Here is a 72089-nt window from a genome sequence, read left to right as displayed (position 1 = left end):
GACCGCTTGCACCCTCTCAAACTAACTCAAAAACCAATCCACATATTACGCTTCATTGGTTACCTTGCCCTGGAGCTGGGAGGAGTGGAGTCAGGGCATAGCTTCAGTTTTGCTACTGTTCTTGAATTTGATACAAAAAAAAATCAGCACTCCTAACAAAGGCTTCATATAGCAACTCATAGGCATATCATCTGACATTGTGACTTGTGACGTGATCAAAGGTTGGTTCGGATATATAAAATAATAAAAATAATAAATGTTTTTTAAAAAAAAAAAAAAAAATAAATAATATACTATGCTCACGTTAATCAATTGAGCGGAGCATATGTTTTTGGGCCGGGTGGGAGTACTTAGTCCAAAATGTTATTTGATAGGTTTCTTTTGTCTGTCTGTCCTGAATCTCTATTCTTTTTTTTCTTCGCCAAACTCTCTCTCTCTCACTGCTTTGCAGTATACTAGTAAAAGAATGGGGCTAGTGTTTAATTTAGAAGACAAGGAAAATGTGGTCTTTTTTTATGTAGTATTTGTCATCGGTCCTATTATTTGTGTTGTAAATTTGTAATTAGGTTTTGTCCACACTTCCACAAAAGCTTGAATATTAGATTTTATTACTTCAGTCCACAAAGTTCACCTCGGACAATCTAGGCAAAACAAAAAAAACCAAAAAACCAAAATACACCCTTCTCCAACTAAAAACAAACAAGAAACCAGACCCAATCTCTTTCAATCCTCCAATATAAAAAAAAAAAAAAAAAAAAATGACTAACTCCCAAATTCAAATCAAACCCCAACTAATTTTTTTTTTTTTGTACTAATGGTGAAAACACCAAACATTCATTCTAAGGCGAAAAAATCGTCTGAGCATCTGGAGCTAGAATTCACTATAACCTGTAAAAGTTGTTGTCCATTGAATTAGCTTCGCTAGAATACAAGTTTTTTTCACTAAATAATATTTGTCATTTTCAATCTAGTTTACTTTTATGGAATCACATTTGGGGTTGATGATTTTGGGTGTTAGGAACTGTGGAATGAACAAGCAGCTATTGTTTCCATAGTGTAAGATTCCTATTCCCTGATTAACTCACTTGAGACTGATTTAATTAGAACACAACTTATGGGTGTTCTTTTTTCTAGTTAAATCATGGAGATTAGAGAATTGGGTATTTAAATTTGATTGGTATTCGATGGGTGCGGGTTTGGGGAGTTTGACATTGTGAACAATATCGGCTGACAAAATCGAACGTAGTAAAGAAACAAAGGAATAAGCTATTAACTCCACTCGGAGGAAATTGTCTTATCACTTGATCTTGTCTGCTTTTCTTTGCATGTCTCGTATATATGATTTTGACTCAATCTTAGTTGTTTGCTTTTTTCTTTATTGTAGCGTTCTTTTCTTTGCATGCTTTTGTTATTCTTTGGTTAGACGAGTAGGCCAAGGACATTTTTTGAATAGATTACTTGGTGGCGCGTTGATTTATGCCACAATTCATTTCCAATTTCACGAGGAGCGCAATAGAGTTCTGGCATGATCAAGGCATTGGGATCCTTCAATTTATATTATTGTAACTCATGTAAATAACAAAGTTATTTCTCAGAGTGTTCAGTTAAATTTTATTCTTTTGTAAGAACGGTTGTAATTTTTTTTTTTTTTTTTTGCTAGTGGCGAACAGTTGTAATATATATATAGTTTCGTTGTAGTTTGTTTCAATTCTTGACCTGGAATGTTCCCAGGTTTTGGTTTCCTTATTTTGTTGGTGTCTCTCCATGTTCCCAGAAGTTAGACTGACAGCTAGCTTCTTTGAAATTTAGGAGCGTCACAAGTTGCAAGGTAGAGGCACTGGCCAAAGGAAAGTTCATGCACAACTACTTCGTAAGGGTTCATTTTACATAAAAAAATCACCCATTTTTCACAACATTACCCAAACACAATGTTGAGATTGGTCTACCCCAATTTCTTGGAGTCTTGTTGTATTGGGCACTTATCAAATTGAATTTGACAACCCAAAAAAAAAAGAAATATTATAAATTTGCTATATTACAAATTTGCCATCAAAGCCCAGGCCCAACAACCAATCCAATCGGTCTCCCCATAACGAATCCCTCGGGTACAAACAACCTCACCACGTCGTTTGAAACAAAACTTTTGGTTTTTTGCTAAACTACATGGCGGGGTCGTTTGGACTTGAAAAATTCGGTTTGTTTGTCACGATGTTCATTTTAAAAGTCAACTTTTACTTAATCAATCCAAACTCGAACTCAAACTCGAAAACGACTTTATCAAGCTTGGGCAAACTCAAACTCAAGTTTAATCAACCCAATCTTCCACCCAAACTCCAAAAAAATATCAAGTTTGAAATCATCAAGTTTAATCAATCCAATTTTCCACCCCAATCTTCCACCCAATCAAATTTAATCAACCTAATTAAGTTTAATCAACCCAACCAAGTTTAAGTATATACTCAAACGGGACACGACTCGAATTGGGTGAAGTCGCCAACTTCAATTCCCATTGTTGATTCACAACTCAACACTCGAAGTATGAACACGATAGAAAACTCGAAGTTTTTTTTTTTTGGTTTGGGGTGCAATCTCGCGAGAGAGATGATACCGGCTACAAAAGGTTTGAAAAAAAGGGTAGCCGGTATGTGTTGAGGTAGGGGGGGGTATTGGGCTATTGTTGTTGAACTTAGTTGTCGGGCTTGGGCCGGAGGCTGGCCAATGCAATTTGATGAGTGCTCGATTAAATCACCTTTCTAGGGGTGTCCCACACTCGCACCTATGTTCTCTCCTTGTCTCATCCCATCTCATATTCATAGAATTGACCCTTTACACATTATACAGCAAGTTTGAGCTTATAAAGAAAGGGTCCCGCTATCGCTGGACTCGGTTTGTGTTGGGCAGACCCCGAGTTGGGCCGAGTTGGACCGGGGTCTGCCCATTATGTTGGGCACAACTTGGACTTGTACACCCCCCAACCAAATATCCAAGAAACCGAACAACCGGATCCTTCAAACCCACGATCTCGATCAAGCTGATCTCTTCAAACCCACGATCAAGTTTCTCTCAAGCTCGATCTCTTACACAATCAAGCTCGATCAAGCTCGATCTCTTACACAATCAAACCGGACAACCGGATCTTTCAAACCCACGATCAAGTTTCTCTCACCAAAATCAAACCCACGATCTCGATCTTTTTTTGGTATTATCAATACTCATTTCATTTGCTTTTTCAATTACTAATTTCATTTTGCTTCTAACATTAGTTTTTTATTTTTATTTCTTCTAATAAGGTTCTCTAGATTATTACCACTTGATGAATCGGTAAGCCACTCAATTACCATTTTCATTAGAGAAATTAAAATGCTGTTTGCATAGCCATGTTCATTATTTGATTATTTAAGAGACCATAAGAATGGTGTGTGTATGTTGACATTATAATGTTACGTATTCGTATTTGACATGGCTGCTTTCTAGTTCATACATGTAACAAGTAGTATATTTACCTAGGCGTACAGTTTTGGTGACATTATTATCATTGTATATATGAGAATATCAGGTGCAATATGAAGAATCATTTTCATGCATTCACTACTTTTTGGCTTTCATACTCACCTATGTTTTAGACTTTTAGGGTGTTGATCACAAAATAAAAGGTTTCTCGAACAACTTTTTTTATTTGGAAAAGTTAATTGAAGGTGTTCCTACTATATTTCAGTTGGGATTCTTTGAGGTTTCCAGTAAAAAAGATCGAGTGGTGATCTTAGTTAACGTGTCGGTCATTCATGCTTTTGATGTATGTTGCTAAAAGGTCGGAAACTCATGCACCATGTTTTTATCTTTGTGCATTGTTCGAAAGTGCTTGTTTTCTGCGTGGAATAGTTTCACCTATTCGAGAATTTTTGTGGTGGATTATTTAATTCTAAGTCATTTACCACCAATCCGTCACAAATTCACAACCCTTAAGGAACTAGTGTGCTGGAGGATCTCATAGTTCCCACATGGGGAATCTTATTCCTCTTCTATGTAAAGTATGAAAATGTGATCCATGGTCCATTTGTCATGTAATTTATCTGGACTCTGGACTTTATGAGTGGTAAAAATGAGTGTACGCTTAAGTCACCGTGAGACATTTAGTCAGGAGGCACTTTATATCAGGTATTTTTGCTGTACATGTTTATGTAGGATCCAGATAAAGAAATATGTCATGCCCAGTAACAACTAGCCGTAATGGATGGTACCAACTTAGGATATTGATTAACCTTCCACCAATATTCTTTCTTCTTGTTCTTCCCGAGATTGTTTTTCAGTTTACTCTCAAGTCTCAACTATAATCAATTGGTTTAGGTTTTGTGACTTTTGTCGATAAATATTTGGTGAGCCAATTTGTCTTTACGCCTCCACATTACCTGAGTAGAAATGGTGTTTGGTCAGATCTTGTATTTGTTTTACCAGGCTAATCCGGCACTTACACTCATTTTCTTGCTAATTGTTCTCAAAAGCTAGGCTTTAGCGTATGGACAATTATTTTCTAAACAAAATCTCCTTATTCTAGAATAGTGCTCTTTATCATTGCAAATCATCCCTAGAAAACCCTGAATGAGTAAGGTAAGGCACTGAGTCTAAGACCCAGAGCACCTCAGTAATGGTCAGCTATTTTCAAAGGCTCAAACTGTATCCAATGCCTACCTCCTACTCTCCTAGCAGTGGTTTCAAGTGACTCTGCTCAGTTTCAAATTTTCGCTCCCTTTGAGAGAACTTGTCTAATCACCTTCTACGATTGAAAGTTTGAAACAACGTTGGAGTCTTCTTGATTAAACTTTATGTTGGATGGGTATTACATATTCATGATGGTCAACAATCATGAACACTTCTTTAAATGGCAAATTTGAGGATGTTATGGTATAGATAAAGTTAACTATAAAAATTAAAAAAATTCATCGACGGATATGAGTTCTACTTTTAGGTTTTTAGCCGTTAACTTGTGAATAATTAGTTTCCCTTCTCGTTTTTAATTGTATAGTTCTTGGCTTCTTGCATTGATACTTGTATAGTTGTATGTCATTGACGAACTTCTGAATACAATTATGCCACATGAGCTACCCTAACGACTCTGGCCATAACTTCTCGTTTGTTTGTGTTTTCCTCTACTGGTAGGACTTATAAGATATTAAGATAGTAGACTATGCTAAGAAGAGCTATGCTTCTTGGAGGAACTTTAGTTGTAGGTTATAACTTAATATCAGTGAGGTTCTTAGAGTGTTTTACTACCTTGCTTGATTGAACCACCGATGCGGATGATTGTTGAGTACAGTTATATGCTGTTACGTGGACCATTTGGCTGGAAACTGGAAAAAAAAAAAGTAGCGATTTAGATTTTAGAGCATATTATCTGTAGTTGAAAATGTAGACTATGGGGTTGCGTCTCTCACCTTCCTACTATTAGAAAACTGAGATTTGATTCTATTGTAACTTAATGGGAAGTTGCTGTACAATAACTTCTGGTTTGTGGTAGGTTTGTTACACTATGCTTACTTCCTAAACGGAGAAGAAGTTGTGCATTTGCTTGTTAGTATTAGAAGTTGTGAATTTGCTTGTTAATAAACAATTTGAATTAGTTGAATGTTTTATTTTTAACTCCTATTTATTTTGTAGCAATGCCTCGAACAAAGAATGTAAATGTGAAGAATGTAGCAAAAAGTGTTTTCACGGGTGCTAAGAAGTTGTTAGGTGGGGGGAGTAGTAGTTCGGGTCGCGAGGAGCCTGAGAAAAAGAGAGAAAGGGCAACAACTACCTCGGCATCAGTCCGTAGAGGGGATCGGAAAGCGGATGATCCCAGTAATGTAGTAAGTGGTGTAGAGTTAGGAAATCAAAAGAGAAGAAAGCAAACAGTTATGAGTGATGTAGATTTAGATGTAGATGTAGATTTAGATTTAGATTTAGATTTAGATGAAGATGAAGATGTAGATGTAGATGATGTAAATATGGATCGTGGGAAGAGTGTAGCTGTAGGTGATGATGAAGAAGATGATAGTGAAGAAGATGATGAGAAGAGGGTGTTGATGACGAGGAGGATGAGGAGGGGCTGGAGGAGGATGAGGAGGGAGGAGGATGATGATGACGAGGAAGTCCACATACCTGCCTCCAGTGAATATTGTGATAAAGTCCAACAATGACTTGGAGTTCCGAGAGAGGTGTTTATGGAGGTGGCCCTCGTGTGTCACATCTGTTATATGACTATCGCGGCGGCGCATTATGGCTCATGATATTTGGGAGAGGGCAGGTAATATTATTATATATTGTCTATTAGTATTTAAATTTTGTATTCACGAAACCTTGTGCATACATTAATACTAAGTTTTTGTTGTTTTAGGCGGGCGAGGGGTGTTGAAGTGTCATGGGCACCGAACAAGTTGGTACAATGGGATATCGTCGGAGAGTGTTGGACCGTTCTAATTTTCATGTGGAGCTTCAAAGGACCGCTTATGTGCTCTGGTCTTAGGTGTATATAAGCATCAGGATCCTGTGTTGGTCTCTGCGTTTGTGGAGAGGTGGCATCCAGAGACCAACACGTTTCATATGCCGTGGGGTGAGATGACAATCACGTTGGACGATGTTTCCCAACTCTTAGGAGTTCCGATCGAGGAGGCAAAGCAATGGATCGGGGACACCGATTTGACCACGAACAGAACAAAAAGACTCCTCCACCAAGGTCTTGGCATACCCATGGACAAGATAGATCTTGGAGATGAAATCCAATAAGTTCACTTCCAAAGTTAGGATGGATTTCTTGATGAAGCGATTTGCTGGGAAGGTGACGGATGAAGATTTACGGGATGAAAATGGAGTTGTTGTGAAGAAGGCGTCAACCCAAAAAGAGTTGCGATTTGCTGTGAGAGCTTATTTGTTGTTTTTCTTTGGATGTACTGCCTTCACCGACCGCCCGAACTGCGGTTCCCGTTTGTTATCCGAGATCGCTTATGAAATTTGCCGAGATCGAGAGACTACGCGTGGGGGTGCAGCCTTACTAACGGCTTACTTATGCGGGTCTTGGGACTGCCACAAGTGCCAAGGTGAAGGGTGTTTCAGGCTATTTCACTCTCCTACAGGTATTAGTTTTTTTGTTTTTTTCTTTTCAATGTCAATTTTATATATCTATTACAATATTAACTGGGTGTCTATATTAATCTAGGCATGGATTTATGAGTACTTCCCGGTGTTCAGGCCATTCCCAAACGATGACTATCAATTGAGCATGTCATGCGACTCATAAATACTCGCCATTTTTCGGTCTTTTTATGCTAGCACAACAAATGCATGGAAGCATACCCGGCGATGATTGATAATATGACTTGTACCCGATGTAAGCATTTTTGTATATAAATAGTTTTATTTATTAATTGATATTATTAGTATGTGGTTAATGATTAATTTCCTCGATCATATGTTATTTGATAGGTTGAATGGTATCCCTATCTTTGAAGTCCGAGCTATCTGACGGTGGATGAAATAGCATTTTTCGAGGGATTTATATGCTTTCTTGATAATGTCGAAAGATCTGATGTTTCGAGGGTTGTCGTCGGTTAAGGTCATATGCGGTTTGTACCTTGGATCCCCAAGACCAAAGACCTCGACGCGAACTACTTCCGGACGCGGGTACGATGTGAAATTTAATGTTGTGTCTTCCTATTGGAGTAAATGGCAGAATCACTTGATACAACTTGAACATCGAGGACCCATTCCGTCTTATCCATGGGAGTGTGTTAGTAGATACATGAGTTGGTATGAAAACAATAGCCATATTCGAATGATAAACCCTGATCATCTTAATCTCTACTCCCTACAGAGTCTTCCATATCATAATCTGGTGAGTTAATACTTTACAACGTTAGTTTTTTCGTTTTAATTTTGACAGCACCCCGTCGTTGATGAAATTTCTCGTTTGCTCAATCAAGGCCTGCAATTGGGTGGGACTGCGATTCCAGACGATGCATGGAACGAGTTCATGGAGGCATACAATTTGACTCGGTGCAAGTTCATTGGCGGACGATATCGTTAAGGAGCATTGGATTTAGCAATGTTGAGTTTGGAACGTTTAGGGTTTAGTGTGTTGAGCATTGGCAGTCTTGTTGGAAGTCTTGTTGAGTCCAGGGTGGAAATGTGTTATAGAGCTTGAGAGATTGAGTGTCTTTCTTGAGTCGGAAATGTGTTATAGAGTCTAGGGTTTATTGTGTTGTTATCACGATTGACTAACCATTTTACTGAGTTTTAATTACATTATTGTTATGTTTACTTATGCTTTTGTAACAAAGATGCTTATAGAGAAAAAATCAAGTGATAACATTTTATTGTTCTTTGAAACTTCGAGATTTTTGTGGGATATGTGGAATACTTGTTGAATCTAAGTTTTGTAATCTAAGTTTCATATTCGACTTAGCGAGGTTTTGTTAGTCCGTTCTGAGAGATTACCGGATATGACTTGTGTTATTGTCAAATTTTTGGAATATCTTCTTCACTTTCTCCACTCTCATTTCTCTTATGCCATGTATAAAACATTGATCAATTGCCAAAACACGAAACATCCATTTTTTCGCCAAAACACGAAACAACACGCAACATCTAAAGTTGGAAAAAAAAATGACTTGTTGTTTTTTTGCACGCAACATCCAAGAGGCAAAAAAACAGCAAGTCATTTTTTTTTTCCAACTTTTAGTTTCAAACGACATGGCCACACCGTTTGAGACTAAGTCCAAACGGTGTGGCCACACCATCCAAATGCCCAAAAAACAGCAAGTCATATTTTTCCAAGTTTTAGTTTCAAACGACATGGCCACACCGTTTGTGACTAAGTCCAAACGGTGTGGCCACACCGTCCAAATGCCAAAAACAGAGAAATTTTTTGCCAAGTTCAAATCTCAAACTACATGGCCCACACCGTTTGGACTTAGTCTCAAGCGGTGGCCATGTCGTTTTAAACTAATTACAAACGACATGGCCACACTATTTGAGACTAAGTCCAAACGGTGTGGCCACACCGTCCAAATGCCCAAAAAACAGCAAGTCATATTTTTCCTAGTTTTAGTTTCAAACGACATGGCCACATCGTTTGAGACTAAGTCCAAACGGTGTGGCCACACCGTCCAAATGCCAAAAAAACAGAGAATTTTTTTTGCCAAAAGTCATTTTTTCCAAAATCAAACAAACATACATACATCCATACAATTAATTCAACAAAAAAATACCATCAAATTTAAGAAAATTGTATCAAAAACAAAATTACAATTCCAACCACATGAACATTAATTACATAGACTTATTCCTAGTCAACATCTATTATTGGTATTTCGGCCCCATCATTAGTGTGCTCGTCTTCCAATACTAAATTGGGAATGTTAAATGCCGTAAATTGTGCTTGTCTTGCTTGTAATGCAGTATCCCAACTATCTGCAATTAAGTGTCAAGCTCTACGCCATCTTTGCATCGGTTTTGGAACCGGACAATCATCAACAAGTTCAACATGGACAAAATGACATCCCTGTACGTAAGCGGTACCCAACACTTTCTTTACTCTCTCAGGATTTGCTTGGGTTCTCAGTGGCAAAATAAGATGGCGAGACATACTTCCTAAATGTACGAGGGCGACATTAAATCTCGAAAGCAAATAGATATCCAAAGAAAGGGCATGCTCATCCACTTACGAGGGGGTGCCCAACCGCATTCATGAGAAATTGTAGGTTTCCGCGTTACCTAATCTCACTTTGTGAGTGTACAATGTACAGTATAGGGGGAGGTTGTCATTAAGTTCTTGTAACAACTCATTTCTCATCCACGACCACTCTTCCCCGACTTCTTCCTAATGCAATGCACATTGCTCTATACCCAATTGCCATCACCCACGGGGTCATCCACTTTAACAATATATTTGTGCGGTTCTTTTGGAATGTCAAACCGTAAATGTCTCGGCTCCCTCGGGATGCCAATGTCTAACTTTTGAGGTGATTTTTAGAAGAGTTATTCCGTGGTGTGGTTGTTTTTTAGGTGGTAAAGGTGATTTTTGAGAAGAGTTATTCCGTGGTGTGGTTGTTTTAGGTGGTAAAGGTGATTTTTGAGAAGAGTTATTCCGTGGTGTGGTTGTTTTAGGTGGTAAAGGTGATTTTTGAGAAGAGTTATTCCGTGGTGTGGTTTTTTTGGGCAAAGGTGGTTTGGGAGAAGACTTCTCTCCGCAGTGGGTTTGGAGTAGCTTGGAATTTATGAGAAGGCTTGGAATTTGGCGTACATTCTGATTGTTGCGACGAGACCCACTCTTCATGCTCACGTTGGGAATGTTCAAAACCAGATGAATCTCGTTTTGAAGAGTTCTCATCCTCAGTTGGAAGCTTTCTCTTTACAGCTACCCTTAGGCCGACCTTTGGTTTTAGCCTCCTCATGAGGTGGTTCTAGCCATGTAGTTTCTGGCACAGCAATCTCCATAAGTTTTCTAACCATAACCCTCTGCTCTTCTTCAGAAGCCATTTCATACCTTTTCATAAACATATCCATCGAAGGTCTACAATCGGGACCAACACCCACCGACACACTTGGAAAAGCAGACAGAGTTTTCCAAAAGGGATCGATAGCACTCAAAGATATGGAACGTTCTTGCTTTTGAAGTTCAATGATTTCGTGAGCACATGACAATCCATGACTGGTGCGCAAAAAACACCCACAAATGAACTCAGAGTCTTTAGCGGCCACGACAAACTTACACGGGTATCTAGTTCTTCATAAAGCAAGTCCAAACATTTTCTTGAGACCGGGTTTTACGAGTTCACGAAATAAAGGAATCGGTGGTGGTCTTTGGGTTACAATCGGACTCTTCTCGAGCGCACCTCTAATCTCGGGCAATTTGGATCTCTAAAATCGGGTGGATCAAGTAAAACATACTTAGAAAATCATGTCCGCGTTTGTGTTTCCTAGAACACGTTTCACCCGGAGCATGAGACCGCTCGACTCTATTGGTCGTTGTACTCCCAAAGTGAATGTGTTGATCTGTCCAACAACATACGAATCGATCCTTGTAAGGCAACCAAGTCTCTCGCAGATAACTAACAAAATTGGAGTACTCAACCCTATAGTGTTTTTCCAAAGCAGCAATTCTACGGTTGAAGATATCCTCAGTCCTCGATTTCACTACACTGTTCCACGAGAACTGGCCTTTATCTACTAGTTCTGTGGTGGGAAAAAAATCATTGCATTTCTGAAGGACGCACATAGAGATATGCCATCTACAGAGATGCTTGTGCGCGTCAGGAAACACAATATCAGCGGCACTCATCAAGGCCAAGTCCCTGTCAGACACGATCACAGATGGCCTTTCTTCACCCAGCAAACCGTTAAACTGACGCAAAGCCCACTCATAGTCTATCGCTGTTTCGGACTGGAGCAACACTTGACAGACCGTGAAAGACTTCCAGGTTGAAGTCACCCCCACAAACTGTACAAAAGGCCACCGATACTTATTGGTTTTGTAGGTCGCGTCTATGATGAAAACTTTTGGAAAAGTCCGAGCCATTTTAACACCGTCTGGATGGGCCCATAACAATCCCGTTATCTCATCCGTATTCATATCCTCTCTCACCTCCTCGAAATAATGGTTTTCTGCTAACAACTCACGCAATCTCTGCATTTGCGAGCGACCGTTCATATCCAATGTCCTCACCTTGTGCCTGGCATTGTAGACTTGAAATATGCTAGATAGGTTATCAGGAAACCTATGTCTGATGGACTTCAAAACTTCTTTAGGCTTAACTCCATTTTGAGTCATCTCTGACAAGAACTCGAATTGTGGAACAGTCAGTCGAGTAGCAAATGCATGTCCTTCAAGGGTGTTCGCTAATGGATGGTTGTGAACACCATTAAGAATGACAATTTTCCAACTATCGGCGGATCTTGCGTTGGAAAATACATCTTAACTTAAATGGACATCCACGCTTCATGGTTCCCGTATTTCTCTTATTAACTTTCTCTGCTTTTTGTGTGAACGATACACCCGAACTCTCGCAATCTAAATCCAGCCTTGGTGGTTTCGGTTCCGTTAGCATTCTCGACTTCCCAATTACCACAACCACATTACATTGTTTTCCCGGCGGTTGCCCAACCAATTCGTCACTACGTGTATGAAATACCTAAAAGATATGAAAGAAAACAACAATCAATAAACTAATATAATTTCATTTAGAAAATAAAAAACAAGTGAAAACAATGCCTACTATGTACCTCTTCCGTAGTAAATATTTCTGTTGTATCCATTGAAAGCGGTTGAACATCATCCACGTCATTCGAGTTTCCAGAGTTCTCGAAACGCGCAAGGATCCTAAATAAAGAACAGTTGTTAATTGATGTTTGGCTTAAGTACCAAATGCCACAAACGCGACATGGCCATGTCGTTTGAGATTTGAACTTTGAAAAAGACTTGTCTGTTTTTGCCATTTGAGCGGTGTGGCCACACCGTTTGTTATAGTCTTAAGCGACATGGCCACACCGTTTGGGACCTAGTCCAAACGGTGTGGCCATCATCATTTGTAACTTCAAAACGTTAGGCCACACCGTTCAAGTCAAAAAAAACAGATAAATCATTTTTTCCAATTCAAATCCCAAGCGACATAACCACATCGTTTTGGACCGCGATCCATCGAGCGGTTATGTGGCAGACCGTTTGGTGTGAAATACAAACGACCTAGCTGCGTCGTTTAATTACTACATGCATAATTATTACATGTATAATTATTACATGTATAATTATTACATGTATAATCACTGTACACATCAATAATTCCTACATGCATAATTATTACATGTATAATCACTGTACACATTAATAATTCCTACATGCAAAATTATTACATGCATAATTACTACATGCATAATTATTACATGTATAATCACTGTACACATCAATAATTTCTACATGCATAATTATTACATGTATAATTACTACATTCATAATTACGTTTAATTTAGATTTACCTTATTCTTATTAAATGCATCATCATCCATTCCTCTATTTTCTTCACTTTGAACTTGTTCTACATTCTCTTTTTGAATGGCGTCACTTGGAACTTGTTCTATATTTTCTTCTTGAATGGGGTCATGATGCATTACATTTTCTTCGTCATCTTCATGTTCTAAAATGGGGTTGGGCTCTTCCATTAGTGTTTAGTGTTAGGGTTTAAGGGTTTAAGGGTTTATGATTTTTTATGGTTGAAGAGAAGAGAATAGAAGAGAAGGGCTGAAAAGGTTGCAACAAGTCAAATTCACTTTGGTTTGGGGTCTGCCCAACACAAAACAACTTTTGGGACCAATGACACATTTGTAATAAGTGTTTTAGTTTTTGGGGTCTGCCCAACACAAATTGGGATCCGGCAGTAACAAGTACCTAAAGAAATTGAAAATTTGACATACTGTCAGAGCTTAGGTTATAAGAGGCTTCGGGTTTAAGTCTTGCAGATAAAAAAATGTCAATTTGTGCTTGTTTCCAGCATGTGGCTCTTAAAATATTCATATAATTTGACGCTCTACATAAGTTTGAGTTTACATAGTCAAACACAACTTTAAAAACTGCTTTGAGTTTGAGCCGTGACTCTATGTGGAGAAAGATGATGATGACCATGTTTCAGCTTCCCTCACACGAAATTATATATACAGGTTCTCATGGTGCATGGCAGTGATCATCAGTGTCATCAGTGTACCCCGCATTTATAGTTCGCCTGGCCCAAGCCCATAACCAGGACCAGGAGCTTCGTCGAGGGTATTCAAGTCAAAAATTCAACAGCCAAAAATTTCTTTAGTGTCATATAATAAAAATCACATATTAAAGTAAGTAACGAAGAATTTTGTAAAATCTTGAGGACACAAAAAATAAAAGATTCAATTCACATCAGAAATTCAACAACAAAAATTTATTTAGTGTCATGTTAAAAAAAAATCACAAATTAAAACAAATAACGATTAATTTCGAAAAATCTTGAAGACACCAAAAATAGAAGGTTTAGTATAAACCTACAAGTATCCAGTACCATACATATAAATAAGAGATGGTTTGAGAATCAAATCCGAGAAAAGTCCAAATAGAAGAGAAGGTAGAAAGTTTGGAGATTCACTAGAAAAAAATAAATGAATTACTAATTAGAGTAAAGCTGTAAAAGTGTGAACTTGAGCCTACAATACAAAGTCCATAATTTAAAGTGTTAAAAATAATTTGTCAACTAATGGGAATGGGAATGGGAAGAGGCTTCTCAATGCTAAAGACTAATGGGCCAAGTTAATTATTATTAGCAAGACTAAGTGGTTGTTTGTTTTTTTCAAGTTCAGCATTAAAAGGAGCTGAATAACTTAAATTCAGCATTTAGAAGTGTAATAGTTGTTTGTTTTTTCACTTTTGATTCAGCATTCAATGGTAAATTTCAAATTCAGCACTCCGCGATGCAATCGGCACTGAACACTGAAGTTAATTACTTAGAGCAATTGTTACCTATTATACCCTTTCTCTAAACACCAAATTTTCATAGTGCGACTATTGAATCTCTTTAATTAGTGAACCCCAAAAGTCCAAAGGCTTCATATACTTGCTTTGATGTTCTCTTATTTCCCCTCCTTCATCAACATGGATCTTTTAAATTGCTTATCTTTAAGCTTGATCTATTATGGGAGAATCCATCCAACTACCTCATTCTTAATCTTTCTTTTAAATTGCTTATCTTTAAGCTTTATCTATTCTGGGAGAATCCATCCAACTACCTCATTCTTAATCTTTATATATAACTAGCATATATGCATGCCCTCTGGGCGGCAAATTGAATCAGTGCTACACCAGCGGTTCTTCTAAAATTTTGTCCGATAAAAGAATTTCAACTTTGACATACCTAAGCGAAATAGATTCAAAAAGAAAATTGACAAAATTTGCAGAAACAATAAGGAAAGAGAAATGTATGGTGCCAGAGAACAAAATTGCAAAGTAGCTTATAATGTTGTGTATAATTGCACAAATATGTACCAACTTACATGATTATGTTACGGCGTGCGTTCACCAAACCCATGCACACAAATTTCAAGTGGAAATTGCAATTACAATGTGATGAATTATTGTCAACAATCATCGACATGCTACAGGACGAAACTATATGAAACTTGAAATCATGCACTCACATACTCTAGCTGGTAGTTTGCTTAATACATGTTTAGGACTATATCACATGAGATGGGACTTAGGATATTTGAAACAAAAGTTCAAATTTGGCCTCCATGCCCAGAGTATATCATCCTGCTTTAGTGCAATTGATTGGTGATGCTAAGTGAATTTCCTTATTAACATATTGGATATTCCGGCATTCTACTCTTATATCACCCATACGCTCCAAGAGCTCCACTTCTGGCACTCTCGGTTTCTTATAAATCCGATTAAGCCTTTCATATATATATATCCAGTTTCTCATAAAACTCTTTGAGCAATGTTATTCACCATAGCAGCTACAAGTGGAGTTAGAATCAAATGCTAACAATTAAATCACACATGCAAATCAATCAAATGATAGGAAGTACATGAATGCAAATAATTGAAATGGAAAATACCAATTTTTACCAACGTTTTGAGCTTCCTCAAAGGCCTTGTGTGCAACATCCAAAACTAAATGTTTCTTTTTATTAAAGTAATCCCAAATACGAACATGAGAAAATACTAAAGAAGACACAACATTTTTTTTATTTTCCTTCTCTACATAATCAGTCAAAAACACCACATAAAAAGTTTGCGATGAATCTTGAAAGATAGAATGTAACCCGACAAAAGAATACCCTTTCCTCTCCTAACCCAAAAGCACTCTAACCTTGTCGTAGAGCTCTGCCTCTGAGAAGGCTGCAAGACAAACTTTTAAAATCTTGCTAGAAATATTTAAATAAGGTTCAAATCCATTGATAAACGTAAAAAATCTAGGGCCAACTCATTACAAAGTTTAATTCTAAGCTACTGCACTCAGCTAGATGTAAAGTAATTTAGTAAAAGGTTGGTGCCTCGCATAAGTTTCACTTTCACATCTGAACGATGTAGAAAAAGAAACTAAAGCGCAAGAAACCCTTTTAATTATCCAGATAGCATGCTATCTGCCATCTCTAGCAACAATTAGTTGAAGGCTAAGGGGATATACTTCAACAGCGAAAGTCATTTTAAGTTCACCTTGGGAAATCACTTTTCTAAGTATTGTAGGTCCATTAATAGGTCTCTTTAAATGTTCACAGCTATAATATCATTTGTTGGGCATCGATAAAAAAAAAAAGGAAAAGTGAGCACTGTAATGACAGAATTAGAGGCACAATAATATTTTACTTTGAGATGAGGTGCTTTTACCCCTTGAGCTATACATGGACAAAACACAAAGAATTACTTTCACTCCATATCACCATCCCACCCGTCAATTTTCCCTTTACTCTATAGTGACCATCTCTACAACAAACGATAAGAAGAGGTACATCAGTTTTTGCGGTCTTGGTGGCAAAAGCAGTTGATGAGGCTGACGATTGATGTGAAACAGGGGAAAAAAAGTTTTTGGAATCCATAAGCGGCTTGAGGATTTCGATGTGAAAGGTGGACCGGACCGAAGGCTTGGATTGGTTAGGGAAGAAGCTTGTTGTGAAGGGCTGGGTTCGGACACTAAGAGTGCAGAGCAGTGTTACATTTCTCGAGGTTGGTTATAAAAACATCCTTAAACTTTCAATTGTTCTGCTCTTATTGTTTGTTTGTTTGTAACAAACTATCTATAATAATAGGAATATATATTTCTGCCCCTTACTGTTGCCTATGTTGTGGTGGATTGTGTTAGCCTCAGGAAGGACTAATGGTTATTTTCTTCATTCTGTAATGTGTTCCTTGTCTGTTCTACAGGTTAACGAAGGCTCATGCCTTTTGAACATGCAGTGTGTGATAAATTCAGATGCTGATGGCTATGATCAGGTATATATTCAATGCAATCACAACCACTCTGTCTCCCCGAGTTGTTATTTTGTTTCATTAAATACCTTTATCAATTTTCAAAAGAAAGATTCATTGTACTAATTTGATTTGCTTATAATTACTGGACCTCAATATTTACAATGATTGTGAGAAGTATTCGCGATTGCCTTAAATTAGAATGTCTTTGTTATGAGCATTCGAGATGACAATGATGTGTTAGTTTTTTAAAGTATACTATTAGGGGGAGTATAGATTTCCAAATTCTTATATCTTCTTATCGTTGCTTTACGGCTTGTTATAATCTTGATGAACACTAACTCCTTGGTCCAAACATAAACTGCACAAGTTAATCTAGTTTTCTGCATTTTCTATTAATTGTTACCCCATAATCCTTTTCATTTATTACTCTGCCTCCTCTCTTCTCTATTTTCTGTCTTTGCATAGCATCTCCTTAAACATGCTTTCGGTCTTGCTAGGTCGAATTTGGCTTCATTTCAACTGGTGCATCAGTATGGGTAGAGGGTGTTGTGCTTATTAGTCAAGGATCGAAGCGAAAGTTGAGTTAAATGTTGGGAAAGTCATCCACAAGAAAGGAAATTTTCTTTTCTTGTCGAAATTTAATTCTCCCCTCCCCTATCTGTTCTACATGTCATGCACATGTTGCCTAAAACCATGTGAACAACGGACCATGCATATGCTCATGATTTTAATCTAGTTGATCTATCCAACTTTGTAATAAATGCTTGCTTGAGAGAGGATTTCTGAAGTTTGTAGTGCTCCCAATTTCAAAGTTTTTGACATGACTACAATAATAAATGAATAAAATGTAGGATGAGGTGTCGACAAACTTATATCTCACCCTCTTTACCCTTTAATCTTGTAGGTGGGGAGAAGTGATTCTTCTTTTCCTATTCAAAAGAAAAGAGTGAGCAGATAATTTCTGCTAACAAAAGCTCATCTTAGATCCAAGGACAAACACTTTTGGTGCGGTATGCTTTTGTATCTTGATACATTGGTTTGGTATTTTTGTATATTCGAGAGGTTGGTTCTTGTTTTTCCTGTTTTGGGAAATAATCTGACCATGTTTTTACGGGTTCAAGGTTGTTTCAGGTTGCTAGAGTGAGGAATGCTTTTCGCATATGCTACCCACAAGTTTTTCCAAGAAAATGGGTTTGTATGGGTTTCAAGCCCAAGTATTCTTGCTTCAGATTGTGAAGGAGCTGAAGAAAAGTTCTGTGTTACTAAACTAATATTGTGTGATCTTTAGCTCTTTTAGTTTTTTTTGAAGTTTTAACCATGGTTATTGTGTGAAGACTCCCTCATTTGTATGTGGACACTACCATAACAGCATAAAAAAATTATATCGCCACCTAAAGAATACTATTGTTTTAAAGAATACTACTTGTTTGTGAAACCCCTTTTTCGAATTTTTATTTTTCTAGTTAGAAACTTTCAATAATCAGGTACGGGTAATTTAAACAAAGATTAGGAGTAAAAAATAGCCAAACTGAGCAATGTGCACTCGAACGATCGTGAGGCGAGGGTTCATCTTCCTCCTAAAGCAGTTTTCCTATCTCCGCCTTCTTTAATACATTCTTCACAATACTCACTATATTTTGCTAGATATGAACCTTTGGCTTAACATATTTCAGTGTTGGGGCCTGATTTTTAAGAAGATAGTTAAGTTAGATTAGACATGCATAACGTGGTGGTATATCCAATGAATCCACATATCCGAATTCACATATTCTTCCTTTTAGCAAGAACTAAATAAAGACACCATCGGTGCACAAAAAAAAGGCCACATAGAAATCCAAAAAGCGAAAAATAAAATAAAACATATAAATAAAATATATGTTTTGATATACGCAAATGGCAATTCATAACTTGGAAGTAAATGCCCAAAATGTATGGAACGTACCAACACCTATCACCAAACTTTGCCAAGTACCTAAAATTTGAAGCCTCCATATCAGCATCAACTTTGCAACTCACTTACCAAACAAATAATTGAAGACAAACAAATGTTTAAGTGCACATACGCATCCCTAGATTTTTGTGTGGCACGTTTGACAAACTGAATAATTTATTTCCCTTGCCCCTAATTCAGCTCTGGTCTACAAATTGCTTCGAGTATAAAAAAAAGTAATCTATATTTTCGGTGCTCTGCAAATTGGGATCAAACGCTTAATTTTGATTACACTCATATTGCAAACTAAAAATAAAACAATTCTAAATCAAAAGTCAAAAGTATCCCAAAAATGGAGGAAAAAAGGGAAAAATATGGAATCGACCAGATACTTTGAGGGCTCGACGATGGGTATAAAACCACAGCGAGAAATATGGTCATTGGCACCGCATTGTGAGACACTTCTTAAAAAATAGTGGTTACGATTTCATCCACAATCTAGCCAAAGTTCTTTGTTTCGGTTCACAGAATTAGCAACAAAACTGACCAGAAGAACATAACATACCTTTTTTTTTATCGTACTATCATCCATAGCTTTATACTCCATATTTTTCAAGTCGGAAATCAACTACACGTATCATTTCATACACAAAAACTAATATACGCGGGCATAAGTTCAAAGTGTCAAAACTAATTCAAATTGGGAAATGATATATACCTTTCGTATTCTTGAATAGAGTTTTGGTGATGCAAGTAAAATCTCTTATTGCCAAATCCCCCCAACAGATCGAGAAGCCTCAATGATTTGAAACCATCACTCATTTGTCAGATTGGCAACATCACTCGTTTGATATTACTAACAAACTGATTTGACACAAATGAATTATTGAACATTTGAGAACTAACAAACCAAAATTTGATGAGTACGGAAAATTAGAACTTGGGTTTTTCAAGAGGAGAAAATCCTTTTTTTTTTTTTTTTTTTTTTTTTTTTAAGTTTGCAAAAGAGTAGAGGTGGAGAGGAAGACAGAAAGAGGAAAGAGAAAGGCTGATTCAATTATTGTGCCTAAACTTTTAAGATAAACATATTTCTGATTGAGAATATTGCGAACATATACTAAACTTACATCTCGATGCTCCAACAATCCAATAAAAATCTGATTTGATACAAAAGAATTATTGAACATTTGAGAACTAACAAATCAAAATTTGATGAGTACAGAAAATTAGAACCTGAGTTTTTGAAGAGGAGAAATTTTGATTTTGATTTTCTTTTTTTCCTCTTTTGATTCTTTTTTAGTGGGCAAAGTGGGAGAGAGATGGAGAGGAAGACGGAAAGAGAAAGGAATAAAGGATTTGTATTTATGGTAATTAAAGCCATCATTTATATTTATTTATGAGTAATAAATACATGGCGTACAATTGAATAGTGGCGTGTAGTTGATTTCCAACTTGAATTTACATATACATCCTTAAGGTACTATGTAATCTTAAGGGTATAAATGGTAGTAAAATTTGAAATGACTAAATAGTACTTTTTAAAGGCATTGAATAATTTATTTTAATTTTTTATTAAGGGCATTTCATGGTAGAAAAAAGGTTGGTCTAATTTAAAGGTCCATGTTAATTATGGTATACTATACTAATAGAGATAGTGAATTGAAGCAAAATAATCTTCACAGGGAAATGGTCGATAATGGAGTGTGGTCTCCTGGTCTTCTATCTAGGAAGAAAGACATCGAGAATGGATCTAATTTGAGATGGTGGGTTTGATTTAAAAGTCAGACTTTGCTATCCTAACATGACTTTCATAATTGATGCTCATTAATGGTGTTATAGCCATTTGTAAAATTGAAAATAACATGTTTTTCATGTTAAATAAACGTGCTATTATTATTATTTGTATTTCCAATATATTGTTTATTAAATTTCTAATGTAAGAAAACTTTGTAAATTCAATGAGTAAAATGGTATGAACCACTAACGTTTAGCATTCAGCACTAGAAAAAAACAAACAATTTTTAGAGTTAAGACATTCAGTATTCAGCAATCAGAGGGTCTTCAGCAATTAGAGGGTCGACACATTTAGCATTCAGCATTCAGTATTCAGAGGCTTAAAAAAACAAACGACCCCTAACTATTTTTTTTTTCGTCAAATAAACTTGAGGGTATTCAAGTTACCCACTTGAATTAGGGGTGGAACTCGGGCGGGTTGGGTCGGGTTGAGGTATAACCCGAGCTCAACCCGAGTTTCAAATGCTTCAACCCAAGCCCGAGACCAATCCCTAGTCGGTCCTTAAATTTTTAATCCAAGCCCTAGCCTGACTAATTTAGGTTGGGTCAGGTTATGTCGGGTTGGTAAAACTTCTCGGGTTCTTTTGGAATTAGGAGGTAAAAAACACCGAAATTGAAATATTATAATAAAATAAAAAAGATTTGATTGTTTGAAAAGGAAATTAACCTTGTTGATTACATTATTCTATCTAAAATAGAGATTCTCAACCTTATTTTTTATAAAAATAGAATGATTGAAATATATACGTATATATATGCACACGGGCACGGGTTTTTCGGTTTTTTTATATTGTAATCCAAGCCCAACCCAAAACCGATTCGGGTTTTGATTTTACAAAACCAAGCCCAGACCACGGATCTACGGATCTGACATGTTAGTCCAGGACCAACAAAAATCGGATTTTAGTCCATCGGACTTGAGCTAACCCGACCCAAGTTCCACCCCTAAGTTGAATACTACAGTGGGTCCGTCCCTGCCCATAGGCCATAACCATAGTTCTCACGAGAACCCATTGGTGATTCAGCTAATCAGTTGGGTGTTTCTTTTGTGCACTGCTGATTTAGCACGAACAGTATTATTACGAGTCCAACTGTATTATCAAGAGTCCAACTGGCACTGCTGACTTAGCACGAACAGTATTATTACGAGTCAAACTGTATTATCAGGAGTCCAACTGGCACGACGTGTCTGTAAGGTGTAAATCGAGTCATCCAGGGGGAAAGAAGATCTGGTCACAAACAGTATACAGGTACACCCTTTGAAAGGAGAAATTCTCTCAACGACGATAGCTAAAGACCCCACGATTGTACTTGGTTAGATTCTTTTTCTGTTGTTTTTTTGTTTTTTAAGTTACGTACCACCCCTACAGCTAGCCAGGAAACTTGAAGTTTTTTTTCGTCTTCTTCTACTACGTGAAACAAGAAGAAATAGCTAGTCCCTAGCGGCGAGGCTCATCTCAAACTATGTCTATACTAAATCCCATCTACCAGCCATATATTACAGATGACTGTAATTTTGTCTTTGGGAGCAGTCCCTATGGTGTATTTGACATCAAGCATCATCTCAAATACTCCTTACCGATACTAGAAGTTCAACTCTTTCTAATATCATTCACGTCGATCATCGCCTGGGTTCTTCTTAAGCCTCTTGGTATACCTACAACGGTTGCTCAAATCGCTGCAGGGATCGTAATAGGTCCTTCTATTTTGGGTCGTATTATGGGAACCGTACGCATATTATTCCCCTTGCCAAGTTTAGCACTTATTGATACATTCGGATATTATGGTTTAATTTTCCAGATCTTCTTGGTTGGACTTAAGGTGAATCCAATGATGATAACAAGGACAGGAAGAAAAGGATTAATCGTATGCATTTCGGTAATTGTAGTTTCAACGGCGTTATCTACTACTAGTGCTATTATTTCATCAATGAGTGTGAATGTAGACAACAAGCTATACCGCTATCTTCTAGTGGTTGGAGTTGTAGAATCCATTCCAACCTTCCCTTCCGTTGCTTGTTTTCTTGCGGAGCTCAATATTTTCAACACGGAGTTCAGCCACCTAGCCTTATCTTGTTCATTGATCAGTACTATAATTCATTTGTCAGTATTGGCATGTGTTACCGCCTTTCAACGAGATGGAAACTTCGTAAGGGGATCTCTACACGGCGTTGTCTCTGTAGCCACAGTGGTGATGGTAATCATGTTTATACTGCGGCCAGCGGTAAACTGGATGATCAAGCAGATACCAGAGGGAAAGACAATAAAGGAGGGATACCTGTGTGTTCTGTGCGCAACAGTACTGATGTTAGCTTTCTTCTGTCGAATGCTTGATATTGACATTGTGTTTGGGCCACTCATTTTTGGGCTGATTATACCAGCTGGGCCACCCCTAGGATCCGCCCTAATTGACAGGCTTGAGTTTTTCATTAAGTGGATGATTATACCAGTTTTCTACACCAATATAGGTTTATATGTGAGTGTATTTCGCATTAACTTACAAACCGCTGTCCATGTTGGAATAGTTGTTCTCGTTAGTTGCACTGGAAAGTTTTTAGGAGCATTTGTACCTGCTCTGTACTTCAACATGTCCTACAGGGATGCTTCCTTACTCGGCCTCACCATGAATGCTCAAGGCTTTATGGAGCTTTCCTTCTATTATATGTTGTGGGACCGAGCTGAATTAATTAACAATAAAATCTTTGGAGTCTTGGTCCTCTCATCATTAGTGATGACGGCTGCTTCCGCACCCCTAGTAAGATATCTCTCCAAGTCGTCAATGAAATATAAGCTCCGTAACCTAAGGACCATTCAACGCTCTGATCCCGACGCTGAACTGCGAGTTCTTGCGTGCGTCCACAATGAGCAGAATGTATTATCAACGGTCCATCTCATGATGGTCACCAATCCGACCAAAATTAGCCCCATCAACTTGAGTGTCATTCATTTTGAAGAGATCGTTGGCCACGAAACTCCCCAATTCATTTCCCACAAATCCCAAGGAAGATCTTCTTCTGCAACTACAGCATCCCAGAGAATCATCAGTGTGTTCAAGTCTTACGAAGAAAACAATGAAGGGAGAGTTTCAGTTCATCCTTACACTGCGGTAACAGCTTATACATCTATGCACAATGATGCATCTAGGCTTGCGATCGACAATATGATTTCTCTCATAATACTCCCTTTCCACAAGCAATTGGACACTGGCATCGTCAACAATGGGATAAGAACAATGAACAAGAATCTCCTTGAACAAGCTCCTTGCACTGTTGGCATCCTCATTGACCGAGGGCTTCTTGGTGGCATGAAGAATGTTTTAGAGAATCAGTCGTTTTATAATGTTGCAGTGGTTTTCTTGGGCGGTCCGGATGATCGTGAGGCACTAGCATATGCAGAGAGAATGTCAGAGCACCCAAACATTAAAGTGACTGCTATTCGATTTCTCAAGCGTTCTAATTTGTTGAATAAAATGTTTGAGAGTAGTCTTGATGAGGAGACGCTTAGTGATTTTAAGCTCAGAAGTGCATACAACAAGCGAGTGACGTATATACATGAAGATGTAGACAATGGATTAGGTGTAATCAATGTCATCAATGCAATGGGCGATAAATATCAAATGGTAATATTGGGGAGACGCCATGATGAAAATTCACCACTAATCATTGAGCTGACAGATTGGGACAAATGCTCAGAATTAGGTACTATGGGAGACATATTTGAGACATCTAATTATGCAGGAAAGGCAACAATCTTGCTAATGCAGCAACATACGACACAAATTCCATTCTCAGTGTGAGTCTTCCCAAACTACGAGTTAAACTAGATCGATCACCAAATTACCAAGTGATGAAAGACGAAGAAGTTGCAGTGGAAGATACTAATGATAAGTTTTATAATTTTTCAAGATGTTGTGCATGTATATTCTAGTTAACATAGTCATTGCTTGTATTTGTCTGATTAGAATGTTGTAAAGAAACAATCCAATAAAAATGAACACCATAAAACTTGCTATCATGTCTGTGATTGATTTCCATTAATTGTGTAGATATTTCAATGCGACATATATGACCACTACTTTACCCAATATTGCATCGTTAAGTGGCAGAGTCGGGTTCTGAGGGAGAAGAAGAGGGAAATGTTAAATACGAGAGTGATACAGAACAAGAAAATATGCGGAGGAAGGAAGCACGACGAAAAGGGGAATCACCTTTCCGAGGTTTGATTCCTGGGTATATGATGTTAAATCAGATTATCAATGGGCGTATTATAGTTAAAATATAGACAGTGAGGAATGGTATTGTGATTGATTTCGGCGAGTGGAGAATTCAAAAATTGGATAGTGAGAATGAGGTAAATCCGTAAATGACAAGGAAAAGGAGAAGAACAAGGTGTTTAACGCGCCCAAGTCTAGCGCGTGATGACATATGTTAGAGTGTGTGGATAGAAAAGATAAATAGTCCCCATGTAACAAGAATAGAGTTCAAATTGATAAAGTGGGAAGCTCACCAACCAACTAGCACAGATCTTTTCGGATAAAACCCCACGCTAAGACCAAATTGTGTCCCAAGTCCAATGTGATTAAGTAGGGGACAATATGGGTACTAATTATTCCATACCAAAAGAGGATCCCAATATTTCGTGTGTGTTTATTCTGTTACTTGTTTATTTCTTGATGGTGCTAGCATCATTTTGAAAGTCATTGACCGTATCAGTGAAGTGACGCCCTTTCAAAATTTGTTTTCCATGGTTATTTATAGGAGAAGGGAATTTGTGGAGGTCATTATAGAGACCGCACTGACAACCAAGTCATGAACCATGGTTATCCAGGGGAAAGTAGGTTGAGACACCATGATGTTGACCATAAAAATCGAGACCAAACTTCTAAAATCGTGAAAGGGGCATGGTTTGTTAAGTATATCAGATAACTACCTGAACGTGCCAACTCAGAGCAATAGGTGAGCTGAAATGCTGATCACTGAATCCCATTTCTTGTTATTGTTTGTGGCTTTATTTATGTTTTCGGGTAGAGGACTAGAGGGGAGTAGGGGACTTAGGTGGAGTTATCCAGAAAGATGGACTTCCTGACAGACACAAGACCAAATTTCTAGAGATCAAAATAACGATCATAGTGGGTTGGCGATGGAAGAGATGTTTGGATTCGGGTTAGTAGATTTAAAAGACGCATATTGAGATCAATGCCTATGGTTAACAACCAACCATATGGAGATCCCCAACATCTTGTTCCTTAGCTTTAGGCAGTTGAATAGTGAAATGCCTTTTTCTATAAAGGTCGATTACATTCGTTATTATCATGGGTGACTTTGTCGTTCTCCCTATTGGTGGGCATCAACCAAGGAGAAAAACAGTTCTGTCACCTCCGTTGCTTTTCATTAATTGCAGCAGATCTCCAGGACTTGCAAACAGCACTAAATCTTGAACAGAAGGCGGAAGTAACTGCGCAAAGTGATCAATGATGTGTTATGATAATTCAGAATTTCAGACCAATTCACCATAAGGACCAATATAAGCTGCAGAAAGCACACAATGCGGAATTATCTCACGTTTCTGTTCCAGCAGATATAACAATTGAAATACTCGAATCGTTTAGTGAATACTTTTCATTAGAAACCAGTCATCTCTAGTAACCTAACACTTTTAGGATTCCAATGACTACTAGTCCCTTTCCTTCTTTTTTTCAATATACAGAGACAATGATCCAAGGAATGCATTAGGGCGTTGCAAGATTCCGTGCACCCAACTTTTTTAATTCTTATTAGTGCGCATCTTATGAGCACTGCTCCAAGAGTCATGTTGCTAAAAGCCCCAAAAACTTATTTCCAGTTTAATATATGCTTTCAATCAACAGCGCTACAGTCTGTACCAGTACATGTAGAAAAAATAAATAAAAGAAGTTATTGGATGAGGCTCGATCACACACTCAATTCCTCTTCTGGGGCCAATGGCTCGAATAGTGAATGGATTTCGTTCATGTCCACATCCTCCAGTTTTGAGGGATTCCATTTTGGATTCTGCAAAGAGATTACTAAAATGTTAAGTAAATCATTTGTAAATCGTAAAACAAAGAAAAACGGAGTTCGCGAAATGAAAAAATGGGTTCACTGAGTGATCTTTTTCCCTGGTGCCACACTGAGCTTTAATGGGAGTTTACAAGCTAAAAGTATAGGCAAATGAGAAAACGGATTCACCGAGTGATCTTTTCCCTGGTGCCAAAGTGAGCTTTAATGGGAGTTTACAAACTAAAAGTATAGGGAAATGAGAAAACAGGTTCACTAATCCTAATGGCCATGTGAAGATTTTTTTTTTACATAAAAATTTTAAAAAAATAATAATAAAAGAAATGAATGCAATTCATAGGGCTCAATGAAGAGCTTAACAATCCTTCAACATAGTGCAAAGACACTGATTTAAACCACGGAAGACATGACAAATTCCATCAAATTGAATTGAAACGAACTTAGAAGGCTATATTTTATGTTGGCAAAGAAGAATCAAAATGGAAAAGATAGATACGTATTCACAAAGAGCTCAGAAAAATCATCAATTCCATAAAAACAAGTATCATGCAGTTTTGATATGTATGTATGCTTGGTTCTTAGCATACATATTGAGAACGCCAGTACATCTATAATCAACAGTGCTACAGTCTGTACCAGTACATGCAGAGAAACTAAATAAAAGAAGTTGTTGGATAAAGCTCATACTCCATGCTTGGTTCTTAGAATACATATCAACACAGTGACTCACTGTGTTGATATGTATGCTAAGATGGAAACATGTGACATGGAGCGTAGAGAACAAAGCTTTAATCTAACTAAGCATTTTTTTTCAAAGAACCAAGAAAGACTTCTCTGAAATTACCTGGTCCTTGTCTACCAGGACTGCTCTAACACCTTCAGCAAAATCATTTCTCAGTGTCGACCTTACGGCCATCCGGTATTCAGTTTTCATCACACCAGTTAACTGGATACAAGAATTATGTGGATAATTCACAAGACCACATTTCTAAAAGGCACATCCATGAAAATTAACGAACAAACTGCAAAGAACAAATCAAACAGAAAAGTAGAAACTTACTCTGCATAAATCATTCCCGCTATTCCCGTGAGCAGATGCAACTCTACAGAAATGCTCTTTTGTTAAGCACAATGAAAAAGGGGCGCCTTTTGCAAGTCCTAAAAGAGAACTAGTAGCCCATTCTGCTACTGCAGAAAACAAATGCAGCTCAGATTAGAGAAGGAAAATTTTACAACAGGTTGGAGCTAAATGACTCCATTCAGCAAAAGTCTCAAGGAGCAGAGAAAAAAAAAAAAAAACATAACTAGAGTAGCATCATGTGTTTCCACTAACAATGGTAAGTTGACAGTACATGAAGTATTTATTTTCCTGTAGAATACATTCACAAATGACTATATAAGGAAACCTCAACTAACTAGAATATAAAATTTGATCGAAATCTAACTCCAGGAGACTTCGAAAAGAATCTTAATGAAAAGGTCAACTGAAAGAGGCCACATCAGATCGAAACCTTTGTGTTTGCCATGATGTTAAAAGTATCCTATTGTTTGTAACTGTAACTTCTAAAGGTAAATTGTTTCATCAAGGAACTGATTTTATCAACAAAAGTCTCGAGAAGGGAGACAGTATCCCAGTTCAGCACAATCCAAACTACTACGAGAGATAAAGCTAGAGGTATTCCATGAAAATCACAGCCACATATACAGACATAGAAACAAAGATAATAAAGTTTAATCAACATTGGTTACACATAACTACTTTTTTTTGTACATGAACTGGCTTACTCATAAATGATATAACCACATTCTGATAAAAATTATGAGCTAACAAATATACAAGGAGTTTGGGTAGCAGAGCAACATCAGCTGCTAAGTGCCATTTTCTATTTGTTTGAGGTGAACAGGGAGTATCGTACCTGCTGCTTCAGGACTCTTCTGATGCATCTTCAGCTCTTCTATTATCTCCAAAACAGATTTATGAGCAAAGGATGAAACTATCTGAGGAAGTATTGACTTCAGCTGGGGCTCTGATTCAGGCACCTTGCTATATCCAATCAACAGTTTTTCGATATCCTTGTATGGGGTGTCAGAGCTGTGTAAATGGATGTCTGGTTAACACGACAACAAGTATTGTCATTCCATTCGTATGATAATACAAAAGCCATTTTTTACCCTTTCTTTTTTTTTATTAAGCATATTTTACCTTCACTTATACTGATGAAAATACAGGGAAAAACAAATTAAAATATCCAAAAGCTTTATAATTGCGGTATATAACCCTAGAGCATTCTACATGAAAGAACAGTACATTTGAACAACCACTGACTACAGATAGGCCTTCATGGCAAACTCGAAACTCTACAAAGCCAGAAATGAACTCTGATATTAACAGTAGGGTAATCCTACAGTTGCAGGAGATCAAGGGACTGACTGACGTCATTGTTTGCTGTGCTAGAAAGTAAGAGAGACCACACACTTAGTGATTACCAGTAATGAATTTGTGAAAAAAAATGAAAACTGAATTGGACCTTGGTTACTTCAAAATCATTTAACTTTTTCAAAAAGAGTAGGAACGGGCCACATTTCATTCTATCCGCTATAACAATATGAATACAGCAAACTGCGCTATGTCGACTGATAGAATGAGGAGCATAATACATTAAAGGATGAGTTGAGAGATATACAAGGTGAATGCGAGTAGAGCCTCCTTTAGTGAAATTATGTCCCCTGATGGCACATAATGAGTCCCAAGACCTAAGTATAGGGCATCAGCAGGAGAAGATACTCTGTTTCCAGTCATTCCAAGATAAACACCTAAGCAAATTTTACAGAACCATGTCAAGCAACTGAAGGAACTAAGCGATAACTTTGGCAAATTTTATTCTTATTAACTCTTGTTATATTATTCTTATTCTTATTCCTATTTCCTGTTATTATTCTTATAATTATTATTACTATTATTATTATAAATTTATAATTACTATTTCATGGATAGAAAGGTAGGTGGTTCCACTTAAACTTGACATATTACCAGACTGTCAAAAATGACAATTCAGAATTTGTAATTGAAGTGAAATAGTAGTATAGTACATTGAACATCAACCATCTGATGCCTTTTAACCAAAACACCACACTACTAATAGGTAGGTGGTTAAGTGGAAATTGGGAAAGGTATCTATAGAACGGGTCGGGGTTGTCATATTTAATATTCAGAAAGCATGAAACAACAAAAAGGAACACAACACAAGAAAAATGACAAATATCCAGACAAGCAGAAAAAAGCTTGTAAGCATGTGGTAATTTATTTTAAAATTTCAAAATGAAACAGAATAGTTTTCTAATTTACTTTGGTCAAGTTAGTATTTTTCAGGAAAAAAAATTTGCCAAAAGTTCAAATGACACCTCCCATGGAAAATTGAAAGATGGCATACCAATTGATCCTTCTCCTGGACTCTTTGCTGCTATATAAGCAAATCCAACATCTGGAAACAAGCCAATTGCATTTTCTGGCATGGCAAGAACTGTCTTCTGAATTAAGCCCATATAAATCTCATGAGTCAGCTAGTAAAAAGTAACAAGACTATTCATCTCAATGTTCTAAATGAAAACATTAAATATGTAAAACACAGTACATACAATAATGGTACAGGTTATATCCCTGCAACGATCCTTCATTTACTAACTATTCTTTCCAAAAAAGTATTTATCCTATCAAAATTTCTGGATGGTGATGAACCTGCTGATATCTAAGGCAATTCTGCACTTTTATGAGAGGCAATTTTATAGTATCCAGACCGTGTTTACTTTAATAACAAGAAAAAACCACTAGTAAAGCTTGTGAAAAATGAGTTGCTTCAATGAAAAATTGCTATAGGAGTATGTACATTGAGAAAGTTTAAAAGTAAATAAGATAATAAGTAAGCATAAATATAGCGAGAAATGAAATAAATGACACATAGGCGAGCATTGCACGACAAGAACAGTCTTAAATCAAAGTTGGCTAAGCAAATTAGGGCCCTCCCTCATAGTTTCGCATACAAAAAAAATCTTATCTGCTGAATCGCTGATATTCTAATCCAAGCTAGTTCATCAACAACTCCAAATAACACTAGATATCGATAGCCTCACTTCAAAATAAATCATGTTAAGGATATATATATATTTCGTTCTTACTTTTATCAAAGATTCACATGGCTTAAGTAATAATTTATCCAATGACAGAATTTGTAAGAATAAATAATAATTTCCTTTTGTTTTAAAAGAAAAAAATATATAAAAATAATGGACCTAATCTCAACTCTCAAGTGAAGGTCATTGAAATATGGGTGAGATATATGAGAATTTAGCCAATTAAAAATTAAAACTATTTATAATAAAAGATCATAACTCAGTGACAGACCACAAGTGTAACTGGGATAATGCGATTTCTTATAAAGTTCAGGTTCAGAGACTTCAGGCAAACCTTGCACACTACCCAAAAAAAAAAAAAAAAAAAATACAGTGACAGCAACTATAAATCTCAGCATGGAAAGTAATACTACCTCTGTGACAACTCGATAACGACCATGACCTGATAGGCCAATTCCGAATCCCATTGTCATGCCATCCATGAAACATATATATGGTTTTTTGTACTCAGCAATTTTGCAAATGAGAGAATATTCGGCAGTAAATACCTGCCAAAGAATGTAACTAACATCAAAATGTATAGCTTACAAGGAAACATCAAATATAGAACTTGGATCGAAATTCCTTTCTGAATTCTAAACAAGAAACTGTAAAAAAATTCCCACAATGATAAATATTATAAGTGGGGATGGAACCATCTGGTGGCATACTATACTGCCAACTTGATGAACTAAGCATACAGTTGAGACAGTTTATACGGGCTCATTCGAGGATTTTGGCAGACACTCCTTTTGACAAAACTTATTAAGCTGCATTTTGTTTCTTAGCACACAAGTAGGGATTTTATTAGAACCAAAAAAGAGTTACAGAGAGGTGAGTTTGTTACATGCCGATCAAATGACATACATTTCCTTTTCTTTATATCATTACAAAATTTAGTATTGACTGTCACCAAGAGGATGTAAGAGAAATCATGTACATTAGACTCTGAGTACTTTGATAAGTATAAGTTAGTTGGGACGCCTTACCCCAGCTTGCTTCTTGCAGGATAAAGAAAAAGAACTGGCATAAAATAGGTGATAGATTGTAGTGCAGACAGGGATGGAGTGATAAACAATTGAGTGATTTTTTATTCTCACACCTTAAAAACAGAATATTTAGTCATGTCACTCAATGATATGCAATCCATGTAATCGTCAAATAGTCGCTTCATTTCAGATTGCCTACACTTGAGTGGAGGGTCTTGGACCATCCTCCTATAGTGACACACACGACAAATCTTAAGAACAGGAGAACTTTCCCTAGCACAAGTTCAATTACAAGGATAGTTTGAAAGTCAAAACCCTCCACCAAAGTGTACACAGTTTAGTTTATTTCACTTTAGGCCATATGGTAATAAGTCAAACGATATGGATTAGAAGACCTCTATCATGTCTGATTTTTGGTTTTTGACCATGATCTGCTTCACATCGCCACCTGCAGATAAATCAATAGTTTTGTTTTTAAATAGGAGAGCATTCAGCAATTTTTATTCCAGAAAAAAACAATGCTCTAATGAGCAATGATGACATATACGCCAACAAGTACTCATCCATATACATAAATATGTCAAGTAGACAAAAAAAAAGGTTGGATCGCAATAAAAATTCTTGCCTAGCAACCTAATATACCAATTTTCAGATCTTTACCTAAACAACTAAAAATCAAAACGACTAGCAGGGGTAACTGTCGCGGCTAAATAGGAGAGTTATAGGGATAAAAATTGCAAAACAAAAATTAGATTTCTATTGTACTACCTGCTGAAAAAGCACGAGGTGAACTGCTCAAGCCCAGAACACACTTGACCCTTGGATCTGTTTCCCACTCATCAAGATACTTTCTGTACTTTATGACCATATCTACATCACACATTCAATGAAAATGCCAATCACTCTCAATGTTAGAACTTAGTCCTAAAGACTGATTATGTTGTTTCCATTTCATCTTATCAACTAATAACTCAACAAAAAGCCAAAAAATAATAAAATTTTCAACTTATCTAAACAAACAGACCACCAACCAGAACAAATCCAATCAAATTCACATTAAATCAACAAAACAAGAAACAAATAACAAATTTGAGAAAACAACCTAAATTCATAGCATTAAGAGATTTGGGTCGATCAAGAGTGAGAAGAGCAACACCATTAGAGTGAACACTTCCCTTGACACAATCATCATAGTTAGGCATGTTTTGAAAAGGTTTTAAAGTAATGAGGGTGGTGAAATGAGAGGTGGGCTGGTTGACATTTACGGAAAGACGTTGGAGAGAAGAGAAGAAGAGAGAATTTGAGGATGTGAGAGTGATGAAGGAAAGACATTTACATCATGGTTGTTAGTTATTGTTGTAACTGTCAAATGTTCCTTTTAAATAAAAACGTGCGGAATATGTAAACGGTTATATACTTATATAGCAGCTGGAATTTCGGAGTTAGAACATCTTTAATAGCAAAAAAAAAAACACCCACCATTTTTAATAGCAACATCAAATTTTCGACATCAAATGACGCAGTTTTTGATAAACCGCGCTATATAGTCCACGCGGTTTTGGGAACCGCGCCATTGAAGCCTATCTGATAGGCCCAAGCCCACGTGATTTTCCATAAACTGCGTGCTATAACCATTTAACCCTCTTGATCCTGCGAAGTTCTCTTCATTTTTCATGTTCCCTCTAATATAAACTCATCTCCTTGAGCGAAAAAATAAAAATAAAATAAAATAAATAAAAATACCAAAACTCTTGATAATTTTTCAATAGATTATTCATCTTCTTCTGATTCTTCATCGAGCTCGACCTCTTCAAATGATAACACTACAATTAAAACTCATAAATTAGTAGCTATTGCTCTACCTTTGGTTCGACATCGTCTGAGTTTATTGCGTTAGCAAGAAGCGGAGTCTTCTTATAACCATATGGTGGTTCGAAGAAAGGAAAAAAATGCAAGAATTGTTAGTACGAGGCAACACTGGCTCGTGTAAATGCTAACTATTTCGACGCAAATCCTATATTTCGTGATCACGACTTTCGACGCCGATTTCGTATGGGTCAATCATTATTTACTCATATTTTCAATTATCTTAACCATAATGTACCATATTTTCAACAAAAAGTTAATAGTGCGGGTAAGTTTAGGATTAACCCAAAAATCAAAGTAATTGTTGTTATACAAATACTTGTTTATGGGTCTGCAGCTGATTTAGTAGATGACATGTTACATGTTGCTGAGCCAACTGTTTATAAATGTATGCGCTATTTCTGTGATAGAATTATTAGAATTTTTGGAAGTGAATACTTGTGCAAACCAAATGCTGTAGATATTCAGCGTTTGCTTGAAGAGTCTGAGGAAGGTTGATGGCCTGGAATGCTAGAAAGCATTGATTGCATGCACTGGCAATGGAAGAATTGCCCATCCGCGTGGCAAGGGTCTCACACTGGCTATGTGCATAAACCAACAGTGATTTTGGAGGCAGCTGCTTCTCGTGACCCGTGGATTTGGCATGCTTTTTTTGAAATGGCGGGTTCTCACAATGATCTTAATGTGCTTGACCTCTCACCAATATTTGATGATATAGTCAATGATGAAGCTATTCTTTGTAACTACACTGTGAATGACCATCATTATGATATGGGCTATTACTTGGCTGACGGTATTTATCCTAATTATGCCACCTTGATTCAAACGATTGTTAAACCGACTATTGCACAAGACAAATATTTTGCAAAGAAGCAAGAAGCTGCTAGAAAAGACATAGAGCGGGCGTTTGGTATATTGAAGTCACGTTGGGATATTTTAGCAAATCCGTGCAGGTTATGGTATTTGAAGACCATGGCTACTGTTATGAGGGATTACATCATTTTACACAATATGATTGTGGAAGATGAACACAAAATGAATATCCCGCAGTATATTCCTGATTTGAAAATGCTAAGTAGAGAAGGTGCATCTGAAGATCAATGCTATTTTGTTCTATCTCGTTGGGCATCTGGCGTCGAGAGGGTTCGTTCAAAAGTTGTTCATGATAGATTGAAGAATGACTTGGTCGAGCATTTGTGGAGTAGGCATGGGTGGTGTGGTTAGACTTGATTTCTATTTCTATTTGCACTTCATTTATACTTTGTGTTTATTTATCGTTTCAATTTCTATGTATTTGTGTTCCAAGTTTATTTATATGTGTTTGTGGTATTATGAAAGGATTTCTATATATGAGAATTTTGAAAATACAAAGTAGACTTTGCCGAATTTTTTTTAGAATGATAAAAAGTATCAACTTTAAATTAAGGTAACTTAACTCAAATTAAAAAAAAAAATATTCAATTAAAGTACATTCTAATTAAAATCAAAATACAAACTCAAATTAAAGTACGTCATAAATTAAAAGACAAATTAAAAGACATACAAACTCAAATTTAGACTATGCACCACTTTGACTACTATCAGTGATATTGCCAAGTCAATTCTTCATTTTTTGTAAAATTTCTGCCCTTTTGAGTTGCCAAATTTCACGCTCATTTTCGGGTAATCCTTCTAATTTCATTCCTAGTATTTTCGCATCATTTTCATCTTCTCGAACTTGGAGCACATCTTTCTTCAATTGAAGTTTTTCTTTTTGGATTTGGAGCTTCCAATCCAACGTACTTTTCTTCAATTGAAGTTTTTCGAATTCCATCTTATTTTTTTTCAATTGTCTTTGAGCTTCCAATTCATAGCCTTCTTTAGTGGTTTTAGAAAGTTCCACCATAAAATCATCAAGTTTCTTAGCGGATTCTTCCACTTTAGAATCACCTTCTTCTTTCTCTTTTTGCCTTCTTCTCTTTTATTCTTTCTTTCCAACATGCCTATTCTCAAGCCCATCAACTTGGTGTGGATCATAATCCATTGGTTGAGTTGTCGCAGTTGATATTGGAGCTGATAAACCTCCTTCCCCACTGTTTGACTTCAACTTTTTGGTAGGTTGCAAATCATTTCTCAACTATATTCTCTTCCATTTGGGTGAGTCTTTCACCATATTATAACTCCCATATGCACTTATTGCTTTCTCAACCTACCAATTAAGAAAAAACTAAATTAGAATTGAAAAATGTATTTGTGAATCAAAACAACAAATAAAAAGTAAATACTTACAATCATATTGTCATTATAGCCACTTGGAGGAGATGATTGAATCTTAGAAAGAATAGCATGGAACTTGTTGATATTAGTTTGAATGAGAGTCCAACGGTGTTTCATGCCCGTCAAGTTGTGTTCGGTCATTCTTTTAAATTTGCATGAAATGCATTTAGAATCCTACTCCAAAAATCGTTTGACTTTTGCTCATTTCCTATTACACCATCTTGACTAACTTGTAGCCAACTATTGGTGAGAGCAACATCTTCTTCTTGTATCCATGAAGTCCCTCTAGATTTTGCTTTTGGTTTTTCACTAGCCATTGTTGTTTTAAGAGTAGAGAGTAGAGAAAAGAAGTGAGTATAAAACTATTGTGTGAGTGTTTCAATTTATAGTGTTAGAAAGATATAACCATTTTTTGCCCGTTTCTTCATTGAGAGCACGCGGTTTTGGAAAAACCGCTAGGTTTTGACAACACCGCGCCATAGAAGCCCAATTAGCAGCCCAAGCCCATGCGGTGTTGGAAAAACCGCGCGGTTTTTCCAAAACCGAGTGAGAGATTTGATACAGCACCAAAGTTGGAACCAAATATTGGCCGATTTGGTATTTTCATCAACATGTGACTCTCCTGAAGGTGATCCAACACCAACTTGTTGGAAATTTGGTGTTTGATGCTAGGAAAGTATCACTCCTAAAGATGCTCTTAACGCAACATATTTACTTTTGGTTCATTTAACTTTTTGAAGTCCTCCATCAATTTGTCAATGATTATCACTTATAAAACGGAAGGGGAGCAGCTATTATACTGTTTTGGTGGTATAAGTTAAAGTGATTAATTAATAGACATGTTTGTATTGCCTTAACTTGGGGTAGGTCAGAGCATTCCCAATGCAACTCAGTGTTTTTCATCTCTATATAAGCTCAATTTCCCCTATTTGCTACCGTTTTTGTGAAAAGTAAGGTGAAGGCGTCCAATGCAGAGATGATTTTGAATCTCGGACGGAATGTTTGATTCCGTTTGAATGTAAAAATAAAAAAAGGACGGAAATGAAACATCCCGTCGGAATGAAACATCCACGTGAATTTGGTTTCCCAAAGTTTAAAAAAAAAAAAAAAAAAAAACTGAAAAAAAATCGAAAAAATATGTGAGATGGAATGAAACATTTTGTCGTTTGGAAAAAAAAAAAGCACACACACACACACACGAAATGGAATAAAACATTCCGTCCGAAGCTCACAACTTAGTGAAAATCTCAGTAGCAAATGCTACCCTCGTGTGTGACTTAGTTACAATTCACTAACTTTGTCACCCTTGCATTGGGCAAGAATTTTTTGATATTCAAATGTGAAAACTCTCAATTTCTCCTTATAGTGACTTTCATTGGGAATGTTCTTATATACATATTGTTTATGCTGGTAATAATTTTGTATTTTTCATATAATTTAAAATATGGAGTTATGCGCTAATACACTGGGTCTGAGATGGAGTTATGCTCATGCCAACCCCTATTTACAATAAGCTCTACGTGTGACGTGAAAAGAGAGAGTGGCAAAATCTAGAAGGTTTAAGGCACCACTGCACCAGTATATATACATCCATCTATTCTTTTCACATTGATTTTTTCAATGAGGCGTCATTGAGCATAATGAACAATTGCTCTGGCCTAATCTCTTGATTGCATTGTGAGAGCTTCCCATCAGCTGAATGAGGAGGAAGTAATATTCTCTGAATGTATTTGACTGTACAAGAGCTTTATGAGAATTGGGTTATTAACTAGGATTTAGAAGCAATTGTTAGCCTCAATTAGATTGAACTGTCTGCCTCTTCTTCCAGATAAGGGGGCGGACCAGCATCCATACTGCATTAAGAACAGTAAAAAATGCAAATAAGAGAAAGAAAATGGTATATGCATGGAAGGAAAACATTAGTCGATGCAAACAGCATCATGCCACATTTTCGTTCATGAACGTGTAGGTCACTTTTTTCCGAAAACCAAAATTTCCGAATTCCGATCCGATATTTTTTCGAATTTGGGAATAATATCTGTGTTTCGATATCTGAAAATCCGATATATGATTTTTCTGAAAAATAATTGGATCGGAATTGGATAGGTTAAATTTTGAAAATCCAATCTGATCCTATTTTTGATTAAATTCCGAATTTTTAACATATAGCTAGTGGTTTATTTCATATAGTTACTAAATTAAAATTACATATAGTTTACAAACCAAATAAAAATCTTAGAGAAGTAGAACATTGTATCTCTCACAACTTTAAGAAATCAATATTGTCATTTTAGTACATATCTAAATTTCTCTCATCTTCTTATTTACTGAATTAATACATTAACATGAAGAAAAAACTTACTGAATGAACGAGTTAAAAGGTCTAAGTTGTTTACTGAATTAATACATTTCAAAATGATTGCTAAATGAATGTATTAACTAGATAAAAAATGATTATCCTAAAATATAATCCGATTATATAATTGAAATTTCAGATTTACTTCTATATTTTGTGGATTCCGAAATTTTTCGAATTTTTCAAATTCTTAGAAAAAGAATTGCCAAAAAAAATTGGATCAAATTTGGATGGAAAGGATATTGCCATCCGATTTTATTTTTTTTTATTATTATTATATTTTTTTTGAAAGCCCTTTATCCAATCCGATCCGAAGTCACTGGTCACATTCCATGTAGGTAAGCAAAATGAGGAGTCTTTACATGGGCATTGAAACAGCAAAACTTTATATTGGCATCCTCAGATTGCAAGTATGATGGAAACATGTATCATATAGACCAGTGTAAGGATCATAAAATTTATGCTTGACGCAGTAAAACCAAACGCATTGCAACTTTTATCAGACAGGTACTAATTGGAAAACTATGTACATGGTTTAGAATGCAGGGGCAATGAGCAATAAGTTAATTATCTTGTGGTTGATTATTGAAGTCTGGGATAAGTACTCACTATAAAGACAGGCAGCTAGCCATTCATTTACAATACGGACCCAAGAACTTGTCCAGCCTACATCTATTGTCCACCTGCAAATGAAGAAATCTTTCAGCCAAGCTCACTCAAATGTAACTTTGCATCTCTTAATGCCCATCTAGAACAATGGAACATTTTAATGATCTAGAATAATGGTTTGGCCAGCCAATATTGGAGTCAGTGAGAATATATACACTTACTTTTTCATGGTATGATGAGTATTCCACCCAATCAATAGCATTGCGAAGTACATCGCTCCCATAGCAAAAACAAAATGAAAGAAGCCATAACCATATGGAACATCATCTTCACTCCGTGCTTCATCCTTCCTGAACTGCACCCATTGTCGTCAATGATATGATAATATTTTTGAAGTGTTATAATCCAAAAAGATAGTATATGAGTGGAATGAACCTGAAAGGATTTAGAATCAATGCCAGTTGAAAAGGTTGCAATCACCATGGCAAGTACTGCAATAACAAAGCTCTGCCACCAAAACATAAGCCCATATACAAAATAATTCTTTATATTAAGTGTGTTTGATTGATGCTGGCAATTCTATTTGTTAAAAGATAACATCCAGCATGTATGTATTTTCTAGGTCAAACACACCCTCAATGTTTGCCGGGTGACTAGTGTCATTTCCTAGAGACACAATCTAACATCATATATAAGAACGAAAATTCTAATTTTCACACAAATAAGAAATCTTACTATGATTGTAAGCCAATCTGCTTTCTGAGAAGCCTCATCCTTTTCTGTTGCATTTCTAACTGTATGCAGCACAAGATTCTTGTTGCAGCCGTCTGTTGGTGGTTCACTGTAAACAGGAAGACAACAGAACAGAAAGTAAATAGAGCTGGAAAGAGAACAACTAACCATATGCAAAATAACAATGATCTTGACTTGAAAAATATGAGGAACTGGAAAACAAGAAAAAACAATTACAGCAGTATTTCTAGTCTTTTAGTAGTGGAAGATGCTTCTAATCACAGCAGTATTTCTAGTCTTCTTAATATTGTACTAAGGGCTGGTTATATATGAACCTATGGTAGGTTGTGGCCTAAAAGAGAAAGCTATTGATAGATTCTAAATAATCTTTATAATTGAAGTATCGATCTTTTGAGTAGAATTGAAAGCTTCCTTTGGACAAGCCCCTCCTACTTACGGATCATTGTTTAAGTTACAGACATCAATTTCAGAAGGTTCAAGTTTTCCCTTTTCCATGGAGATTTTATACTTTTTTCTTGAGCAGGTCAAGTAGTAATTGGAATTATAAATAACAGAATTAAACGCAAACAGTACCTCCTTAGAGCACACCAACAAATGAATACTACATAAAGCCCCATCAGTCCTGGAGTCAAGAAGCCAGCATTTATCTGTTCCAGTTGAAAAGATTAGTGAAATTTATGAAACTATGTAAGAATGTAATGCAGTGTAGTGTAGAAGTGAGAAATTTATGATTTTGCTTACTGCTCAGAAAAAATAAAATAAAATAAAAATAAGAATGTAATGTAAAAGTGTAAATGCTTGCACTTACTTTTGGATGGAGGGAAACGCTGGTCATGAGATGAAGAATTACCAGTGTCAAGGTGATGAAGAAAATGTTTAGTACACATGAAAGACGAGGTGCATAGCATATGTACATCAATATGACTCCCGCTATGCAAGCTACGTACGCGGCTAAGGACAGTATTGTTACTTGGATGTAGCTGCAGAGTACATTCGTATTGATTAGTATTATTCCATGTGGCTATAGTGATCAGTCAGGTTTTTTCCTTTAATTGAACTAAATGGTGTTTACCATCTCTCCGAGTACTTGTCTGAGCGACAACAATCATCCAACCACATTATAAAACTTATTATACTTATGAGCTGAATCAGGAGAAACACCCTGAAAAGTGTGGGAAGTGTTACAAACAAAACCGTTTAGTGCTTGTTGAGCCAATTTATAGACTTTAAAGCAGTATAAGAATTGATGAATGCTCAACAGGAAAGTATTGATACCCGGCACCAAAATGCGCTACCTCCCCTGCAATGTAGTGTGTCAGTTTCAATAAAAATATTGAATTATTTAAGAGAACGAATAGAGAAAGTATAACAAGTGTTTGGTCGATTAAACTAACCGTAGACCGCAATAAACGTATTTGGAATGAAAAATGGAACAACCATAAATCCAATCGACAAGAATATCTTGGCAAACCACCATCCAGAATGCCATGAGTCTCTAGGCTCATGCAACTTTGTTGAACCAGCCGTAGAGAGAAACATTGTGAAATAGAATATCTTGTCAAGGTTAAAGTGAATCTGTTACAATATAGAGAACTTCGTTCCTAATGAAACAAGTAAAGGAAAGCTATGTAGATTAGTGGATATGAATGTTCAATCACATTGGATGTTTAGTGCGTGTGTATATAGTTGGCCAAAGTAAGTTCAAGTTCAGATACAAGCATACAGGATTTAAAACAAATTTCTTCTTTACGAATATCCTAAAGAAATTAGCAATTTGGACTAGTTGCTGAAGAGCAATGTGCAAAGCCCCATTTACGGTTTTCCACTACTGAACTACATGGACCATTTACAGTTTACCAAAATCAAAAGTTTCATGGTCTACAAAGTAATTTTGTGCTATACCAATTGTGAGCAAACAATACTATTTTTGCTAACAAAAAATGAGAAAAACTGAAAATGTTCTTCATTTTTAGTAATTAAAAGGATACAAAACAGCCTAGGCTAACGCGCAGCACGCCTTCGGTTCCCAAACAGTTGAGACCCCCATTGCAATCTTTCAGTCCTGCACCCACCTCAATATGGTTAGTCGTTTTGGCAAGTATACGGCAATATGATTATATGGGCGAAGCTGTTACAGGCCGTAGGCGTATATCTGAAACTTGAGGCCTACGTAAATAGCCCGACCAATTAAAAGTCCCAAGTTTTGATGGACAAAGACACGTAGTAACAAATTCTTCGCAGAAACATCAAAATGATCTCTAGCTCTAAAATACCAAGCGAAAAAAGTGTTAAAGATAATAAAACTAGAACTTACTCTGCATCTCCTTCAAAAATTCATGACCATTATCGCGTATCGCCCATGCCAATACATTCATAACAAGGAAAAACAAACTGTAGACGTATCGGGCCATCCATGGGTTAGACCCAGTTAAAAACTGGCTAAAAAAAGAATGCTCCATCTTTTCGATATAAGTCTTTGTTAGACTTATGTTGCTGCTCTTCAATTCTAATTCCTTGATCTTATATTGCTCACCAAAAGATTCAGCCATGGGAAGTAAACAAAGCAACAAATTTCATAACAATTGCTTCTTTAATGTGTGTTCTGTTACCTGCAAGAAACAACATAAAATTGTGTAAAGTTACATAAATTTGTCTAAAAAGTTTGATGAAATGTCACGAAAACCATATTCACGCTTTAAGCTGTTTTAGTAGTAAGACGTAGACAAAAATTGTGATTGCAAACGTGAAGCATCTGAAACTTCCAAACTACGGAATTTCTCTACATTAGATATTTTGAGTTATTATAAGAGCCTCCTCTATTAGTGTGCTTAGAGGACCTTCATATATAATTGGAGAACCTTTATGGATCCATGACTAGAAAAATAAGTCATAGAAATTATTACTATTTTCAGAATTCAATTTCTCGATTCTTTTGTAAAAATGCAATTAATGCAATTTTGTAAAAAAAACATTCATTTTTATGATATCATAAGCATATGAACCTTTTTTTTTTTTATGATATCATATGCAATTTTAAAAAAGGTTCAGCAAATTAATGCAATTTTGTAAAAAAAACACATTTATTTTTCATTTTCTTTCTTTTTTGGGGGCCTAATATCACATGCATTTTTTTTATTATTGGTTGGCTGTAATTTGACTATTTAGCAACAATAGAAAGGATTTAACTCTGATGTTTTGAAACTTCGATATAAACTGAAAATGTTCCATGAACAAATGATCAATGATGTCATATGCTGGTGGCAAAGTAGAAAACTTTATTGTAAATGAGGACATTGCAGACAAGAAGCAAAGCCAAATTACCAAGGGATGCTCTTTTTGTTGGGAAAATTGGTACGTGCAATGCAAGGCAGGAATATATAGAACTAAATATTAAGTTTTTTTAACAATTTTACGTTAATGCAAAATCTTTTTTCCATCCCAAATCATAACATCATTCAAGGTGCATTTTGTGTTGACTCACGATTTCCAGTCAAGGCGACATGTCATTTAGATGCCACGTCAAAACAATATTTCTAATATCGGCTTAGGGTAGGTTTGTTTAAGAATATCCACTAACAAATTAACATCATCATTCACATTTGTAAGAACCAAGAAATATTAGCTTATACTAATTATTTGTCTTCAATTCTTCATGTATGTTGTGATTTCTTTACTAAGATTTTCTTCAAGATTTACTAAAAATCCAGTAGATATTTTTGCTTTTAGTTGTTTCTGTCCGGCACTAATATTCCTTACAGAGTTACAGATGCCAAAAACTTGATAGTGTACCAATTTAATGTCTTGTGGCGTTTTTTCCGAGTTCTTCTTTACTCAACCTTTAAGCTAACCCTACAATGAGGCAATGAGCATTGAATTTGGCATATTCATTCACAACCCAAACGGCGTATATGTTGAGTTGGTTGATTAAGTTAGGTCCACTCAGAATTTGAGTGCAGAATTTGATTTTGTTGCTGCTATTTTGCAGGAAGTGATAGTGAGGGGTAGGATGCAATGTAATCTCACATCTCAATGGAACACCGAAAAGTAATTATACCCTTGAGATCATATTTACCCTGCACTCAAATTGACCGTGAGTCCATGACTACCTATAGTGCACAGTGTTACAAAAATCAGACATTCGGATCCGACATTATGTATTTATGTGTCAATTCCAAGCGGGAGTAAATGTGTTATATACATACAGTATTGGCCCACGAACAAAATGTTGATATTGATTTTAAGTTTGCTCTTGAATTCTCAGTATATATCATGCATTATTTATATCCATGATGTTTCGGCAGTTGTGTTGAAATAATACATGGCACAGTTCAAGCAATAATTTTGTACAAGAAAAGTTCAAAAAAAATTTCAACTAGATAGATAATATACTACGATATAAAAACTCAACAAAAATATTCAACCTACGATGTTGAATTCATTCCTGTAACGACAATATACTAGGAAATACATCACCGCATTTTGTACTATGGGTTTAATTCGAAATTTGCGTACAATGATCATTTCAAACATCATATCTTCAATCGAAAAACTGGAAAAAAAAAAAAAAATCTAGCTTGAAAGTAATGCAACATGTATACTCTGCCGTGATCATTTTCCGAACAAAGAGGGGGAGGGATATCAATGTAAAATTTGTTGTACTGTCATCATCATTGATGTACTAAGAACTGGGGAATTTTTTTAAAATCAGAAAGCTTAATGATGACTACCATTCTAGAGAAATATGTACATGAAAAATAAAAGGTGGCATGCAAATTGTCTTAATTTTTTTTTTACTATATATAAAAGTTCCAAAGAGAAGCAATGAAGCAAAGACTCTTTTAGCAATCTCAAGGAGGACAAAAACAGAATTCTTTAAAGAGTATGCAGAGTTGATCTTAGAGAAACAACTAAGAAACCTCTGATCAATCAGACCACAACTCAGGAAGAACATAGATAACTAATCTTTGAAAGAAATTCAACAAAAAAGTTTGCAGGAGAATTATCCCGTTCAACATAAAACTCTAAGGTGTGTGAAGAACATAATGAAGCATAGTTGAAATTAATGTACCTGTACGTAACTTCTCCAGACTTGGTCTCTAAATCAGAAAACCTTAAGTTCACCTTTTGTTCTTCTTCCTTTACTGTTGAAGAAGGGAGAGAGAGAGATATGGCTTGAGTTCTTTATGTATGTTGTTTCCTTGTTGGATTCCTTTCTCTATTTTTTATTTTTTTTTCCATTTCTTTTCTGTTTCTAGCCAGCTTTATCCCATTTTAATTTTCACCATGTTAAAGTGTCATCAGTCTTTTGCTTTGTTGTACCATACGCTAAGTTAAAGAGCGTTCCTCTTGGTCTTGGAGTTGTAAGGTTAAAACGATACAGTCACAAATTGCTTGTATAAATAATTCTCCTTTACTTGGGAAATTACAATATACCTCCAAGAGACCAAGACATCTCTTGACATATTACACTGTTATAGAGTTTGTAAAAAAATGATATTCTAATGGGGATATCGCTATCACCTAATTAAAAAGTAGCATGTCATCGTGCTTTCCTAGTGTGATCACTACAAATGTCGTGAAATTAGGTCATATCCAGCTCCGTTGAGCAGATTTTCATTCTTCCATCCTCAGACAGAAATGCCAAATTTCATTTGGTAATGCCCTCATATTCATCATGTACTTCCAACACACTGCCTACATTATGTCTGATTTCTACAAATAAAGCGCAATCTTCGCCCACTTTTTAAAAAATTGACAATGGTGTTAATGTGTTATAAGGTTCAGTTGGTTGAATGTTTCAATCTGGCATTTCTTTTGGACTTTTGGTGGGGCCTTCATCATAGACGTACGAAACACAAAGAGTCAAAGATAGGGGAAGTCATTATTAATTTCAAGAAAAGTAAAAAGTAGAATAAATTAATTTCTACTAATCTAAAGTAAAAGGATGTTGCAAATAGATAAAACCGAATTTTAATTTCTTATCAACCAACAAAACGATAAAAGTATTAAAATCAATACCCAAGTGGGGATACAAACGGGCCCATAAAGCCATAAAACATGATACATCTGATTAAGATTGTTAAAATGTATAAATTAGGTGTCTTTATCTTACGTCTCAGAGTGGAGTAACATATCCTACTTTACGGGAATAGTGTTACTGCGTGCATTAGCATTAGGGAGTGTTGGGATTCTATTTATTTATTGGTAATAAATATTTATTAGTAAAAAAAAAATTAAAAAAATAAACACATTTTGTTTCTATTTTTGTAGAAAATAGTTTTTTATTTAAAAAATATTTATTGGTCCAAAAAAATTATTTTATGATAAATAGCAAAAACTAGTTTTTCAAGTTAAAACACCTTTTTTTTTAGTCATTGTGTGGGCATGTTTGCTTAAGACAAATAGATTGTTAGGACCAAATGTCGTCATATTTTTCAAAATATCACGAAATCTGTCGATTTTAATAAAAATAGTTTTTTAGAAAAATCTCAACCAAATATGTTTATTCAAAAATTGTTTTTAGAATAAATATTTTTTTTTTTCAAAAAAAAAAAAAAATCAAAACACCTTGCACTACTGATCTGGTTTCTATTTTGATCCAACTAACAAATTTCTTCGCTCTAGTTTGGCACTTTGGCTTGGACAATGAGTTCAAAGCCCATAGGAGATGTAATACACATCTTGGACCGGGCTATATTTCGGTTGATCTAGCCCAATAAAGGCTGGGGCTGGTAGCTATTAGCTGCAAGGCCAAAAATATCGGTATAAATATCGATATATCAACGATATATAGCGGTTTTAGAGTACTATATAGATATAGATATGTTCGATATTTCAAAGCCAAATATTGAACCTTTGTAAGACAATATATATATGATATATATCGATATAGACCGATATATATCATTTTTTTTTTGTTAAATTAATGGATTTTGACAACTCAATAACCGACTCAAACCGAACCGATAAAAAACAGTTTGGGTTTTGGTAATTTAGTTTGCCCTCCACCGATCGAAAATCAGACCGAATCAATAAGATATTGGCTTGGTTTCGGATTTGCCCTCCACCGAACCGATAAGATGACATTTTAGTAATATTTATGATTAGTTTTGTATATGTTTATCAATTGTGTAGTTGAAATTAATTGATTTAATTTAGAATTTAATTGATTTTATAGTTTTCAATTCGGTCGGTTCGGTTTCAATTTGCAATATATTTTTTCGATTTGATTCGGCTTCGGAATGTAATATAATATTATTGGTTCAGTTCGGTTTCAGGTTCCTAATTTTCTTATTGGTTTGGCTTCAGATTTTACATAACCCGACCCAAACTATCCAATATATCAATTGATATGGAAAAATTAGGCCTTGCTTAGCTGTACTTTATTAGTTGTGACTCGTGCTTTGCATAATTGCATGTGAAGGTGCAAGAAACAGATAATCCAGCTCTTTTAAAGTTTCTATGCGAGTCAAAAGCATTTATCTATCTGGTACATTTTGGCTCATGCCATGCAGTGCTTTGCATGGCCCATGTCATACAGTCGGTATAAAAATAGGGTAAATTCCCCAATCAACTATAATAATGTCATTTTGTTTCCAATTCGATCATTGTCAGCAACTCAGGACAAAGAGTTGTTGATATTACCCCACTAGTTGGTAATAAAATGTGTTATGTTGTTATTTTTGGTTGAATTGGAAATAAATTGACATTATCATGGCCAATCATAAATTTAACCATAAAAATATGTACAAATATGCCACAACATCTGAAAATAAAATAAATGACAAAACCAAACAACATTTAAAACCGGGCCAACTACAGATTTATCAGGACTTGCCAATTTCATAAATATTAAACTCTACGCTGAATACTTAATCACTTTATGATTTGATTTATTTATTTTTCTAACTGCAACCTCTGTTATTATCAGGATAGTCAATCAACTAATTAGCTTTAGCTTTATAAAATAAATAAAAAAATAACTAGTGAGACTTAATAGGGAAATTTGTATCTATTATTAAGTAACTGCCCGTTATATGAACTCCAAATAAATTTCATCATGAAAAACAATGAATTCGAAGCAGATTTTTGGTGAAGATGTTCATCCCACAATATAGATCATCCTTAGAAAAAATCAACACATTTGAAGATGTCTAGATCGACGTATCAAAATTTGCTTATAGTGTTATAAAATTATCTGCGGTTTAGATTTTTCAAATTTCAAAACAATTTTTGACAAGGTTAAACATTTTCGTTTGGGTTGATTTTTTGTAGAAAGATTTTCTATTATGAGAAGACTATCTTCACCAAAAATTAGCCCTCAATTCATATTATAAATCCACTTTTAGCGGTGGAGTTCATATAACGGGCTCGAAGTAAGTATTCTTTCCCAACTAGCGTTACACATTTATATATGGAGGTGGTTATATGAACTCCACTTAAAGTGACTCCATCTAAAGTTATTCCACCACTAAATACAATAAATTAGAAACTGATTTTTTGTGGAGATATTTTCCATACAATCGAGATCATCCTCACAAAAAATCAGTTCATTTGTAGATGTACAACCTTGTCTAAAATCATTTAGAATATTATAAAATTATCCAATGCCCAATTTTTTTTAACTTCATAACAACTTTTGACAAATAAAATTAAACATATTCAATTGAGCTGATTTTTTGTGGGGTGTTCTCCATCGTATGATGTATGTCTCCACAAATTATTAGCCATCAATTTATCTTGTAAGTCCACTTTTAAGAGTGGAGTAACTTTGGAGTCACTATAAGATGGAGTTTATATAACCATCCCCTTTATGTATAACTAGTAAATGGGCAATCATGTTGTGCCTGCAACACTGAGAATTGATAGAATTTGCAAGATAAAGTTCAACCAATAGAAGAAAATGTTTTGGTATGGTATGTCTGAACTCTTAAAATCTCATTGCTTAATGTTTGTACCCATCTAATCTACATGCCGATATGATCCAAAAAGAATAGAAACTTCCCATAATTTGGTAGGTATATGTTGGCACAAAATAATAAAGTGATATTGATTAAATTGAAGCAGGTAAAAATCAAACTGCACTAAGAAATCCCACATATTGTCGTTCATAAGCTACAGTTTGTGTATATGAAATCTCGTTTTTTAATTAAACAGTAAAGAGTAGTACATCTGGAATGTCAATTGAACAATAGACTATAAAAAAAAATGTGTGTACTTAGCAACAATAGAAAAAGATAAGACGGTTAATGCAGAAATGATCTTACAATCACCAAATACACCACCCGCATATTCGAATTGGAACAACAATACAATGTACAAAAGCTAGAAGCCTCTGACTTCTGAAGCGGCAACACACACAGGGAATTTAAATTCAGAGCAAAATTTGTATAAAAACCATAATAATCTTTGCTCAGCTGCAGGAAATTTGAATTTAGAGCAAACTCTGTATACAAGTCATAATAATCTTTGCTGAATTTATAAACGACCGGTACTTTAACTGACACATGAGGTTATCCGTTATAATACGATTTTCAATCAACCAACTCTTCTTTACTAGGCTAAGGCTAAGTCCAATGGTTTGGTGCGCCATCCCGCCAAACCACAATAGCATAGTGTATACAGTTAGCGGCTTAGCGTTTTCCAACCCAATGGTTTTTTGTGGGAAAAAAAAAATTAAAAAAATTTTTTTTTTTTTTTTTTGACTCTCAAGTCTCAACCGCCAGTGACTATGAAGATAAGATTTTTTTTTTGGGACTCTCCAACCGCCATTCCTATGAAGATAAGATTTTTTTTTTTGGGACTCTCCAACCGCCATTCCCACAGGCGTCAAAGATTATCAAAGTGGGGGAAAAAAAAAATAGATTTGTTTTACCGCCACTCATAATGGCGTGTAGACTTGACGCTATCTCGTTAAAACTGGCGCTATATATAAGTAAACGTATACCGATAGCATTGGCGGATTAGCGTTTTGACGCACTATTGGATCAAAATTTTCGTAATATTTGGTGTTTTGCCGCACCATTAGACTTAGCCTAAATGATGGATTTCCAATGACTCATTATTTTTGAAATTGAATTGCAGACCTGCCTTTCAATTTATTCTGATTTCGAGGTTTGATCAACAACATTTCCTAGATGATGGGCCCATATTCCTGCCTGGTCAACTTGCAATATTTTCTATAATTTTTTTCTAGTTGGAAGATGATAATTCATGGCATGTCCTTAATTATATAATGTTTTTTTTTTTTTTTTTATAAGTAAAACTTTATTAAGAAAAAAAGTGAGATACAAAGTGCATAAAGCCACCACATCACTGGTCTGGTGATGGAAGTTTTCACCAAATCCAGGAGATTCCATTACATAATTAAGCAAGGGTGGCTGAGTTACAGCTTATGACATAACAAAACAAAATCCACCCAAGCATAGAACAGTGGCCCTGAAAACCTATCCTAGCTCCTCAACAAAAGCTCCCAATTGACCACAATGTCTTGGAATCTATGATCTCTGTTCTTAATTGCTCCTCCCACCAATTATCTAATGTTAAAGCTAATATATAGGGGAAAAAAATTGAGTGGAGCACTCAAATGATGTACCTTCCCCTTAACAACACAATAACACATTTATAATGCCTATTCCCATCCTTTACCTCAATTTCAAGGGAACATTCCCTGCCACAACATTCAAACTAGAATCAATATTGATCAAAATGCAAATTGAAAAGGTTTTCTACACACAAAAATATGACTAATTGACTATTCATTTTGGAAAATATGTACATTGTAACAATATGATGTTAAGAACATTCAACCCATAGCTTGAAACTTTGAAAGGAACAATTTCCTAGTGTAGTTAATGATTTTTTTTAATATAATAAAGAAAAAGGTCAAGGAAAAAGTAAATTTTGCAACAATAACCAATATGAATTGTACCATTGAGAACAATAACTCAACTTGACAAATTTTGAAACAAGCAAAGACAAATATGTTGTTCAATTTGGTTTTTTTTCTTCTTCCAAATCAAAATATTGAGGAAGGGAAGAAAGAACCTTAAGAAATGAATGAAAACCTATAAATTAAAATTGTACCTATCTGGAAAGATACACGCTCTAAATTTATTTTCATATTCTTTTTCCATCCTAAAAATATTTGAACTTCCTGGAACGTAAAACCAACTAATATTTGAACATTTAATAAAAAATGGGATAAGTAAATGGAGGAAGTTTCCGTTTGTCAAAGTAAAGCATCACCACAAATTACACGACAATGAATATAGGAAGAATAAAAACATGTGAAGAGGAACTCACCTAATCTTGAGAGAACCCAAAAAATGACATGCATTTGCAATAGAAACCAACTCCACTAAATTCCAATCAAATTTGTATCAAGTGCACCCCATTACAATAATAATGAATTAAAAGTATTCCTTACATAACCAAAAAATTTCTACAGAAGAGTCCAAAAAGACAAAACTAAACCTGACGAGATTCATTGCATCTGGAATGATTTTTAAAATGGTAAACTGAGGGAGAAAATTAATTGATGATACGCCAATTGAATTAATGCGTTTATGTAACAAAATCAAAATGAAAAGAAAGAACTGAAAATGATGAAGGCAAAAAGAACGAATTAAAAGATTATTGTATCTAACCTTTTCCATGTTGTGATAAGCGGCAACGGAGCGATCATTGATAGATACGAAGTGCTTCTACCGCAATGAGTTTCAGTTCCTTGATGGTATGCATTAATTAGTAACCTTTTAGCTATTGGTTGCATATGTGCATTCCACTATTGTTCGAGAGTATTTTAGTTTATAGTCTGTTCCATTTACTGTGGGTATTAATTCATTGTTATATATTTAGGTATATTTTGTATTTCATGAATAATAAATTATTATTGTTTACCCTCCTCGACACTTTGGTTGTCTGCCTGATCCTCAGAATTCCCATATTTTTTTACCAAGAGTGCTCCTACTAGTTCTGCTACGAACACTGCTTCTTCAGGCAGCTCCTTGCCGTTCGTCCATCCTCTACAAATAGAATTGCTCCTGCAGCTCCATTCCTTGGCAAAGGAGGCATCAAATCTTACATAAGCCTCAGGCAAATTGCATTGCCTGCTGGCATTTCTCGCAATAATAGATTCCAATTAATGCGGACAATGTTCTCCACCTCTTTGGACTTTGAGTGACGATTTTAATATTTGCCTTAGATCAAAGTAGGTCTATCAAAATTGTGAAAGGTGCACTATCAAAATTGATGGTAAGCGATGGTTAACGGATTATGTCAATCTTCCAATCCATTCCCCACTACACGATAACTTGTATTTGAACACACATTCAACTCCGGACAAAATCTAAATATCAACTACAACCTATACTTAACATGCCAATGATAATAATGTAAAGCGGTAAAAGAAAAGAAATTAGGGATAATAATGTAAAAGCGGTAAAAGCAAACCACAACCAAAAGATTTACCGGGTTCGGCCAATGATGCCTACTTCCCACGCAATCTCTCAAAACCACTAGATCACTTTATCTCTTTCTGGGTTGTCATGTCTGAAAGGTTCTCTCTCTTTGTTTTAGTCGGGATTCCAATCCTTCCGACTTGTTAGGTTAGGTTTTCCAAAAACCTTGATTTTTGGTTTTATCTCCAAAACCAAATTTAGGGTCTTGTGGCGAAGCCCATAAAATAGACCGAACCTCGAAGCCCTCTTTAATGGCCTTGCCAATGTCTATCTTGATCGAGCGAATCGCCCCTATGAGCTTAAGCCCTATTCTCTTCGAACTCGACATGTCTATCTGGCGATGTCAAACATTTCCAACCCGAATTAAGTTTCTCTCCGGTTCTGTTTTCTCTCCTCATGTGGGGATAACTCCAACAATCTCCCCTCGAACAATGAGGGGGATACCTCCATGCAATTGCCAAATCATCGGAGAGGAGTCTTTGCCATTCCGGCGATAGCACAACAAATATCAAACTTACCTTTTCGGTAAGACTTTGGTCATCATATCCGACCCGTTCTTGTCGGTATGGATCTTCTCGATACACAAATGCTTGTCTTCGAAAGTACTTCTCTAATCCAATGATAACACGTGTATGTGCTTGGATCTAGAATGAAAACTTCATTCTTGCTCAAGTGGATGGCGCCCCGTCGCCACATAGAACTACAACCATTTCGCTTTTAGTCCCTAGTTAAATCGAAGAACCTCTTCATCCATAGCATCTCTTTACAACACTTCGATTGGCGCAATATACTTTCGGCTTCAGTAGTGGAGAGGGCAACACACTTTTGCAACTTAGATTGCCAAGAAACCGCTCCCCCGCAAAAGTGACCGGATAACCGGAGGTGGACTTCATCGAGTCAACATCACCGCCATGTCCGCATCGGTGTAGCCTTCAAGTAAGGGCTTACTTCCACCAAAACATAAACATGATTTGGAAGTGCCTTTGAGATATCTCAATATCCACTTAACACCTTCCCAATGTTCTTTACCCGGTTTGATAGAAATCGCTTTACAATCCCAACGGCGAAAGTAATATCCGGTCTAGTACACACCATGGCATACATCAAACGCGCCCACCTCGCGGATGCATAAGGAATCTTTTCCATCCGACTCTGCTCATGCTCACCCTTAGGACACATCTCTTTGGTCATGCGGGCCGCCACCAAGCGGACAACTAACCGACCCGGCTTGATCCATGTTGAATCTCTTCAACACTTTCTCAATGTAGCTTTCTTGAAAGCCACAACTTTCCACTCTTTCTGTCACGAGTGATCCGCATCCCAAGTATCTGCTTTGCTTGACCCAAATCCTTCATCTCAAAGGACTTACTCAAGTCTTTCTTTAGCTTGGATATCTTGTTGATGTTTGGGCCAACTATCAACATATCATCCACATACAGCAATAACACTATGAAATCCCCATCTGGAAATCTCTGAACAAACACACAATGATCGGAAGCAGACTTCTTGTATCCTTGCTTCACCATAAAGGAATCAAACTTTATGTACCACTGTCTCGGTGCTTGCTTCAACCCATACAAGCTCTTTATCGGCTTGCATACTAGGTGCTCCTTTGCCTTTGACCTCAAATCCCTCGGCTGGTCCATGTAGACATCTTCTTCAAGGTCTTCATGAAGAAATGTTGTCTTAACATCTAGTTGCTCAACCTCTAGGTTCATACTTGCGGCCATACCCAATACCACCCTGGATAGAAGTCATCTTCACTACAGGAGAGAAAATCTCATCAAAGTCAATTCCTTTCCTTTGACCGAATCCTTCACAACAAAGGCGAGCTTTGTCCCTTGGGTGAGGATTGTTCTCCCCTCATGCTTGACTTTGTATATCCACTTATTCTTGAGAACTTTTCTCCCCGTGGGTTTCTCAACTAATTCATAAGTGTGATTCTTATGCAAAGAATCCATCTCGTCATGCATGGCCTTGAACCACTTTTCTTTGTGCGTACCTTCAAGTGCCTCTTGATAGTACATAGGTTCTCCACCATCCGATGGTAGCACGCGTCGATGTGTGGTGGATACCGGTTGAAGCTATTCTCCTCTCCGCGGACCTCCTTGCCCCATCTGGTGGTGCCTCGGGAGGTTGCACTTCGCTTGCTATGGTGGTGGTTCATGCATCTCATCTGCATATTCTATACCAATAGGTTCTATCCCATCATGAGCAATAGGATTCTCATCATGAGCTTCAAACTCATGGTTCTCTCGTGATTCTCAATGCCTTCTACACGTTCCACGGTAGGAACTTTTGGTTCTCAATCAACAAGATCATTGGTGAAAGCCTCAGAACTTCTCACCCTCCTCAAAATCTGCTATGGTTTGGTCTTCTAAGAACACAACATCTCGACTTGGATTACCTTCTTGTTAATCGGATCATAGAGTTTGTAACCAAACTTTTCATCTCCATAACCGGAAAAATGCACTTTGCTTGGCTTTGTCATCAAGCTTGGATCTCTCATCCTTCGGAATATGCACAAATGCCCTGCACCCAAATACCCTAAAGTATCCATAATCAACATCTCTGCCTGACCATACTCTCTCTGGATAATCACTATTCAGAGGCTTTGCCGGCGACAGGTTGATCACATGCACGGCTGTACGCATTGCTTCTACCCAGTAGCTTCTAGGTAGCTTAGAGTGAGATAACATGCATCTCATCCTCTCTACAATGGTACGGTTCATTCTCTCTGCTATTCCATTCTGTTGCGGTGTCTTGGGAACGGTCTGCTCATGACGAATCCCATGACTCTGGCAATACTCTTCAAATGGCCCAATGTACTCACCCCCATTATCTGAGCGAATACATTTCAACAACTTTCCAGTCTCTCTTTCCACCATGCTGTGGAATTTCTCAAACACGCCAAGTACTTCATCCTTGGTCTTCAGACTATAGGCCCATATCTTTCTTGACGCATCATCAATGAATGTCAAGAAGTATGAAGCTCCCTGGTGGGACTTCACTCTCATAGGACCACATAAGTCTGTGTGCACTAGCTCAAGGACAGTGTCCTTTCTGTGAGACGGGAATCTTTGGAAAGACACCCTGTGTTGCTTTCCTACCAAACAGTGAGTACATGTATTTAAATGTGTACCTTTAATGTCTGGCATGGCCTTTTGCTTAGCAAGAACTTCCATCCCTTTTATGCCCATGTGACCGCGGTCTCTTGTGCCACCGGTTCGGATGAAGCTTCTTCTTCGCGCGTTAAACTTACTTTACACAAACTAGCCCGTGTTTTATAAAGAGAGCAAGTTTTTTTCTTTCCTCAAACGCTGCTGATGGAACCTCTGCTTTCGGTTTCCATACCCGTTACCAAACGAGTTTACAAAGCCATCGTCATCTAATTTCCGGCCGAAATTAGGCTTAACCGTATGTCGGGGACATGTCTTACATCCTTGAGTGTCAAGGTGTAGCCGACATTGGTTTCTATATGAACATCTCCAATGCCTATAATCTTGAGACTCGCCATCAATACCCATCCTCACTTCACCATATTCACCACGGTACCAGGTAGTGAAGAATCCCTGTATGGTGTGGCGTGATAGGATGCTCTCAGATCTATCACCCACTCAGTATCGACATGAGGTACTAAGGCGGCCACACACCACAATCGACCAATTCCCACTAGGTCGCCGACTAGTCGCGGTAGTATCTCTGCTTGTGTTTCCGTTCCTCGCACCATGTCTTCATGTACACAATTATTCTTCTCATCCCTCTTGATTGTTACGCACTCATATCCGAAGTGGCCTTTTGGTGGCACAATAGTAACATTGCCTCTCTGCCTTAGGAGTTCTAGCTTCACCCCTAGATTTATACGTCATCACCTCTAGAACGAGATGGTTTTCTGTTTGACCTCTCCCCGTTTCTCGTGAAAAGGATCTTTGAGTGAGAAGAGCGCTTCTTGCACTCCTTCTAGTCTCCTCATTCAACAAAGGCGTGGTAGCCATCTCCATGGTAACAATTCCATCCTTGGGCGCCCATGTAGAGAAACCGCTAATGTCTCCCAACTTTTCGGTAGAGAGCCTAATAGAAACAAAGCCTCAACTTCGTCTCCCAAATTGATCTTCATCAAATGCATCGATTGATGATATTCGTACTTCATTAAGATGCTTCGGACATTGAAGAACCTTCTTGGTACTTCGTGGTGCGCAAACTTCTTAACGACTAGCACTTTGTTTCCACCCGACTTCTTCCTCTCATCTTTTTGAGTTTCATAAAGGTCTTGAGTTTCTTCCATAGGATCGAGCGTCAGTCTCTTTGGGCCACATGGTGAAAGACATCGTCAATCCATCTGTCGAATGTATCCAATCGCTTTTCGTCAAACACGCTCAAGCTTTTTCCACTTCCAAAGCCTCATCGCCTTTTTTACGGTTTTACTCCCTCATTCTCAATGGGAAGTGCCAAGTCCTTGACAAAATCTATAGCAAGTCTTCCATCTTGGCTTTCGGATGGTGTAGTTCTTCCTATTCGGACTCATCATTTATAAAGCGAGTGTTCACGGAATGGTCCATCTCTTTAAGTTATTTAACCTCAAATCTTCTCTCGGAATTTCAAAGTCAAACACCTTTTTCACCAAGATTCGGATAACACTCTAGGCTTCTTACCGTCAAAGCTCGATACCACTTGTTGGGGATTATATCAATACCAATCGATTCCCCAACTACAGGATAACTTGTATTTGAACACAATTCAACTCGGGACAAAATCTAAATATCAACTACAACCTATACTAACATGCCCAACTTCATTTAAACAACTATTAACAAATGGATAATAATGTAAAAGCGGTAAAAAAGCAAACCACAACACAAGATTTACCGTGGTTCGTTCCACTAAATTCCACAATGATGCCTACTTTCTACAAAGAGCCGGACGAGATTCTTAAATAAAAATGGGAAGGAAGATTACAATCTCTCAAATTTTAATGCGTTTATCTAACAAAATCAAAATACTAGATCACTCTTATCTCTTTTCTGGGGTTGTCTCTCGATCAAAGATGTTCTCTCTTCTTTGTTTTAGTCCGGATTCCAATCCTTCCACTTTGTTAGGTTAGGTTTTCCAAAAACCTTGATTTTTGGTTTTATCTCCAAAACCAAATTTGATGACGACACTTTGGTTGTCCGCCTGATCCCACAGAAAAAATAGACCTACTAGTTCTGAGAACTCTGCTTCTTCAGGCAGCTCCTTGCCGTTCGTCCATCCTCTACAAATAGAATTGCTCCTGCAGCTCCATTCCTTGGCAAAGGAGGCATCAAATCTTACATAAGCCTCAGGCAAATTGCATTGCCTGCTGGCATTTCTCGCAATAATAGATTCCAATTAATGCGGACAATGTTTCTCCCAACTTTGAGTGACGTTTTAATATCCTCATGTGAGGAATAACTCCAACACGGTCTTAATGTCAAGAACAGCTCAGCATTCTGATCGACACTGGTGCTTGTTGTTTAAAGTTTTTACTATTGCACTCGTTCAACAGGGATCTCTCTCTCTCTCCCTACAAAGATATCTCCGTCCATCTCCTTTTCTTTTCGTATCCAAATACTTGGCTAGGACCACTTGCGTCCATGGCATTAGAAAACGTTCGCTGAGATGGACTTTGAAATTGGCCATCTGCTACCTGATAGCAAATTAAAGTATTCCACCTTTCAAGTATGTAATTCATTTGCTCTTTCAACCTGTACGTCTGGTGTCATGCACAAGAACATTGGCGCAAGGCGTACCTATCCTGGGGTTATAGTCACAGGCGAAGGCACTAACACAACCAAACCCTTGAATAGGAATATCCAGCAAACTTGGAAGTAGCAACTTCTAAGGCTGGGCAGGAGGGTTCAAAAGGAATGAATTTAAGGATTAATGCTATACCAATTTTGATAAATTTCTCGCTCCTGGACAGCAGGGACACAAAAGTATAAAAGCTTCTCGTTGTTCCTCGATGATGAACATTGCAAAATTGGTGGCAGGTCATGAATGTGCATATTAAGAAACTTAAGGTTCCTCCGGCTTTTGTAATGTGTATAGTAAAATTGAGTGCACCCAAACCACACTGACTTCGGTTTTCTAATTCCTTTGGATTCAACTTTTTTGAGGCATTACATTGAAATATGTTACTTGGGATCTTTTGGGTATTAATTGATGAGTTCAGTCTCATGATTTCATCGACAAAACCGGATTTATTTTGTATAAAGGCATAAAGCTCTCGGTCAATTTTATCTTATCTCATATCATATCAACAATGAAGAGCAGTAGAAAAGATTCTGAACAACTAAGGCTGGGTGCAATGGCTTTCCATTCTCTCAAAAGTGGGGAGAGTGTTGCTTTCCATTCTCTCAAAAGTGGGGGGAGTGGCGGTGGTTTTTATCTCTTATCTCTATAATACTCTCCATATATAGAGAGTAATATTGAGAAATAGAGAGTGCATTCTGTTGGGAGATTTCACTAGAAAGTCACATCTCAACTTAGCTATTTTTTATCCCAAATGATTTTAATTTGGAGATCACACCAAGAAAATCACTCACCCAAGACTTTGGTAGTTATCACAACAAACTCAAACAAGCAAAGCCTACTAATTTATCATCACTCATAACAAACAAACAATAAATAAGAAAATAAATAATGCAAAGAGACACAAAGATTTAGGTGGTTTGGTAAATGTTACCTACATCCACACAATAACCGAGTTTCATTTATAGTAAAGATTTGAGAGTTTACAAGAGGTAACAAGAATAAAAAACAAGAGGCCTCACTCAAACCCTAACTCAATAGAGCTCCCACAATATCCAAGAAATGAATCTCTCAAAAGTTATCTCAAAACCCTATTCTATTTCATTTATATAGGTACACATAGAAAAAGGTGAGAAAATGGGCTTTGGGCCGAAATTTTGAAAATCAGTGAAAATTTCAGAAGGCATGAGCGCGGGTCGCACCTCCTCCAAAGCCAACCAGGGCGCGGATTGCGCTCCTCTCTCCAAGCATTAAAATCGTGAACTTGGCATACGGACACCGTAGCAAAGCTCGATGGTTCCACAACCCAACACATTCTACACGAGTTGAAATGGCGTGGTTTGTAAAAGCCCAAACGACATCACTTGAAGTGGTGTGGAATGTATTTTTCAATTTCATACCGCGCCATTTAAAGTGGCGTGGTTTGTAAAATCCCAAACAGTGCCACTTGAAGTGGCGTGGAATGTATTTTTTTTTTTTTAAATTCCGCGCGAGTCGAAGTGGCGTAGAATGGTCCGAATTATTGGACACCAAAATTGACTCTCCTTCCTCAAAACACTGTTTTTTTGTGGAATGGAGAGAGAGGGTGATGCACTATTGGACTCAGCCTAAGAAAGAAAAAAAATTAAGAAGAAAGACATTAAGAGAAGATGTGAGAGACTGGCTTATATGCCTCCCGAGGATTGCTAGCGTCCTACCTCTTTAAAGGGGTAGGACCATCCTAACCCGCACACAGACAAAATGTAGTAACTTGGTAACGTCTCAACTTTGTGGGTGTTTCCAAAAAATTAGGAATAAGTCAGTATCTTCTTCTTCTCTCCTCTCTGCCCCTCACGTCTCTCATTTTTTGCTAGCAAAAATAAATCGGCACAATTGCGTGTAAAACTAAAAAACTAAACGAAATTGAACAGACACAACATAAACTGCCAGAACACACACAAGAAGTTTAAGTCATATTTTCATGGTAAAACAAAGATTGGTTAGTTATCAACTGGTGGAGTTAATATTCTCAAGAAATACAATTTCGGTGATTATTGGCAGTGGCTGAAGCACCCATTAAATTTTCACGTTAACTACTCTATCATCCACTCTGAAAGTGTAATGTTTAACTCCATAAAAAAAGAAACAGATGAAACAACCAAATCGAATCGGTCCACCCAAAAATACCAAAACTATGTAAAAGTATAAAGATGAAATTCTGATGATGTTCAAGAGAGTGTAGTTTAGTGCTTGAGTCGCCACCGAATAAAACTGATTTGGTTTTTGGTTTAAGCCAGTGGTGGAAGGCCGTCACAAGTGGGTTAATGTGTGGTTCTTATTGTGTTGTGTTTTCGGTTTATACTTTGGAGAAGATGAGTGAGTTAACTCACTGATCTAATGTTTTTGATTGGTTTAAGGCATAACTTATTAAAGAGGTGAACCAGTCATTTCTTATGTTTGTATGCGGGTTACGATGGTCCTACCCCTTAAAGAGGTAGGACGCTAGCAATCCTCATGCCTCCAGATATAATGATTCACATATTTCTAATAGTAGGTGTGATTGATCTTGTCTATAATGTTCAATGGGTCTGTTCTTCGTGGCGAGAACTCGTCAAAGAGCCTCAATTCTTTTGTTCTATAGTAATCCCATGTCCATGGAGATATTTAATAAAGATACCGATTGCTAGAAGCCGCGGACAGTTGGTGGAGTTCTCATCCGATGATTTTTTAACCAGCAGGTATATACTCTATATTGCTAATCAACCAAATACGATGAAATATCTTCGACTAGAAACTGCTATAAAATTTCTGATGATGCGCTGATTGAAGCTGCCAGAAAATTTCTTTTATTGGAACTTTGGAAGAGCTTGAACTCTGCAAATTCTTTTTCAATAAAAGGGCGCTCAAAGAAGTAGGCCATTCAGGCCCAAAATTGAAATATCTACGATTGAATAAAACAAGAGGTGAACTTGGGTTTGGGTTTGGGCTCTTTCATCCCTTATTTTCGTTTTGGTAAATCTATTTTCTAATAAGTTTGGAAACATAATTGGATATGGATTGGGAAACAGAAAGATAGTAAACTAGTGTACTCCAATCCTTATAGAAAACTGAAGTAGTTGCTTACAAACCCTATTGAAAACTGAAAGAAGCATATACGGATTTGCAAAACCATATTTTTTAAGCTACGTTTTTGGACAATCATAAAATCAGTCTCATTGTTTTCCTTTTTTTCTTTGGTTTATGTACAATAAACAGATAAGAGTAATAACTGGTTGTTGTATCCTGGAGGTTGACGTGGTCTGTCTGCGTAGAGAAGAACAGATGCAAAATAATTTTAAAGAGAGCGTACCGATTCGTGCCTCAGTCTTTTTATATTCACTGTTTATTCTTGTTGTAAAAATTATATTCCAATAATTTTAAAATTGTTTTACAATGAATACGAAGAAATGTTAAAATTTGTTTATCAATTTTCATTAATAGCCGAAGGTGACAACAAAAATATATTGGTTTAATGCTAATCATGAATTTTGGAGTGGAAACTATAATCAAGAATACGTCTGAGATATCACCTGGAGATCGGCACATAGCTCTTGAGGCTTAGAAAGCATAACCATGTGCATCACCTAGAAGGAACGATGGCCTTACCAATATCTGTGCTAGAGTCAAATCCTGTAAACATCAAAATCCCAGCGATGTCAATACGGAATTTGGACGTTAGTGGATTGGGTTTATGAAGAACCGTGCCAGGCCATCACGGTGATTATCCTAAGCAATTTTACCTCTGGTGAACTCTTCTAATTGCTTTTCTTTGAGAATCTGCATTTGGGTTCGAAATTCAGATATCTAAGTCACTCTCAACGAAAACTGCTATAACTTTCTGCTCGATGATCGGATTCACAATCCGCTTTTTGTATTAGAAAGCTAACTTAGAGATGTTTCCAATGGTGTATAGCTTGAAGCCTAATTCATCCAGAGCTGATTCAGTTTTATAGTTCTTTATAGGCCAATTTTCAATCGAATAGCGAAACGTGATAATCCAATTTTTCAATCAGATAGGTATCGTACTCTTTACCAAATACATGTAATACTTTGTTTTATATTATGAGATGATTTGAATCTTATAATTACATGCTAGGATTTTTAATTTAAGAAAGTTTAAAACCTAAGACTATATGTTCTAGTTATTTCTCTAATCAATATGTTGTGGCACTGGGTGTTGATTAACATGCATTGAAAGTTTTTTCATTGACTAGATATAATTGTTTGAGATTAATTTCTCTTTTGTACATATATGATCACCAAATTTGGTGTCTTTGTTGGTAAGGGATATGTATATAAGGAGATATTGAAGTTTGTTGGTCCAACATCTAGTAGTAATGGAGCTGCACTTCTATTGATATAGAACCCCACACCGTAGATGAGGTCCAACTGATAATTGGGACAAGTGATGGCTAAGGTTGGGGGCAGTATCAGTCTTGGGTGAGAGATCTGTGAGGTTACTATGGATGGTCCCTAGGCTGACTGGTGAGACAAAGTCGATGGTTCGGTTAGACCAGTTTCGGTCCAAGGTGGAGATTGTTAGGTGTATGGACCGAATTGGCTGTTGTTGATATTAATAATTTTATACGTCTACTTACATGATTTCTTGTTTTGTTAATGTTTGGCATGATAGATTATGTCATATTAACACGAAATATATTAAGAATATGAGCATACTTGGTTTAATTCTTAATTTGAATGATGATGATTTTGTACATGGTGAATCTGGCACTAAGGCCAAAATCACAAAGAAATCTCACAAGTTAGTTGAGAGAAGTACAAATCTGCCAGACTTGGTATACACTGATATTTGTGTTTGAAGGTGTTCTAACTAGAGGTGGTAAAATATATTTTATTACTTTCATTAATAATTGCTCAAAATTTGCATATGTTTATTTGTTGAAGAATAAAAGTGATGTTTTTTATGCTTTTAAAACTTATGCACTTGAGGTTCAAAATCAGCATGATAGAAACATTAAAGTAATTCAAAGTGATTGAGGTACTGAATATGGTTATTGTCACAACCCAAATTTCTAAACAATTACAAAGTGAATATTTAAAATATAAATATCTCAAACATCACTATGTTCAATTGTCTAAAACTTAGGCTATGACGGGATGGATACAACCCATACAAATACCTTACAAACCATATCATAAAAGAATCAACTTTAAAATAAATAATCCTAATATTTATCCGCCATCACATTATAAATAGTCTATCTTCCGTCCCAAAAAAAACATCAAGCAAACTCTAAGAATAAAAGTCATCACTACCATATTCTTATGTTATACTGAATGTGTAAACTACGTTATTACATCCTTCTAATAAGAATCGGACCTAATGAAAGAACTAACGGACTACTCCAGAAAAGAATCTAGATCAAATGATGTGGTTCCACTGCCTTCCACCTATGTTCCCAAGAACACACCCATGTTGCCAAAATAAAGCAAACATAGGGTCAGCAAAAATGGAATTTGCTGGTATGAGTAGACTAATAACATAAAAACATTTCCAAACTTTAATTATCCAAACAAACACTTTATATGTACCTATAATTTAACCATTCTCAGCTTGGAAGACAGGTAGTTCCGTCATTTCAACCGGCATAGTTTTTTTCAAACAAGACTTATATTCTATTAACTCATTATAATAATTCATTTTAATAACTTAGTAATTAAATTAAATCTTACCGATATCCACTTCTGTATAAGGGTAGGACAGCGTCCCTGCACAAAATATTATTAAGTCCTACCCTCCTGCAAACAGAAGTTAGAAATTCTAAATAAACATATGTAGATATCATATAAAGTATTCAAATGCAAGTCCAAGCACACCTGCACAATCAAATCAATTTCTCTTATTAATTAATCGATTACTTTTCTTATACACCCACCCTTTAGTACCTACTCCACGATTTGCACTCCACACATTTGCCAAATCACACATTCATGTGTGCCTCTCTCCCACCGAATACCACGATATCATAGCCATCGCTGGGCTTTCATACACATATTTCACAGTCTCTTTGGGCATAAAAACTCATGTCATTCATGGCACATTCAATGAATACCTTAGGTCATTTCCACCACATTCAAGGAATACCTATCATATCACTAAAGGGTCATTCATGGCTCATTCAATGAATACCCGGGTAATTCATGACACAGTCAATGAATACCCATTTATAACGCTAACGGGCCATTTATGGCACATTCAATAAATGCCTACCTATCACATGACATCACCAGTCATAAAATCTCATTTCCAAAACTTAAGGTGGAGAGTTCTAAAAGGGTGTGGTAAATTTGTTGAGAACATTATTGAATTTTATTGCATATTTATTCTTTTAGAGTAAGAAGGAGTATCTTGATTCGTGTATTATTGTTTACGCATTATTAATTATATCGATGTCTAAGTGTCATAACGTCGTATATCATAAAATAATTATAGTAACCATAACAATGAAATTTCACATAATAGTTAATACACGTACACACGTATATATAAAAAGTCTTAACCTAAAGCCAAACACGCTAATAGCCCTAGACCTATCCTAATAGACCTAATTCTAGCCAAGTCAAAAGTCAACCTTGGTCAACTAGTCAAAGTCACCCCTGGTCAATAGCAGTCAACCTGCCAATGGTTAACAACAGTCAACCAGTCCTAAACTCATCTAACCAAAACCAAAGACTAAGGCCCAAAAGTCTTTAACCTTTCACAAGCCCAACTAAAATAACTTAAGCCCACATGCCTTATTTCGGCCCAAGCCCAACAAAAAATAGAATCGCTGGAGGTAGTCTCCTTCTTCTTCCTCAACAACTCATCACACCACCGAATTAGCCACCACAAACCTCCACTCGTCACCACTACAAACCGTTCGGTTTTCACCCTCTTCAAAAACCCAATCTTTCGATACAATCAAACTTCAATTCCATCACTCCTCAAAAATTGCTTTTCGACGCCATTAACGACCCTTTCAAAGCTTCAACAGCACTCAAACAAGAATCAATATCTACCCATCATCCTCCGGCAACCCACGAAACCCATATAGATCATCTCGATCAGTAGCATTAAACAATTCCAACCACCAAACAAAATCCTAAAGACCATCAGGAGCTAAAACCAAACCCTTGTAATAGAAATTTTATTCGATGACATAACCAACTTAACTTGAGTCAAATTTAAACAATGATTTGGCATCTACTAATATAGCATACTCATCATCATCATAACATAACAATCAGGAAAAATAAGATTTTGCGTTAGAAGCTATTTCCAAAATTTTATATAACTGTCGGCCGCCATTGACTACAGAGAACATACCCATTACTAACCACAGTGAGCCAAAGTGAGGAACCATATTTATGCCTACCCAAAGTGAGGCTTGAGTTCGCATGAATGGCAATTAAATCTTTTTTATCAAATCAGCATTTTCATCATAACGTTCCAATATATAAAATAAGGAAATAACTAACATAATCATATGATTAGCAATCAAATAAAATTTTAAAGAACATGTTCAGACTACTCACTCGTGATACACTCCTGCTATGCTATCAGCTATCTATCGGTAGATTTCCACCAAGAATCCTCCCTTCTCCTTTATGTGCAAAACTCTCTTTTTTTTCTTCACTGTGTAAAATAAAACTTTCCATGTGAACTCCTCTGTTTGTTCCTTTTTGCTTTAAAACCCCCAAAAAATAGGGATGAAGGTTTATCTCTTTACCTACGGGGTTTTCTATCATTAACTAATATTTATTTATTATTTTTTTTTTTATATTATTATTATTATTATTATTATTATTTATGGTACTAGGAAAATATATAAAAATAAAACGGGGTGTTATAGTTATGCTGATTTTAATTTTTTTCTTGCAATCACATGATATTATTCATGAGATGATAACTCCTTATTCACATGAAATGAATGGAGTAGATGAACGTAAGAACATAACACTTAAAGAGATTAATTTGTTGCCATGTTGCTTAGTTCTGGAGCACCCTCAAATTTGTGGATGAAGCTGTTTTGATTGTATGCTATATATGTGTTGGATATGATTGCTAATTCTAATACAAATGTTACACTTTATGAGCTATAGAAGAACAGGAAGCCTAATTTGAGTTACTCCAGAATATAGGGATGTCAGGCTTTTGTAAGGAAGTATGCATGATCCTAAAATCTCAAAGCTTGAGAGTAAGACTTTGAGTGTGTCTTTTAAGGCTATGCTATGGATAGCAATGCCTACGTTTTTCTAGATATGAAGAGTAATATTTTTGTTGATCATCTTATGTTGAGTTTCTTGAAGATAGATTTCTATATTTATCTAGAAATAGTGGAGGTGCTAGTGGGGGTATTATCCTCCAAGGCCCCTAATATTGATGTTTCTGACACTAACATATTTAGGATGTATGATAGAATCATGAACACAGAAGATGAACTTAGAAGATATAAAATAGCTTAGGGTCACTATACTTTGGAAGGAGATCTCTCCTCCATTGAAGAAGCTCTCACATATTTTGATTTCGAGTTTTGGAGAGAAGTCATTCAAGTGAGATTGATTCTCTCATGGAAAACAAAACTTGGAAACTTGTTGATTTGCCTATTGGTTGTAAAACTATAGGAATCAAATAGGTTTTAAAAAGAAAGTTTAAAACCAATGGTTAAGTGGATAAGTTTAAAGCAAAGCTTGTTATCAAGAGCTTTAGATAAAGAGAGAACTTTGGTTTCTTTGACACATATTCACCTATTACACTGATAACATCCATTAGAGTATTATTATATTTTCTGTTGATGTTATTCATAATCTTGTTTTTTATCAGATGGATGTTAAGACAGTCTTTCTAAACGGGGATTTAGAAGATAAGATTTACATGGATCAGCCAACAAGTTTTGTGGAACCAGGTGGTGGTAAAAAGGTATGCAGATTACTTAAGTCATTTTATGGGTTGAAACAGGCACCCAGTGGCATGAGAAGTTTGATAAATTTATCATTACCAGTGGGTTCAAGATAAATGAAAGTGAGAAGTGCATTTATTATAAGTATTCTGATGGAATATATGTGTTATCATATACGTATATGTTGATGATCTACTAATTTTTTGTTCTAATTTACATGTTGTGAAAGAGACCAAGAACCTATTGTCTTCTAACTTTGATATAAAGGACTTAGGTGAGTCTGATGTAATGTTGGGAATCAAAATTACAAGATCATCTGATGGCATATGGTTGGATCAGTCACACTACATTGAAAAAATGTTGAAAAAGTATAACTACTTTGATTATGTGACTGTGAGTACTCCTTTTGATCCCTGTGTTAAACTATTTGCGAATAATGGTGAACCTGTGAATCAGAAAGAATATGCAAGTATCATTGGTAGTTTGAGATATGATACAGATTGTATAAGATCTGGCATTGCCTATGCAGTAGGTGTTATTTGCACGTACACTAGCAAGCAATAGATTCAGATTAGAACATCCTTTTAGAAGACTCTGAGGTCACCAGTGGCTATGTGTTTAGCATTGGTGGAGGTGTTGTATCTTGGAAAGTCCAATAAACATACCATAATAGCACAGTTTGCTATGGAGTCTGAGATTATTACTTTGGCTAGTACGAGTGAAGAAGCTAGCTTAATATAAAACCTTCTTACTCATATACTAGTCTGAAATAGACAATATTAGTTACAATGATACTTTGTTGATAGCATTACAGCTATTACTCGGAGAGTCCATATTATTTTGATTTTGTGAGATCTAAAGATAACCTTGCAGATTCGCATACCAAAGCTCTGGCCAGAGATATAATGCGCTACTAGCATGGGACTGCAGCCAATTGAGATATGAGCATCTATGATGGTAACCCAACCTAGGGACTGGAGATCCCAAGCTAGAACTAGGTTCAAAGGGAAGAACAAGTCATAGAATATTGGTGACTAGTGAATGCCCATGTCAATCGGCACTCTAGACACATTGCTTTTGAACAACACCGCAAGAGGCCATCTCTATGGTAGCATTAGATCGATGATATAACCATTTCCAACAATTTTATACTTCATAATTATTTCATACGCATACTCAAGTGAGCTTAATTATTACAATTCTATGCATTTCATTTATCACAAACCAACTCATTATACATACCCTTACACATTCATTAATTCAATATATATCGAGGAATAAGAATGAGGAAAATAAGGGGAGAGAGTTTTCAATTAAGAGCATCATCATTTTTTTTTAAATAAAAAAATCTAGCAGCAGAGTCTCCTTTGTATTTTCAACATTTCAAAAATCTAAATCTTGTCATAACCTGAAAATCAAACAATACAATTCTCATAGATCAACCATACCAAAATATATAACTTCATATTTATACATAACACAAATTACTTCTAAACCTAAAAGACAACTCATTAAACATTAAAGAAGACTTTGCATAATTTTTCACCTGGGGCTAATTCTAGTAACGAAAGGGAAAAATAAAATAAAATAAATACTCTACGCTCACTGATCGAGTTCCTCATTTCTCTCATTCTCCCCTCTATGCATACTGTTCACACCATTTTGCTACCATATGGATAAATGCGCCATGGAGCAATGACTGCAATCATGTCGCTGAAAAATTCTGGCAATTTAACTTGGTACCTGCAAGCAAACCACATACACATAATTTTTTTAGACTTGATACATTTAGCATATTGTTTACAAAAGAGATGGTTCTCAAAATGAAATAATCTCTATTCTTACTTTTAAGTATTCACGCTATCATAAAAACTTATATAGCATATATATGGAGACAACATATTCTTTAATTTCGAAACCAATAAAAGTAGCATTCTTTAATTTCTCACTCGCCTTTTCTCATTGGTATCGATGTCCTTAGAGAAGAACTTCTGGGTATACGACATTTGTGGTACAATTTCTTGCATTAGGTGGAAGAAAAATGGATATTCTTTTTGAAGAAGTACATTTGGGCATGGCCACATAGAGTTGTCCATAACTGAAAACCGGTGTCCTCAAATCAATGCCAACATATTTCATTGACTGGCCTTGCGACTTATTAATTGTCATGGCATAAGCTAGTCGAACAGGGAATTGTCGCCTTGATAGTTTGAAAGGTAACTCTGAATTTGAGGGAGCCAGAGATATTCTTGGGATGAGTACCGGTTCCAATTTCTCTCGGTCAAAATTTTGGCTTGAAGGACTTTACTCAAGACATTGAAGCACCATAAGTCGTGTCCCATTGCAAAGGCCATCTTTAGGTGCTATGTTCCTGAACAACATTATAGGGCATCCAGGTTTTAACTTGAGATTAAAAGGTGGTAAGCTAGAAGGGTCGAGGGAGTTCAGAAACTCGGTGGGATAGTGAGCCCCATTTGGATTATCAATATCATTTTCGATGATTTTATCTGCAGCCAAATACTCGAGCGCTTCACTAGGGAACACATTCAATGCAACCTCATTAATTGCACTCACATCATCATTACGAGCAGCAAGAATAGTACGATCGGTTAAGAAAGTTGGAGACGGTGTGTCCATAACATCCAATTGGAGATAGACAGAGAAGATGAGTTCTTGGATATTGGTACACTTGGGTATTCCATTTGGCAATTGTACGCATTCTTTGGGATTCGAACCAATCTAAATGAATCAAAGCAAAAAATAAATTCATTAGTTTCTAAAATAGTTCGTTTATATATGAAACTAATGGAGAAAAAAACATTCTAATTAGAAGGCATTAGTAGCACACCTCCAACAAAAATTGGCGAATTTGACATTCTCGGACTCCGCCATTTCAAGCCGCATGTTTTGTACCAAGTGCAAAACTTCTAAATAACTCCAAAGGAAAGAACGTCGTAGTGATGCACCAACAAATTGCTCTCTCTGGTCTAACGGTATAACAGGCAGTGTTTGTCAAAAATCACCACCAAGAACTATAGTGATACCACCAAATATCTTCTTGTTTCTGCAAATATCTTGAAGTGTTCTATCCACAGCCTCAACATAGTATCTATGTTGCATGGGAATCTCGTCCCAAATAATTAGCTTTGTTTCTTTAAATAGGTCAGCAAGGTCAGAATGTTTAGCGAAGCCGCAAAAAGTGGTATCCATCACATCAATTGGAATCTTAAATGTAGAATGAGTAGTGCGTTCACCAGACAATAACAAAGATGCAATTTCCGATGATGCCACCATGATGACAATAAGACCCATGCTATGGCAGGCATTTTCAATTGTATTATACAAACAAGTTTTCCCTGTACTAGTTGCTCCATTAAAAAAGAAAAGTTTGCCCTTGTCACCAAATACTGAATCAATCATAACAGTGTAAGCATAAAGTTATTCGTCATTAAGACGACTCACATCAACTGCAGCCTCTTCTTCTATGCCTTCATGCTGAAGTTGGTGTTGCTCCCAAATGAGCCTATTGCCAACAATTTTGCTCCAATCCTCTTTTGGTTTTGGCATGGGCGGGAAATTTTCCAATGTTTTTCCAGATTCTAAAAGGATTTGTTCCCCTAAATATAAGCCGTAATATGTTATTTGCTCATCAATTGGATATGGGATGTCGTGTTTTGTTCGAAGCCAGTGTCCAAGATCACCACATATACTCGATGCAAATTTGCTCCAAAGTAGATCTAGTCGTAACGGATGACACTCTAAAAGAATTACACAAAACAACCTCTGCAGTTGATATTCAGTTTTCATTATCGACACCTCTTCTAGGCATTGTATCCACTCATCATCAGCTTCCAAGAGCCCACGGGGAATACATGTATCTTTATATGTGTTGTACACGGTATCACCGACTTTATAAAGATATGCAAAGGAGGTAGGCCCTTTTACACTAGTAAGTAGTAAGCGTAGATAAAACTGCTTCCCGGCATTGGGGCTTGCAAAATACATCCTACCAATGGAAGGTCCTTGAGTCCTAGGAGTCCACTCTTGAGTCTTTGTGGAAAACATAGTGTCGTAGAAATTCTTGATAGGTATATGCGCGTGCATCTGGATCTTCAGCATAATGCTTAAAGAAAAATGTCAGTGTTGAAGTTTGGTCTCTGGCTCGGGCAAGAATTGTATCCATGGGCTCTTTGCTATTGAAAACAACCCTATGCATACCTTCTAAATGAAGCGTCAATCATTGGACACTTGGAAACTCTTTATGCATTGGATTCTGAAATAGATGTCATGCAGCTTCTGTTGGTCCATTGTTGCTTTGTTAACACCAGCGAGAGAAATGGTATAAAACATCTTTTACTCCGACGACATTTAGGGTCTTTTCAAGAAATGAACTCGAAAAAATCCAAAACCCTTTCTCCTGTTAAGGGCATCAAATCTGGTAACAAATCTCAACAACTTCGGCCCTAAGAATAAGAATTAAACAAAAATTTTGTCTTCCAACTTCTAATGTATAAGGATGTACTCTATCATATAGTTGTGATAAATATTAAAAAGTGATACACAAAGTCCTGCTTTTCTTTAGAATAATAAGTTGCTACTTGAATCTTTTCTAAACATTTGATGCAATAGGTAAATAACTATTGCCCAAATAATCACCTGCTCAAAGCAAATAAACAAAAAGCAGCAAACTTTTGCAACAAAACCAAATAATAAACACATTTCAAAGAAAAAAGAAACTTACATAGCGCTTGAACATATCGATAGCTTTTTCAGCTTCATCAACAATAGTCATGGTAACAAACCCGAACCCACGACTCTGACCAGTATCCCTATTGTAAATAACCTACAAACCAAATAAACAAACAAAAATTACAACTACCCACATTCCAAAAAACACTATAAGAAAAAAAAAATCATACCTCAGCACTATAAACAATCCCCGCCTTCTCGAAAAGCATAGCTAGCCTCTCAGAATCTAAATCATAAGGTAAATTCCCAACAAAAAGCTTAGCATCTTTAGTGGGTTCAGGATAATAATCACCACCAAGATAAAAGCTTAGCAATTATTCTTGAAGAGACCCTAAGTGTTGTATTGGTATAAAACCCCAGCGACGATGAGGTGAAAATATGTGTTTTGGTATAAAACATTGAAACTAATTAATGTTTTTTGGTATAAAACATCGAAAACCCACGACCTGGCGTGATAAACCCCATAGAAACCAAGTGGGAG

General features: G+C 36.4%; 4 protein-coding genes and 1 long non-coding RNA gene across 9 annotated transcripts; 1 reads left to right on the top strand and 4 right to left on the bottom strand.

Annotated features, from left to right (window-relative positions):
* The first annotated feature begins 21906 nt into the window (after positions 1-21906).
* Positions 21907-24694, top strand: LOC147507583 (cation/H(+) antiporter 15-like). The gene has a single exon (XM_086600304.1). The coding sequence runs from the start codon at positions 22146-22148 to the stop codon at positions 24474-24476; it is 2331 nt and encodes a 776-aa protein (XP_086456430.1). The 5' UTR covers positions 21907-22145; the 3' UTR covers positions 24477-24694.
* Positions 24695-26429: 1735 nt separating this feature from the next.
* On the bottom strand, positions 26430-33263 carry LOC147507582 (3-hydroxyisobutyryl-CoA hydrolase-like protein 3, mitochondrial). Of its 3 annotated transcripts, XM_086600301.1 has the most exons (10): positions 32974-33263; positions 32640-32741; positions 32267-32319; positions 31257-31391; positions 30147-30243; positions 29400-29529; positions 28632-28807; positions 27776-27903; positions 27560-27661; positions 26430-26709 (listed from the first exon to the last, which is right to left on the bottom strand). In XM_086600301.1, the coding sequence occupies exons 1-10, from the start codon at positions 33071-33073 to the stop codon at positions 26611-26613; spliced, it is 1122 nt and encodes a 373-aa protein (XP_086456427.1). In that variant the 5' UTR covers positions 33074-33263; the 3' UTR covers positions 26430-26610. The 3 variants fall into 3 exon arrangements, with proteins under 3 accessions (XP_086456427.1, XP_086456428.1, XP_086456429.1); XM_086600302.1 differs by lacking the exon at positions 27560-27661 and having other exon boundaries at positions 32974-33225; XM_086600303.1 differs by lacking the exon at positions 29400-29529 and having other exon boundaries at positions 28632-28823; positions 32974-33223.
* Positions 33264-37463: 4200 nt separating this feature from the next.
* Positions 37464-44907, bottom strand: LOC147507581 (uncharacterized). Of its 3 annotated transcripts, none has more exons than XM_086600297.1 (13): positions 44780-44907; positions 42026-42320; positions 41700-41773; positions 41106-41265; positions 40987-41011; positions 40784-40873; positions 40520-40691; positions 40285-40358; positions 39694-39799; positions 39394-39465; positions 39180-39313; positions 38959-39032; positions 37464-37846 (listed from the first exon to the last, which is right to left on the bottom strand). In XM_086600297.1, the coding sequence occupies exons 2-13, from the start codon at positions 42258-42260 to the stop codon at positions 37788-37790; spliced, it is 1275 nt and encodes a 424-aa protein (XP_086456423.1). In that variant the 5' UTR covers positions 42261-42320; positions 44780-44907; the 3' UTR covers positions 37464-37787. The 3 variants fall into 3 exon arrangements, with proteins under 3 accessions (XP_086456423.1, XP_086456424.1, XP_086456426.1); XM_086600298.1 differs by lacking the exon at positions 44780-44907 and adding an exon at positions 42404-42504; XM_086600300.1 differs by lacking the exon at positions 38959-39032.
* Positions 44908-49949: 5042 nt separating this feature from the next.
* On the bottom strand, positions 49950-51565 carry LOC147507580 (uncharacterized). Its single transcript, XR_015216205.1, has 2 exons — positions 51360-51565; positions 49950-50380 (listed from the first exon to the last, which is right to left on the bottom strand). It is a non-coding gene; the product is annotated as an uncharacterized LOC147507580 (long non-coding RNA).
* Positions 51566-69163: 17598 nt separating this feature from the next.
* LOC147507579 (uncharacterized) lies at positions 69164-70171 on the bottom strand. The gene is made up of 2 exons (XM_086596336.1): positions 69893-70171; positions 69164-69598 (listed from the first exon to the last, which is right to left on the bottom strand). The coding sequence occupies exons 1-2, from the start codon at positions 70169-70171 to the stop codon at positions 69164-69166; spliced, it is 714 nt and encodes a 237-aa protein (XP_086452462.1).
* Between the last annotated feature and the right edge of the window lie 1918 nt (positions 70172-72089).

The sequence above is a fragment of the Coptis chinensis genome, chromosome 3 (genome assembly GCF_015680905.1).
Source record: "Coptis chinensis isolate HL-2020 chromosome 3, ASM1568090v1, whole genome shotgun sequence".
In the NCBI taxonomy this organism is placed as follows: Eukaryota; Viridiplantae; Streptophyta; class Magnoliopsida; order Ranunculales; family Ranunculaceae; genus Coptis; species Coptis chinensis.
The sequence above is the reverse complement of the archived record's forward strand: the minus strand, read 5'-3'. Positions and strand labels throughout refer to the sequence as shown.

Excerpts from the sequence above, each read along its gene's own strand:
- LOC147507583 (XM_086600304.1), top strand. The coding sequence starts at position 22,146 with ATGTCTATACTAAATCCCATCTACCAGCCATATATTACAGATGACTGT.
- LOC147507582 (XM_086600301.1), bottom strand. The coding sequence starts at position 33,073 with ATGCCTAACTATGATGATTGTGTCAAGGGAAGTGTTCACTCTAATGGT. Across the intron at positions 32,742-32,973 it reads TCTTAATGCTATGAATTTAG|ATATGGTCATAAAGTACAGA; the intron begins GTTGTTTTCTCA and ends TGTGTGATGTAG. Across the intron at positions 30,244-31,256 it reads GTTATCGAGTTGTCACAGAG|AAGACAGTTCTTGCCATGCC; the intron begins GTAGTATTACTT and ends GGCTTAATTCAG.
- LOC147507579 (XM_086596336.1), bottom strand. The coding sequence starts at position 70,171 with ATGGGTCTTATTGTCATCATGGTGGCATCATCGGAAATTGCATCTTTG. Across the intron at positions 69,599-69,892 it reads TATTTGGTGGTATCACTATA|ATTGGTTCGAATCCCAAAGA; the intron begins GTTCTTGGTGGT and ends TGATTCATTTAG.
- LOC147507581 (XM_086600297.1), bottom strand. The coding sequence starts at position 42,260 with ATGGCTGAATCTTTTGGTGAGCAATATAAGATCAAGGAATTAGAATTG. Across the intron at positions 41,774-42,025 it reads ATTTTTGAAGGAGATGCAGA|GACTGAAAGATTGCAATGGG; the intron begins GTAAGTTCTAGT and ends AGGTGGGTGCAG. Across the intron at positions 41,012-41,105 it reads TACGTTTATTGCGGTCTACG|GGGAGGTAGCGCATTTTGGT; the intron begins GTTAGTTTAATC and ends ACTACATTGCAG.